A 72,089-nucleotide genomic window follows, 5' to 3' on the forward strand; every position below is an offset into this window, starting at 1 on the left:
AAAGTAGTTATTCAACCTGAGGCACAATCCAAAAGACATTTTCAATCAATTTTTCTACAGTCCAAAAAATCAATTTTCTGATGAAAAACGATAACCCGTGACCTGTCGAACTTTCTCCAGATGGTCAGAAATGGTAATTTTTTTAATGTTTAATTTTTTGACTGTAAATGACTATTGCATGTGAATTATCACTTTTGGAACTAAAATAAGTGTGTTTAGAGTCATTTTAATGCCTGAAATTGGTCGAAATAGAAGCTTCTGAGTAAGAGTAAAAGTCTATAAAAATGGCACTTTTGGTCACATTGAGGCTTTAAAAAGTAGTTATTCAACATGAGGCGCAATCCAAGTGACATTTTGAATCAATGTTTCTACTGTACAAAAAAACTCAATTTTCTGATGAAATATTATGACCCGTGACCTGTCAAACTTTCTCCAGATGGTCAGAAATGGTAATTTTTTTATGTTTAAGTTTTTTGACTGTAAATGAACATTGCATGTGAATTAGAACTCTTGGAGCTAAAATAATTGTGTTTAGACTCATTTTAATGCCTGAAATTGGTCGAAATAGAAGCTTTTGAGTACGAGAAAAAGTCTGTAAAAATGGCAATTTTGGTCACATTGAAGCTTTAAAAAGTAGTTATTCAACATGAGGCACAATCCAAAAGACATTTTCAATCAATTTTTCTACAGTCCAAAAAATCTATTTTCTGATGAAAAACAATGACCCGTGACCTGTCGAACTTTCTCCAGATGGTCAGAAATGGTAATTTTTTAATGTTTCATTTTTTGACTGTAAATGACTATTGCATGCGAATTATCACTTGACGAAACTAAAACAAGATTGTTTAGAGTCATTTAATGCCTGAAATTGTTTGAAATAGAAGCTTCTGAGTAGCAGAAAAAGTCTGTAAAAATGGCAATTTTGGTCACATTGAGGCTTTAAAAAGTAGGTATTCAACATGAGGCACAATCCAAAAGACATTTTCAATCAATTTTTCTACAATCCAAAAAATACATTTTCTGATGAAAAACAATGAGCCGTGCCCTGTCGAACTTTCTCCAGATGGTCAGAAATGGTAAGTTTTTTAATGTTAAGTTTTTTGACTGTAAATGACAATTGCATGTGAATTATCACGTTTGGAACTAAAATAAGTGTGTTTAGAGTCATTTTAATGCCTGAAATTGGTTGAAATAGAAGCTTCTGAGTAGGAGAACAAGTCTGTAAAAATGGGAATTTTGGTCACATTGAGGCTTCAAAAAGAAGTTATTCACCATGAGGCACCAACCAAATGATATTTTGAATCAATTTTTCTACAGTCCAAAAATTCAATTTTCTGATGAAAAACGATGACCCGTGACCTGTCGAACTTTCTCCAGATGGTCAGAAATGGTAATTTTTTAATGCTTCTTTTTGTGACTGTCAATGACTATTGCATGTGAATTATCACGTTTGGAACTAAAATAAGTGTGTTTAGAGTCATTTTAATGCCTGAAATTGTTCGAAATAGAAGCTTCTGAGTAGCAGAAAAAGTCAGTAAAAATGGCAATTTTGGTCACATTGAGGCTTTAAAAAGTAGCTATTCAACATGAGGCACAATCCAAAAGACATTTTCAATCAATTTTTCTACAGTCCAAAAAATATATTTTCTGATGAAAAACGATGACCCGGGACCTGTCGAACTTTCTCCAGATAGTCAGAAATGGTAATTTTTTAATGTTTCATTTTTTGACTGTAAATGACTATTGCATGTGATTTATCATGTTTGGAACTAAAATAAGTGTGTTTAGAGTCATTTTAATGCCTGAAATTGTTCGAAATAGAAGCTTCTGAGTAGCAGAAAAAGTCTGTAAAAATGGCAATTTTGGTCACATTGAGGCATTAAAAAGTAGTTATTCAACATGAGGCACAATCCAAAAGACATTTTCAATCAATTTTTCTACAATCCAAAAAATCAATTTTCTGATGAAAAACGATGACCCGTGACCTGTCGAACTTTCTCCAGATGGTCAGAAATGGTAATTTTTTAATGTTTAATTTTTTTACTGTAAATGACTATTGCATGTGAATTATCACGTTTGGAACTAAAATAAGTGTGTTTAGAGTCATTTTAATGCCTGAAATTGGTCGAAATAGAAGCTTCTGAGTAGGAGAAAAAGTCTGTAAAAATGGCAATTTGGTCACATTGAGGCTTTAAAAATTAGTTATTCAACATGAGGCACAATCCAAAAGACATTTTCAAACAATTTTTCTACAGTCCAAAAAATCAATTTTCTGATGAAAAATGATGACCCGTGACTTTCCAACTTTCTCCAGATGGTCAGTAATGGAAATTTTTTAATGTTTAATTTTTTGACTATAAATGACAATTGCATGTGAATTATCACTTTTGGAACTAAAATAAGTGTGTTTAGAGTCATTTTAATGCCTGAAATTGGTCGAAATAGAAGCTTCTGAGTAAGAGTAAAAGTCTATAAAAATGGCACTTTTGGTCACATTGAGGCTTTAAAAAGTAGTTATTCAACATGAGGCGCAATCCAAGTGACATTTTGAATCAATTTTTCTACTGTACAAAAAATCTCAATTTTCTGATGAAATATTATGACCCGTGACCTGTCGAACTTTCTCCAGATGGTCAGAAATGGTAATTTTTTATGTTTAATTTTTTGACTGTAAATGAACACTGCATGTGAATTAGGACTCTTGGAGCTAAAATAATTGTGTTTAGACTCATTTTAATGCCTGAAATTGGTTGAAATAGAAGCTTTTGAGTATGAGAAAAAGTCTGTAAAAATGGCAATTTTGGTCACATTGAAGCTTTAAAAAGTGGTTATTCAACATGAGGCACAATCCAAATGACATTTTGAATCAATTTTTCTACAGTCCAAAAAAATACATTTTCTGATGAAAAACAATGAGCCGTGACCTGTCGAACTTTCTCCAGGTGGTCAGAAATGGTAATTTTTTAATGTTAAGTTTTTTGACTGTAAATGACAATTGTATGTGAATTATCACGTTTGGAACTAAAATAAGTGTGTTTAGAGTCATTTTAATGCCTGAAATTGGTTGAAATAGAAGCTTCTGAGTAGGAGTAAAAGTCTGTAAAAATGGGAATTTTGGTCATATTGAGGCTTCAAAAAGAAGTTATTCAACATGAGGCACAATCCAAAAGACATTTTCAATCACTTTTTCTACAGTCCAAAAAATCAATTTTCTGATGAAAAACGATGACCCGTGACCTGTCGAACTTTCTCCAGATGGTCAGAAATGGTAATTTTTTTAATGTTTAATTTTTTGACTGTAAATGACTATTGCATGTGAATTATCACTTTTGGAACTAAAATAAGTGTGTTTAGAGTCATTTTAATGCCTGAAATTGGTCGAAATAGAAGCTTCTGAGTAAGAGTAAAAGTCTATAAAAATGGCACTTTTGGTCACATTGAGGCTTTAAAAAGTAGTTATTCAACATGAGGCGCAATCCAAGTGACATTTTGAATCAATGTTTCTACTGTACAAAAAAACTCAATTTTCTGATGAAATATTATGACCCGTGACCTGTCAAACTTTCTCCAGATGGTCAGAAATGGTAATTTTTTTATGTTTAAGTTTTTTGACTGTAAATGAACATTGCATGTGAATTAGAACTCTTGGAGCTAAAATAATTGTGTTTAGACTCATTTTAATGCCTGAAATTGGTCGAAATAGAAGCTTTTGAGTACGAGAAAAAGTCTGTAAAAATGGCAATTTTGGTCACATTGAAGCTTTAAAAAGTAGTTATTCAACATGAGGCACAATCCAAAAGACATTTTCAATCAATTTTTCTACAGTCCAAAAAATCTATTTTCTGATGAAAAACAATGACCCGTGACCTGTCGAACTTTCTCCAGATGGTCAGAAATGGTAATTTTTTAATGTTTCATTTTTTGACTGTAAATGACTATTGCATGTGAATTATAACGTTTGGAACTAAAATAAGTGTGTTTAGAGTCATTTTAATGCCTGAAATTGTTTGAAATAGAAGCTTCTGAGTAGCAGAAAAAGTCTGTAAAAATGGCAATTTTGGTCACATTGAGGCTTTAAAAAGTAGTTATTCAACATGAGGCACAATCCAAAAGACATTTTCAATCAATTTTTCTACAATCCAAAAAATACATTTTCTGATGAAAAACAATGAGCCGTGCCCTGTCGAACTTTCTCCAGATGGTCAGAAATGGTAAGTTTTTTAATGTTAAGTTTTTTGACTGTAAATGACAATTGCATGTGAATTATCACGTTTGGAACTAAAATAAGTGTGTTTAGAGTCATTTTAATGCCTGAAATTGGTTGAAATAGAAGCTTCTGAGTAGGAGAACAAGTCTGTAAAAATGGGAATTTTGGTCACATTGAGGCTTCAAAAAGAAGTTATTCACCATGAGGCACCAACCAAATGATATTTTGAATCAATTTTTCTACAGTCCAAAAATTCAATTTTCTGATGAAAAACGATGACCCGGGACCTGTCGAACTTTCTCCAGATAGTCAGAAATGGTAATTTTTTAATGTTTCATTTTTTGACTGTAAATGACTATTGCATGTGATTTATCATGTTTGGAACTAAAATAAGTGTGTTTAGAGTCATTTTAATGCCTGAAATTGTTCGAAATAGAAGCTTCTGAGTAGCAGAAAAAGTCTGTAAAAATGGCAATTTTGGTCACATTGAGGCATTAAAAAGTAGTTATTCAACATGAGGCACAATCCAAAAGACATTTTCAATCAATTTTTCTACAATCCAAAAAATCAATTTTCTGATGAAAAACGATGACCCGTGACCTGTCGAACTTTCTCCAGATGGTCAGAAATGGTAATTTTTTAATGTTTAATTTTTTTACTGTAAATGACTATTGCATGTGAATTATCACGTTTGGAACTAAAATAAGTGTGTTTAGAGTCATTTTAATGCCTGAAATTGGTCGAAATAGAAGCTTCTGAGTAGGAGAAAAAGTCTGTAAAAATGGCAATTTGGTCACATTGAGGCTTTAAAAATTAGTTATTCAACATGAGGCACAATCCAAAAGACATTTTCAAACAATTTTTCTACAGTCCAAAAAATCAATTTTCTGATGAAAAATGATGACCCGTGACTTTTCGAACTTTCTCCAGATGGTCAGTAATGGAAATTTTTTAATGTTTAATTTTTTGACTGTAAATGACAATTGCATGTGAATTATCACTTTTGGAACTAAAATAAGTGTGTTTAGAGTCATTTTAATGCCTGAAATTGGTCGAAATAGAAGCTTCTGAGTAAGAGTAAAAGTCTATAAAAATGGCACTTTTGGTCACATTGAGGCTTTAAAAAGTAGTTATTCAACATGAGGCGCAATCCAAGTGACATTTTGAATCAATTTTTCTACTGTACAAAAAATCTCAATTTTCTGATGAAATATTATGACCCGTGACCTGTCGAACTTTCTCCAGATGGTCAGAAATGGTAATTTTTTATGTTTAATTTTTTGACTGTAAATGAACACTGCATGTGAATTAGGACTCTTGGAGCTAAAATAATTGTGTTTAGACTCATTTTAATGCCTGAAATTGGTTGAAATAGAAGCTTTTGAGTATGAGAAAAAGTCTGTAAAAATGGCAATTTTGGTCACATTGAAGCTTTAAAAAGTGGTTATTCAACATGAGGCACAATCCAAATGACATTTTGAATCAATTTTTCTACAGTCCAAAAAAATACATTTTCTGATGAAAAACAATGAGCCGTGACCTGTCGAACTTTCTCCAGGTGGTCAGAAATGGTAATTTTTTAATGTTAAGTTTTTTGACTGTAAATGACAATTGCATGTGAATTATCACGTTTGGAACTAAAATAAGTGTGTTTAGAGTCATTTTAATGCCTGAAATTGGTTGAAATAGAAGCTTCTGAGTAGGAGTAAAAGTCTGTAAAAATGGGAATTTTGGTCATATTGAGGCTTCAAAAAGAAGTTATTCAACATGAGGCACAATCCAAAAGACATTTTCAATCACTTTTTCTACAGTCCAAAAAATCAATTTTCTGATGAAAAACGATGACCCGTGACCTGTCGAACTTTCTCCAGATGGTCAGAAATGGTAATTTTTTTAATGTTTAATTTTTTGACTGTAAATGACTATTGCATGTGAATTATCACTTTTGGAACTAAAATAAGTGTGTATAGAGTCATTTTAATGCCTGAAATTGGTTGAAATAGAAGCTTCTGAGTAAGAGTAAAAGTCTATAAAAATGGCACTTTTGGTCACATTGAGGCTTTAAAAAGTAGTTATTCTACATGAGGCGCAATCCAAGTGACATTTTGAATCAATTTTTCTACTGTACAAAAAAACTCAATTTTCTGATGAAATATTATGACCCGTGACCTGTCGAACTTTCTCCAGATGGTCAGAAATGGTAATTTTTTTATGTTTAATTTTTTGACTGTAAATGAACATTGCATGTGAATTAGAACTCTTGGAGCTAAAATAATTGTGTTTAGACTCATTTTAATGCCTGAAATTGGTCGAAATAGAAGCTTTTGAGTACGAGAAAAAGTCTGTAAAAATGGCAATTTTGGTCACATTGAAGCTTTAAAAAGTAGTTATTCAACATGAGGCACAATCCAAAAGACATTTTCAATCAATTTTTCTCCAGCCCAAAAAATCTATTTTCTGATGAAAAACGATGACCCGTGACCTGTCGAACTTTCTCCAGATGGTTACAAATGGTAATTTTTTAATGTTTCATTTTTTGACTGTAAATGACTATTGCATGTGAATTATAACGTTTGGAACTAAAATAAGTGTGTTTAGAGTCATTTTAATGCCTGAAATTGTTCGAAATAGAAGCTTCTGAGTAACAGAAAAAGTCTGTAAAAATGGCAATTTTGGTCACATTGAGGCTTTAAAAAGTAGTTATTCAACATGAGGCACAATCCAAAAGAAATTTTCAATCAATTTTTCTACAATCCAAAAAATCAATTTTCTGATGAAAAACGATGACCCGTGACCTGTCGAACTTTCTCCAGATGGTCAGAAATGGTAATTTTTTTATGTTTAATTTTTTGACTGTAAATGACTATTGCATGTGAATTATCACGTTTGGAACTAAAATAAGTGTGTTTAGAGTCATTTTAATGCCTGAAATTGGTCGAAATAGAAGCTTCTGAGTAGGAGAAAAAGTCTGTAAAAATGGGAATTTTGGTCACATTGAGGCTTCAAAAAGAAGTTATTCAACATGAGGCACCAACCAAATGATATTTTGAATCAATTTTTCTACAGTCCAAAAATTCAATTTTCTGATGAAAAACGATGACCCGAGACCTGTCGAACTTTCTCCAGATGGTCAGAAATGGTAATTTTTTAATGCTTCTTTTTGTGACTGTCAATGACTATTGCATGTGAATTATCACGTTTGGAACTAAAATAAGTGTGTTTAGAGTCATTTTAATGCCTGAAATTGTTCGAAATAGAAGCTTCTGAGTAGCAGAAAAAGTCTGTAAAAATGGCAATTTTGGTCACATTGAGGCTTTAAAAAGTAGTTATTCAACATGAGGCACAATCCAAAAGACATTTTCAATCAATTTTTCTACAGTCCAAAAAATCTATTTTCTGATGAAAAACGATGACCCGTGACCTGTCGAACTTTCTCCAGATGGTCAGAAATGGTAATTTTTTAATGTTTCATTTTTTGACTGTAAATGACTATTGCATGTGAATTATAACGTTTGGAACTAAAATAAGTGTGTTTAGAGTCATTTTAATGCCTGAAATTGTTCGAAATAGAAGCTTCTGAGTAGCAGAAAAAGTCTGTAAAAATGGCAATTTTGGTCACATTGAGGCTTTAAAAATTAGTTATTCAACATGAGGCACAATCCAAAAGACATTTTCATTCAATTTTTCTACAGTCCAAAAAATCAATTTTCTGATGAAAAACGATGACCCGTGACTTTTCGAACTTTCTCCAGATGGTCAGTAATGGAAATTTTTTAATATTTAATTTTTTGACTGTCAATGACAATTGCATGTGAATTATCACGTTTGGAAATAAAATTAGTGTGTTTAGAGTCATTTTAATGCCTGAAATTGGTCGAAATAGAAGCTTTTGAGTACGAGAAAAAGTCTGTAAAAACTTGCAATTTTGGTCACATTGAAGCTTTAAAAAGTAGTTATTCAACATGAGGCACAATCCAAATGACATTTTGAATCAATTTTTCTACAGTCCCAAAAAATACATTTTCTGATGAAAAACAATGAGCCGTGACCTGTCTAACTTTCTCCAGATGGTCAGAAATGGTAATTTTTTAATGTTAAGTTTTTTGACTGTATATGACAATTGCATGTGAGTTATCACGTTTGGAACTAAAATAAGTGTGTTTAGAGTCATTTTAATGCCTGAAATTGGTTGAAATAGAAGCTTCTGAGTAGGAGAACAAGTCTGTAAAAATGGGAATTTTGGTCACATTGAGGCTTCAAAAAGAAGTTATTCACCATGAGGCACCAACCAAATGATATTTTGAATCAATTTTTCTACAGTCCAAAAATTCAATTTTCTGATGAAAAACGATGACCCGTGACCTGTCGAACTTTCTCCAGATGGTCAGAAATGGTAATTTTTTAATGCTTCTTTTTGTGACTGTCAATGACTATTGCATGTGAATTATCACGTTTGGAACTAAAATAAGTGTGTTTAGAGTCATTTTAATGCCTGAAATTGTTCGAAATAGAAGCTTCTGAGTAGCAGAAAAAGTCTGTAAAAATGGCAATTTTGGTCACATTGAGGCTTTAAAAAGTAGCTATTCAACATGAGGCACAATCCAAAAGACATTTTCAATCAATTTTTCTACAGTCCAAAAAATATATTTTCTGATGAAAAACGATGACCCGGGACCTGTCGAACTTTCTCCAGATAGTCAGAAATGGTAATTTTTTAATGTTTCATTTTTTGACTGTAAATGACTATTGCATGTGATTTATCACGTTTGGAACTAAAATAAGTGTGTTTAGAGTCATTTTAATGCCTGAAATTGTTCGAAATAGAAGCTTCTGAGTAGCAGAAAAAGTCTGTAAAAATGGCAATTTTGGTCACATTGAGGCATTAAAAAGTAGTTATTCAACATGAGGCACAATCCAAAAGACATTTTCAATCAATTTTTCTACAATCCAAAAAATCAATTTTCTGATGAAAAACGATGACCCGTGACCTGTCGAACTTTCTCCAGATGGTCAGAAATGGTAATTTTTTAATGTTTCATTTTTTGACTGTAAATGACTATTGCATGTGATTTATCACGTTTGGAACTAAAATAAGTGTGTTTAGAGTCATTTTAATGCCTGAAATTGGTCGAAATAGAAGCTTCTGAGTAGGAGAAAAAGTCTGTAAAAATGGCAATTTGGTCACATTGAGGCTTTAAAAATTAGTTATTCAACATGAGGCACAATCCAAAAGACATTTTCAAACAATTTTTCTACAGTCCAAAAAATCAATTTTCTGATGAAAAATGATGACCCGTGACTTTTCGAACTTTCTCCAGATGGTCAGTAATGGAAATTTTTTAATGTTTAATTTTTTGACTGTAAATGACAATTGCATGTGAATTATCACTTTTGGAACTAAAATAAGTGTGTTTAGAGTCATTTTAATGCCTGAAATTGGTCGAAATAGAAGCTTCTGAGTAGGAGAAAAAGTCTGTAAAAATGGCAATTTGGTCACATTGAGGCTTTAAAAATTAGTTATTCAACATGAGGCACAATCCAAAAGACATTTTCAAACAATTTTTCTACAGTCCAAAAAATCAATTTTCTGATGAAAAATGATGACCCGTGACTTTTCGAACTTTCTCCAGATGGTCAGTAATGGAAATTTTTTAATGTTTAATTTTTTGACTGTAAATGACAATTGCATGTGAATTATCACTTTTGGAACTAAAATAAGTGTGTTTAGAGTCATTTTAATGCCTGAAATTGGTTGAAATAGAAGCTTTTGAGTATGAGAAAAAGTCTGTAAAAATGGCAATTTTGGTCACATTGAAGCTTTAAAAAGTGGTTATTCAACATGAGGCACAATCCAAATGACATTTTGAATCAATTTTTCTACAGTCCAAAAAAATACATTTTCTGATGAAAAACAATGAGCCGTGACCTGTCGAACTTTCTCCAGGTGGTCAGAAATGGTAATTTTTTAATGTTAAGTTTTTTGACTGTAAATGACAATTGCATGTGAATTATCACGTTTGGAACTAAAATAAGTGTGTTTAGAGTCATTTTAATGCCTGAAATTGGTTGAAATAGAAGCTTCTGAGTAGGAGAAAAAGTCTGTAAAAATGGGAATTTTGGTCACATTGAGGCTTCAAAAAGAAGTTATTCAACATGAGGCACAATCCAAAAGACATTTTCAATCAATTTTTCTACAGTCCAAAAAATCTATTTTCTGATGAAAAACGATGACCCGTGACCTGTCGAACTTTCTCCAGATGGTCAGAAATGGTAATTTTTTAATGTTTCATTTTTTGACTGTAAATGACTATTGCATGTGAATTATAACGTTTGGAACTAAAATAAGTGTGTTTAGAGTCATTTTAATGCCTGAAATTGTTCGAAATAGAAGCTTCTGAGTAGCAGAAAAAGTCTGTAAAAATGGCAATTTTGGTCACATTGAGGCTTTAAAAAGTAGTTATTCAACATGAGCCACAATCCAAAAGACATTTTCAATCAATTTTTCTACAATCCAAAAAATCAATTTTCTGATGAAAAACGATGACCCGTGACCTGTCGAACTTTCTCCAGATGGTCAGAAATGGTAAGTTTTTTATGTTTAATTTTTTGACTGTTAATGACTATTGCATGTGAATTATCACGTTTGGAACTAAAATAAGTGTGTTTAGAGTCATTTTAATGCCTGAAATTGGTTGAAATAGAAGCTTCTGAGTAGGAGAAAAAGTCTGTAAAAATGGCAATTTTGGTCACATTGAGGCTTTAAAAATTAGTTATTCAACATGAGGCACAATCCAAAAGACATTTTCATTCAATTTTTCTACAGTCCAAAAAATCAATTTTCTGATGAAAAACGACGACCCGTGACTTTTCGAACTTTCTCCAGATGGTCAGTAATGGAAATTTTTTAATGTTTAATTTTTTGACTGTCAATGACAATTGCATGTGAATTATCACGTTTGGAAATAAAATTAGTGTGTTTAGAGTCATTTTAATGCCTGAAATTGGTCGAAATAGAAGCTTTTGAGTACGAGAAAAAGTCTGTAAAAACTTGCAATTTTGGTCACATTGAAGCTTTAAAAAGTAGTTATTCAACATGAGGCACAATCCAAATGACATTTTGAATCAATTTTTCTACAGTCCCAAAAAATACATTTTCTGATGAAAAACAATGAGCCGTGACCTGTCGAACTTTCTCCAGATGGTCAGAAATGGTAATTTTTTAATGTTTAATTTTTTGACTGTAAATGACTATTGCATGTGAATTATCACGTTTGGAACTAAAATAAGTGTGTTTAGAGTCATTTTAATGCCTGAAATTGGTCGAAATAGAAGCTTCTGAGTAGGAGAAAAAGTCTGTAAAAATGGCAATTTTGGTCACATTGAGGCTTTAAAAAGTAGTTATTCAACCTGAGGCACAATCCAAAAGACATTTTCAATCAATTTTTCTACAGTCCAAAAAATCAATTTTCTGCTGAAAAACGATAACCCGTGACCTGTCGAACTTTCTCCAGATGGTCAGAAATGGTAATTTTTTTAATGTTTAATTTTTTGACTGTAAATGACTATTGCATGTGAATTATCACTTTTGGAACTAAAATAAGTGTGTTTAGAGTCATTTTAATGCCTGAAATTGGTCGAAATAGAAGCTTCTGAGTAAGAGTAAAAGTCTATAAAAATGGCACTTTTGGTCACATTGAGGCTTTAAAAAGTAGTTATTCAACATGAGGCGCAATCCAAGTGACATTTTGAATCAATGTTTCTACTGTACAAAAAAACTCAATTTTCTGATGAAATATTATGACCCGTGACCTGTCAAACTTTCTCCAGATGGTCAGAAATGGTAATTTTTTTATGTTTAAGTTTTTTGACTGTAAATGAACATTGCATGTGAATTAGAACTCTTGGAGCTAAAATAATTGTGTTTAGACTCATTTTAATGCCTGAAATTGGTCGAAATAGAAGCTTTTGAGTACGAGAAAAAGTCTGTAAAAATGGCAATTTTGGTCACATTGAAGCTTTAAAAAGTAGTTATTCAACATGAGGCACAATCCAAAAGACATTTTCAATCAATTTTTCTACAGTCCAAAAAATCTATTTTCTGATGAAAAACGATGACCCGTGACCTGTCGAACTTTCTCCAGATGGTCAGAAATGGTAATTTTTTAATGTTTCATTTTTTGACTGTAAATGACTATTGCATGTGAATTATAACGTTTGGAACTAAAATAAGTGTGTTTAGAGTCATTTTAATGCCTGAAATTGTTTGAAATAGAAGCTTCTGAGTAGCAGAAAAAGTCTGTACAAATGGCAATTTTGGTCACATTGAGGCTTTAAAAAGTAGTTATTCAACATGAGGCACAATCCAAAAGACATTTTCAATCAATTTTTCTACAATCCAAAAAATACATTTTCTGATGAAAAACAATGAGCCGTGACCTGTCGAACTTTCTCCAGATGGTCAGAAATGGTAATTTTTTAATGTTAAGTTTTTTGACTGTAAATGACAATTGCATGTGAATTATCACGTTTGGAACTAAAATAAGTGTGTTTAGAGTCATTTTAATGCCTGAAATTGGTTGAAATAGAAGCTTCTGAGTAGGAGAACAAGTCTGTAAAAATGGGAATTTTGGTCACATTGAGGCTTCAAAAAGAAGTTATTCACCATGAGGCACCAACCAAATGATATTTTGAATCAATTTTTCTACAGTCCAAAAATTCAATTTTCTGATGAAAAACGATGACCCGTGACCTGTCGAACTTTCTCCAGATGGTCAGAAATGGTAATTTTTTAATGCTTCTTTTTGTGACTGTCAATGACTATTGCATGTGAATTATCACGTTTGGATCTAAAATAAGTGTGTTTAGAGTCATTTTAATGCCTGAAATTGTTCGAAATAGAAGCTTCTGAGTAGCAGAAAAAGTCAGTAAAAATGGCAATTTTGGTCACATTGAGGCTTTAAAAAGTAGCTATTCAACATGAGGCACAATCCAAAAGACATTTTCAATCAATTTTTCTACAGTCCAAAAAATATATTTTCTGATGAAAAACGATGACCCGTGACCTGTCGAACTTTCTCCAGATGGTCAGAAATGGTAATTTTTTAATGTTTAATTTTTTGACTGTAAATGACTATTGCATGTGAATTATCACGTTTGGAACTAAAATAAGTGTGTTTAGAGTCATTTTAATGTCTATAATTGGTCGAAATAGAAGCTTCTGAGTAGGAGAAAAAGTCTGTAAAAATGGCAATTTGGTCACATTGAGGCTTTAAAAATTAGTTATTCAACATGAGGCACAATCCAAAAGACATTTTCAAACAATTTTTCTACAGTCCAAAAAATCAATTTTCTGATGAAAAATGATGACCCGTGACTTTTCGAACTTTCTCCAGATGGTCAGTAATGGAAATTTTTTAATGTTTAATTTTTTGACTGTAAATGACAATTGCATGTGAATTATCATGTTTGGAAATAAAATTAGTGTGTTTAGAGTCATTTTAATGCCTGAAATTGGTTGAAATAGAAGCTTTTGAGTACGAGAAAAAGTCTGTAAAAACTGGCAATTTTGGTCACATTGAAGCTTTAAAAAGTAGTTATTCAACATGAGGCACAATCCAAATGACATTTTGAATCAATTTTTCTACAGTCCAAAAAAATACATATTCTGATGAAAAACAATGAGCCGTGACCTGTCGAACTTTCTCCAGATGGTCAGAAATGGTAATTTTTTAATGTTAAGTTTTTTGACTGTAAATGACAATTGCATGTGAATTATCACGTTTGGAACTAAAATAAGTGTGTTTAGAGTCATTTTAATGCCTGAAATTGGTTGAAATAGAAGCTTCTGAGTAGGAGAAAAAGTCTGTAAAAATGGGAATTTTGGTCACATTGAGGCTTCAAAAAGAAGTTATTCAACATGAGGCACCAACCAAATGATATTTTGAATCAAATTTTCTACAGTCCAAAAAATCAATTTTCTGATGGAAAACGATGACCCGTGACCTGTCGATCTTTCTCCAGATGGTCAGAAATGGTAATTTTTTTAATGTTTAATTTTTTGACTGTAAATGACTATGGCATGTGAATTATCACGTTTGGAACTAAAATAAGTGTGTTTAGAGTCATTTTAATGCCTGAAATTGTTCGAAATAGAAGCTTCTGAGTAGCAGAAAAAGTCTGTAAAAATGGCAATTTTGGTCACATTGAGGCTTTAAAAAGTAGCTATTCAACATGAGGCACAATCCAAAAGACATTTTCAATCAATTTTTCTACAGTCCAAAAAATCTATTTTCTGATGAAAAACGATGACCCGGGACCTGTCGAACTTTCTCCAGATAGTCAGAAATGGTAATTTTTTAATGTTTCATTTTTTGACTGTAAATGACTATTGCATGTGATTTATCACGTTTGGAACTAAAATAAGTGTGTTTAGAGTCATTTTAATGCCTGAAATTGTTCGAAATAGAAGCTTCTGAGTAGCAGAAAAAGTCTGTAAAAATGGCAATTTTGGTTACATTGAGGCTTTAAAAAGTAGTTATTCAACATGAGGCACAATCCAAAAGACATTTTCAATCAATTTTTCTACAGTCCAAAAAATCAATTTTCTGATGAAAAACGATGACCCGTGACTTTTCGAACTTTCTCCAGATGGTCAGTATTGGAAATTTTTTAATGTTTCATTTTTTGACTGTAAATGACAATTGCATGTGAATTATCACGTTTGGAACTAAAATACGTGTGTTTAGAGTCATTTTAATGCCTGAAATTGTTCGAAATAGAAGCTTCTGAGTAGGAGAAAAAGTCTGTAAAAATGGCAATTTTGGTCACATTGAGACTTTAAAAAGTAGTTATTCAACATGAGGCACAATCCAAAAGACATTTTCATTCAATTTTTCTACAGTCCAAAAAATCAATTTTCTGATGAAAAACGATGACCCGTGACTTTTCGAACTTTCTCCAGATGGTCAGTAATGGAAATTTTTTAATGTTTAATTTTTTGACTGTCAATGACAATTGCATGTGAGTTATCACGTTTGGAACTAAAATAAGCGTGTTTAGAGTCATTTTAATGCCTGAAATTGGTCGAAATAGAAGCTTCTGAGTAGGAGAAAAAGTCTGTAAAAATGGCAATTTTGGTCACATTGAGGCTTTAAAAAGTAGTTATTCAACATGAGGCACAATCCAAAAGACATTTTCAATCAATTTTTCTACAGTCCAAAAAATCAATTTTCTGATGAAAAACGATAACCCGTGACCTGTCGAACTTTCTCCAGATGGTCAGAAATGGTAATTTTTTTAATGTTAAATTTTTTGACTGTAAATGACTATTGCATGTGAATTATCACTTTTGGAACTAAAATAAGTGTGTTTAGAGTCATTTTAATGCCTGAAATTGGTCGAAATAGAAGCTTCTGAGTAAGAGTAAAAGTCTATAAAAATGGCACTTTTGGTCACATAGAGGCTTTAAAAAGTAGTTATTCAACATGAGGCGCAATCCAAGTGACATTTTGAATCAATGTTTCTACTGTACAAAAAAACTCAATTTTCAGATGAAATATTATGACCCGTGACCTGTCGAACTTTCTCCAGATGGTCAGAAATGGTAATTTTTTAATGTTTAATTTTTTGACTGTAAATGACTATTGCATGTGAATTATCACGTTTGGAACTAAAATAAGTGTGTTTAGAGTCATTTTAATGCCTGAAATTGGTCGAAATATAAACTTCTGAGTAGGAGAAAAAGTCTGTAAAAATGGCAATTTTGGTCACATTGAGGCTTTAAAAAGTAGTTATTCAACCTGAGGCACAATCCAAAAGACATTTTCAATCAATTTTTCTACAGTCCAAAAAATCAATTTTCTGATGAAAAACGATAACCCGTGACCTGTCGAACTTTCTCCAGATGGTCAGAAATGGTAATTTTTTTAATGTTTAATTTTTTGACTGTAAATGACTATTGCATGTGAATTATCACTTTTGGAACTAAAATAAGTGTGTTTAGAGTCATTTTAATGCCTGAAATTGGTCGAAATAGAAGCTTCTGAGTAAGAGTAAAAGTCTATAAAAATGGCACTTTTGGTCACATTGAGGCTTTAAAAAGTAGTTATTCAACATGAGGCGCAATCCAAGTGACATTTTGAATCAATGTTTCTACTGTACAAAAAAACTCAATTTTCTGATGAAATATTATGACCCGTGACCTGTCAAACTTTCTCCAGATGGTCAGAAATGGTAATTTTTTTATGTTTAAGTTTTTTGACTGTAAATGAACATTGCATGTGAATTAGAACTCTTGGAGCTAAAATAATTGTGTTTAGACTCATTTTAATGCCTGAAATTGGTCGAAATAGAAGCTTTTGAGTACGAGAAAAAGTCTGTAAAAATGGCAATTTTGGTCACATTGAAGCTTTAAAAAGTAGTTATTCAACATGAGGCACAATCCAAAAGACATTTTCAATCAATTTTTCTACAGTCCAAAAAATCTATTTTCTGATGAAAAACAATGACCCGTGACCTGTCGAACTTTCTCCAGATGGTCAGAAATGGTAATTTTTTAATGTTTCATTTTTTGACTGTAAATGACTATTGCATGTGAATTATAACGTTTGGAACTAAAATAAGTGTGTTTAGAGTCATTTTAATGCCTGAAATTGTTTGAAATAGAAGCTTCTGAGTAGCAGAAAAAGTCTGTAAAAATGGCAATTTTGGTCACATTGAGGCTTTAAAAAGTAGTTATTCAACATGAGGCACAATCCAAAAGACATTTTCAATCAATTTTTCTACAATCCAAAAAATACATTTTCTGATGAAAAACAATGAGCCGTGCCCTGTCGAACTTTCTCCAGATGGTCAGAAATGGTAAGTTTTTTAATGTTAAGTTTTTTGACTGTAAATGACAATTGCATGTGAATTATCACGTTTGGAACTAAAATAAGTGTGTTTAGAGTCATTTTAATGCCTGAAATTGGTTGAAATAGAAGCTTCTGAGTAGGAGAACAAGTCTGTAAAAATGGGAATTTTGGTCACATTGAGGCTTCAAAAAGAAGTTATTCACCATGAGGCACCAACCAAATGATATTTTGAATCAATTTTTCTACAGTCCAAAAATTCAATTTTCTGATGAAAAACGATGACCCGTGACCTGTCGAACTTTCTCCAGATGGTCAGAAATGGTAATTTTTTAATGCTTCTTTTTGTGACTGTCAATGACTATTGCATGTGAATTATCACGTTTGGAACTAAAATAAGTGTGTTTAGAGTCATTTTAATGCCTGAAATTGTTCGAAATAGAAGCTTCTGAGTAGCAGAAAAAGTCAGTAAAAATGGCAATTTTGGTCACATTGAGGCTTTAAAAAGTAGCTATTCAAAATGAGGCACAATCCAAAAGACATTTTCAATCAATTTTTCTACAGTCCAAAAAATATATTTTCTGATGAAAAACGATGACCCGGGACCTGTCGAACTTTCTCCAGATAGTCAGAAATGGTAATTTTTTAATGTTTCATTTTTTGACTGTAAATGACTATTGCATGTGATTTATCATGTTTGGAACTAAAATAAGTGTGTTTAGAGTCATTTTAATGCCTGAAATTGTTCGAAATAGAAGCTTCTGAGTAGCAGAAAAAGTCTGTAAAAATGGCAATTTTGGTCACATTGAGGCATTAAAAAGTAGTTATTCAACATGAGGCACAATCCAAAAGACATTTTCAATCAATTTTTCTACAATCCAAAAAATCAATTTTCTGATGAAAAACGATGACCCGTGACCTGTCGAACTTTCTCCAGATGGTCAGAAATGGTAATTTTTTAATGTTTAATTTTTTTACTGTAAATGACTATTGCATGTGAATTATCACGTTTGGAACTAAAATAAGTGTGTTTAGAGTCATTTTAATGCCTGAAATTGGTCGAAATAGAAGCTTCTGAGTAGGAGAAAAAGTCTGTAAAAATGGCAATTTGGTCACATTGAGGCTTTAAAAATTAGTTATTCAACATGAGGCACAATCCAAAAGACATTTTCAAACAATTTTTCTACAGTCCAAAAAATCAATTTTCTGATGAAAAATGATGACCCGTGACTTTTCGAACTTTCTCCAGATGGTCAGTAATGGAAATTTTTTAATGTTTAATTTTTTGACTGTAAATGACAATTGCATGTGAATTATCACTTTTGGAACTAAAATAAGTGTGTTTAGAGTCATTTTAATGCCTGAAATTGGTCGAAATAGAAGCTTCTGAGTAAGAGTAAAAGTCTATAAAAATGGCACTTTTGGTCACATTGAGGCTTTAAAAAGTAGTTATTCAACATGAGGCGCAATCCAAGTGACATTTTGAATCAATTTTTCTACTGTACAAAAAATCTCAATTTTCTGATGAAATATTATGACCCGTGACCTGTCGAACTTTCTCCAGATGGTCAGAAATGGTAATTTTTTATGTTTAATTTTTTGACTGTAAATGAACACTGCATGTGAATTAGGACTCTTGGAGCTAAAATAATTGTGTTTAGACTCATTTTAATGCCTGAAATTGGTTGAAATAGAAGCTTTTGAGTATGAGAAAAAGTCTGTAAAAATGGCAATTTTGGTCACATTGAAGCTTTAAAAAGTGGTTATTCAACATGAGGCACAATCCAAATGACATTTTGAATCAATTTTTCTACAGTCCAAAAAAATACATTTTCTGATGAAAAACAATGAGCCGTGACCTGTCGAACTTTCTCCAGGTGGTCAGAAATGGTAATTTTTTAATGTTAAGTTTTTTGACTGTAAATGACAATTGCATGTGAATTATCACGTTTGGAACTAAAATAAGTGTGTTTAGAGTCATTTTAATGCCTGAAATTGGTTGAAATAGAAGCTTCTGAGTAGGAGTAAAAGTCTGTAAAAATGGGAATTTTGGTCATATTGAGGCTTCAAAAAGAAGTTATTCAACATGAGGCACAATCCAAAAGACATTTTCAATCACTTTTTCTACAGTCCAAAAAATCAATTTTCTGATGAAAAACGATGACCCGTGACCTGTCGAACTTTCTCCAGATGGTCAGAAATGGTAATTTTTTTAATGTTTAATTTTTTGACTGTAAATGACTATTGCATGTGAATTATCACTTTTGGAACTAAAATAAGTGTGTTTAGAGTCATTTTAATGCCTGAAATTGGTCGAAATAGAAGCTTCTGAGTAAGAGTAAAAGTCTATAAAAATGGCACTTTTGGTCACATTGAGGCTTTAAAAAGTAGTTATTCAACATGAGGCGCAATCCAAGTGACATTTTGAATCAATGTTTCTACTGTACAAAAAAACTCAATTTTCTGATGAAATATTATGACCCGTGACCTGTCAAACTTTCTCCAGATGGTCAGAAATGGTAATTTTTTTATGTTTAAGTTTTTTGACTGTAAATGAACATTGCATGTGAATTAGAACTCTTGGAGCTAAAATAATTGTGTTTAGACTCATTTTAATGCCTGAAATTGGTCGAAATAGAAGCTTTTGAGTACGAGAAAAAGTCTGTAAAAATGGCAATTTTGGTCACATTGAAGCTTTAAAAAGTAGTTATTCAACATGAGGCACAATCCAAAAGACATTTTCAATCAATTTTTCTACAGTCCAAAAAATCTATTTTCTGATGAAAAACAATGACCCGTGACCTGTCGAACTTTCTCCAGATGGTCAGAAATGGTAATTTTTTAATGTTTCATTTTTTGACTGTAAATGACTATTGCATGTGAATTATAACGTTTGGAACTAAAATAAGTGTGTTTAGAGTCATTTTAATGCCTGAAATTGTTTGAAATAGAAGCTTCTGAGTAGCAGAAAAAGTCTGTAAAAATGGCAATTTTGGTCACATTGAGGCTTTAAAAAGTAGTTATTCAACATGAGGCACAATCCAAAAGACATTTTCAATCAATTTTTCTACAATCCAAAAAATACATTTTCTGATGAAAAACAATGAGCCGTGCCCTGTCGAACTTTCTCCAGATGGTCAGAAATGGTAAGTTTTTTAATGTTAAGTTTTTTGACTGTAAATGACAATTGCATGTGAATTATCACGTTTGGAACTAAAATAAGTGTGTTTAGAGTCATTTTAATGCCTGAAATTGGTTGAAATAGAAGCTTCTGAGTAGGAGAACAAGTCTGTAAAAATGGGAATTTTGGTCACATTGAGGCTTCAAAAAGAAGTTATTCACCATGAGGCACCAACCAAATGATATTTTGAATCAATTTTTCTACAGTCCAAAAATTCAATTTTCTGATGAAAAACGATGACCCGGGACCTGTCGAACTTTCTCCAGATAGTCAGAAATGGTAATTTTTTAATGTTTCATTTTTTGACTGTAAATGACTATTGCATGTGATTTATCATGTTTGGAACTAAAATAAGTGTGTTTAGAGTCATTTTAATGCCTGAAATTGTTCGAAATAGAAGCTTCTGAGTAGCAGAAAAAGTCTGTAAAAATGGCAATTTTGGTCACATTGAGGCATTAAAAAGTAGTTATTCAACATGAGGCACAATCCAAAAGACATTTTCAATCAATTTTTCTACAATCCAAAAAATCAATTTTCTGATGAAAAACGATGACCCGTGACCTGTCGAACTTTCTCCAGATGGTCAGAAATGGTAATTTTTTAATGTTTAATTTTTTTACTGTAAATGACTATTGCATGTGAATTATCACGTTTGGAACTAAAATAAGTGTGTTTAGAGTCATTTTAATGCCTGAAATTGGTCGAAATAGAAGCTTCTGAGAAGGAGAAAAAGTCTGTAAAAATGGCAATTTGGTCACATTGAGGCTTTAAAAATTAGTTATTCAACATGAGGCACAATCCAAAAGACATTTTCAAACAATTTTTCTACAGTCCAAAAAATCAATTTTCTGATGAAAAATGATGACCCGTGACTTTTCGAACTTTCTCCAGATGGTCAGTAATGGAAATTTTTTAATGTTTAATTTTTTGACTGTAAATGACAATTGCATGTGAATTATCACTTTTGGAACTAAAATAAGTGTGTTTAGAGTCATTTTAATGCCTGAAATTGGTCGAAATAGAAGCTTCTGAGTAAGAGTAAAAGTCTATAAAAATGGCACTTTTGGTCACATTGAGGCTTTAAAAAGTAGTTATTCAACATGAGGCGCAATCCAAGTGACATTTTGAATCAATTTTTCTACTGTACAAAAAATCTCAATTTTCTGATGAAATATTATGACCCGTGACCTGTCGAACTTTCTCCAGATGGTCAGAAATGGTAATTTTTTATGTTTAATTTTTTGACTGTAAATGAACACTGCATGTGAATTAGGACTCTTGGAGCTAAAATAATTGTGTTTAGACTCATTTTAATGCCTGAAATTGGTTGAAATAGAAGCTTTTGAGTATGAGAAAAAGTCTGTAAAAATGGCAATTTTGGTCACATTGAAGCTTTAAAAAGTGGTTATTCAACATGAGGCACAATCCAAATGACATTTTGAATCAATTTTTCTACAGTCCAAAAAAATACATTTTCTGATGAAAAACAATGAGCCGTGACCTGTCGAACTTTCTCCAGGTGGTCAGAAATGGTAATTTTTTAATGTTTAATTTTTTGACTGTAAATGACAATTGCATGTGAATTATCACGTTTGGAACTAAAATAAGTGTGTTTAGAGTCATTTTAATGCCTGAAATTGTTCGAAATAGAAGCTTCTGAGTAGCAGAAAAAGTCTGTAAAAATGGCAATTTTGGTCACATTGAGGCTTTAAAAAGTGGTTATTCAACATGAGGCACAATCCAAAAGACATTTTCAATCAATTTTTCTACAGTCCAAAAAATCTATTTTCTGATGAAAAATGATGACCCGTGACCTGTCGAACTTTCTCCAGATGGTCAGAAATGGTAATTTTTTAATGTTTCATTTTTTGACTGTAAATGACTATTGCATGTGAATTATAACGTTTGGAACTAAAATAAGTGTGTTTAGAGTCATTTTAATGCCTGAAATTGTTCGAAATAGAAGCTTCTGAGTAGCAGAAAAAGTCTGTAAAAATGGCAATTTTGGTCACATTGAGGCTTTAAAAATTAGTTATTCAACATGAGGCACAATCCAAAAGACATTTTCATTCAATTTTTCTACAGTCCAAAAAATCTATTTTCTGATGAAAAACGATGACCCGTGACTTTTCGAACTTTCTCCAGATGGTCAGTAATGGAAATTTTTTAATATTTAATTTTTTGACTGTCAATGACAATTGCATGTGAATTATCACGTTTGGAAATAAAATTAGTGTGTTTAGAGTCATTTTAATGCCTGAAATTGGTCGAAATAGAAGCTTTTGAGTACGAGAAAAAGTCTGTAAAAACTTGCAATTTTGGTCACATTGAAGCTTTAAAAAGTAGTTATTCAACATGAGGCACAATCCAAATGACATTTTGAATCAATTTTTCTACAGTCCCAAAAAATACATTTTCTGATGAAAAACAATGAGCCGTGACCTGTCTAACTTTCTCCAGATGGTCAGAAATGGTAATTTTTTAATGTTAAGTTTTTTGACTGTATATGACAATTGCATGTGAGTTATCACGTTTGGAACTAAAATAAGCGTGTTTAGAGTCATTTTAATGCCTGAAATTGGTCGAAATAGAAGCTTCTGAGTAGGAGAAAAAGTCTGTAAAAATGGCAATTTTGGTCACATTGAGGCTTTAAAAAGTAGTTATTCAACATGAGGCACAATCCAAAAGACATTTTCAATCAATTTTTCTACAGTCCAAAAAATCAATTTTCTGATGAAAAACGATAACCCGTGACCTGTCGAACTTTCTCCAGATGGTCAGAAATGGTAATTTTTTTAATGTTAAATTTTTTGACTGTAAATGACTATTGCATGTGAATTATCACTTTTGAAACTAAAATAAGTGTGTTTAGAGTCATTTTAATGCCTGAAATTGGTCGAAATAGAAGCTTCTGAGTAAGAGTAAAAGTCTATAAAAATGGCACTTTTGGTCACATAGAGGCTTTAAAAAGTAGTTATTCAACATGAGGCGCAATCCAAGTGACATTTTGAATCAATGTTTCTACTGTACAAAAAAACTCAATTTTCTGATGAAATATTATGACCCGTGACCTGTCGAACTTTCTCCAGATGGTCAGAAATGGTAATTTTTTAATGTTTAATTTTTTGACTGTAAATGACTATTGCATGTGAATTATCACGTTTGGAACTAAAATAAGTGTGTTTAGAGTCATTTTAATGCCTGAAATTGGTCGAAATAGAAGCTTCTGAGTAGGAGAAAAAGTCTGTAAAAATGGCAATTTTGTTCACATTGAGGCTTTAAAAAGTAGTTATTCAACCTGAGGCACAATCCAAAAGACATTTTCAAACAATTTTTCTACAGTCCAAAAAATCAATTTTCTGATGAAAAACGATAACCCGTGACCTGTCGAACTTTCTCCAGATGGTCAGAAATGGTAATTTTTTTAATTTTTAATTTTTTGACTGTAAATGACTATTGCATGTGAATTATCACTTTTGGAACTAAAATAATTGTGTTTAGAGTCATTTTAATGCCTGAAATTGGTCGAAATAGAAGCTTCTGAGTAAGAGTAAAAGTCTATAAAAATGGCAATTTTGGTCACATTGAGGCTTTAAAAAGTAGTTATTCAACATGAGGCACAATCCAAAAGACATTTTCAATCAATTTTTCTACAGTCCAAAAAATCTATTTTCTGATGAAAAACGATGACCCGTGACCTGTCGAACTTTCTCCAGATGGTCAGAAATGGTAATTTTTTAATGTTTCATTTTTTGACTGTAAATGACTATTGCATGTGAATTATAACGTTTGGAACTAAAATAAGTGTGTTTAGAGTCATTTTAATGCCTGAAATTGTTTGAAATAGAAGCTTCTGAGTAGCAGAAAAAGTCTGTAAAAATGGCAATTTTGGTCACATTGAGGCTTTAAAAAGTAGTTATTTAACATGAGGCACAATCCAAAAGACATTTTCAATCAATTTTTCTACAATCCAAAAAATACATTTTCTGATGAAAAACAATGAGCCGTGACCTGTCGAACTTTCTCCAGATGGTCAGAAATGGTAAGTTTTTTAATGTTAAGTTTTTTGACTGTAAATGACAATTGCATGTGAATTATCACGTTTGGAACTAAAATAAGTGTGTTTAGAGTCATTTTAATGCCTGAAATTGGTTGAAATAGAAGCTTCTGAGTAGGAGAACAAGTCTGTAAAAATGGGAATTTTGGTCACATTGAGGCTTCAAAAAGAAGTTATTCACCATGAGGCACCAACCAAATGATATTTTGAATCAATTTTTCTACAGTCCAAAAATTCAATTTTCTGATGAAAAACGATGACCCGTGACCTGTCGAACTTTCTCCAGATGGTCAGAAATGGTAATTTTTTAATGCTTCTTTTTGTGACTGTCAATGACTATTGCATGTGAATTATCACGTTTGGAACTAAAATAAGTGTGTTTAGAGTCATTTTAATGCCTGAAATTGTTCGAAATAGAAGCTTCTGAGTAGCAGAAAAAGTCAGTAAAAATGGCAATTTTGGTCACATTGAGGCTTTAAAAAGTAGCTATTCAACATGAGGCACAATCCAAAAGACATTTTCAATCAATTTTTCTACAGTCCAAAAAATATATTTTTTGATGAAAAACGATGACCCGGGACCTGTCGAACTTTCTCCAGATAGTCAGAAATGGTAATTTTTTAATGTTTCATTTTTTGACTGTAAATGACTATTGCATGTGATTTATCACGTTTGGAACTAAAATAAGTGTGTTTAGAGTCATTTTAATGCCTGAAATTGTTCGAAATAGAAGCTTCTGAGTAGCAGAAAAAGTCTGTAAAAATGGCAATTTTGGTCACATTGAGGCATTAAAAAGTAGTTATTCAACATGAGGCACAATCCAAAAGACATTTTCAATCAATTTTTCTACAATCCAAAAAATCAATTTTCTGATGAAAAACGATGACCCGTGACCTGTCGAACTTTCTCCAGATGGTCAGAAATGGTAATTTTTTAATGTTTCATTTTTTGACTGTAAATGACTATTGCATGTGATTTATCACGTTTGGAACTAAAATAAGTGTGTTTAGAGTCATTTTAATGCCTGAAATTGGTCGAAATAGAAGCTTCTGAGTAGGAGAAAAAGTCTGTAAAAATGGCAATTTGGTCACATTGAGGCTTTAAAAATTAGTTATTCAACATGAGGCACAATCCAAAAGACATTTTCAAACAATTTTTCTACAGTCCAAAAAATCAATTTTCTGATGAAAAATGATGACCCGTGACTTTTCGAACTTTCTCCGGATGGTCAGTAATGGAAATTTTTTAATGTTTAATTTTTTGACTGTAAATGACAATTGCATGTGAATTATCACTTTTGGAACTAAAATAAGTGTGTTTAGAGTCATTTTAATGCCTGAAATTGGTCGAAATAGAAGCTTCTGAGTAGGAGAAAAAGTCTGTAAAAATGGCAATTTGGTCACATTGAGGCTTTAAAAATTAGTTATTCAACATGAGGCACAATCCAAAAGACATTTTCAAACAATTTTTCTACAGTCCAAAAAATCAATTTTCTGATGAAAAATGATGACCCGTGACTTTTCGAACTTTCTCCAGATGGTCAGTAATGGAAATTTTTTAATGTTTAATTTTTTGACTGTAAATGACAATTGCATGTGAATTATCACTTTTGGAACTAAAATAAGTGTGTTTAGAGTCATTTTAATGCCTGAAATTGGTTGAAATAGAAGCTTTTGAGTATGAGAAAAAGTCTGTAAAAATGGCAATTTTGGTCACATTGAAGCTTTAAAAAGTGGTTATTCAACATGAGGCACAATCCAAATGACATTTTGAATCAATTTTTCTACAGTCCAAAAAAATACATTTTCTGATGAAAAACAATGAGCCGTGACCTGTCGAACTTTCTCCAGGTGGTCAGAAATGGTAATTTTTTAATGTTAAGTTTTTTGACTGTAAATGACAATTGCATGTGAATTATCACGTTTGGAACTAAAATAAGTGTGTTTAGAGTCATTTTAATGCCTGAAATTGGTCGAAATAGAAGCTTTTGAGTACGAGAAAAAGTCTGTAAAAACTGGCAATTTTGGTCACATTGAAGCTTTAAAAAGTAGTTATTCAACATGAGGCCCAATCCAAAAGACATTTTCAATCAATTTTTCTACAGTCCAAAAAATCAATTTTCTGATGAAAAACGATGACCTGTGACTTTTCGAACTTTCTCCAGATGGTCAGTAATGGAAATTTTTTAATGTTTCATTTTTTGACTGTAAATGACAATTGCATGTGAATTATCACGTTTGGAACAAAAATAATTGTGTTTAGAGTCATTTTAATGCCTGAAATTGGTCGAAATAGAAGCTTCTGAGTAGGAGAAAAAGTCTGTAAAAATGGCAATTTTGGTCACATTGAGGCTTTAAAAAGTAGTTATTCAACATGAGGCACTAACCGAAAGACATTTTCAATCAATTTTTCTACAGTCCAAAAAATCAATTTTCTGATGGAAAACGATGCCCCGTGACCTGTCGAACTTTCTCCAGATGGTCAGAAATGGTAATTTTTTTAATGTTTAATATTTTGACTGTAAATGACTATTGCATGTGAATTATCACGTTTGGAACTAAAATAAGTGTGTTTAGAGTCATTTTAATGCCTGAAATTGTTCGAAATAGAAGCTTCTGAGTAGCAGAAAAAGTCTGTAAAAATGGCAATTTTGGTCACATTGAGGCTTTAAAAAGTAGTTATTCAACATGAGGCACAATCCAAAAGACATTTTCAATCAATTTTTCTACAGTCCAAAAAATCAATTTTCTGATGAAAAACGATGACCCGTGACCTGTCGAACTTTCTCCAGATGGTCAGAAATGGTAATTTTTTTAATGTTTAATTTTTTGACTGTAAATGACTATTGCATGTGAATTATCACTTTTGGAACTAAAATAAGTGTGTTTAGAGTCATTTTAATGCCTGAAATTGGTCGAAATAGAAGCTTCTGAGTAAGAGTAAAAGTCTATAAAAATGGCACTTTTGGTCACATTGAGGCTTTAAAAAGTAGTTATTCAACATGAGGCGCAATCCAAGTGACATTTTGAATCAATTTTTCTACTGTACAAAAAAACTCAATTTTCTGATGAAATATTATGACCCGTGACCTGTCGAACTTTCTCCAGATGGTCAGAAATGGTAATTTTTTTATGTTTCATTTTTTGACTGTAAATGAACATTGCATGTGAATTAGAACTCTTGGAGCTAAAATAATTGTGTTTAGACTCATTTTAATGCCTGAAATTGGTTGAAATAGAAGCTTTTGAGTATGAGAAAAAGTCTGTAAAAATGGCAATTTTGGTCACATTGAAGCTTTAAAAAGTAGTTATTCAACATGAGGCACGATCCAAATGACATTTTGAATCAATTTTTCTACAGTCCAAACAAATACATTTTCTGATGAAAAACAATGAGCCGTGACCTGTCGAACTTTCTCCAGATGGTCAGAAATGGTAAATTTTTAATGTTAAGTTTTTTGACTGTAAATGACAATTGCATGTGAATTATCACGTTTGGAACTAAAATAAGTGTGTTTAGAGTCATTTTAATGCCTGAAATTGGTTGAAATAGAAGCTTCTGAGTAGGAGAAAAAGTCTGTAAAAATGGGAATTTTGGTCACATTGAGGCTTCAAAAAGAAGTTATTCAACATGAGGCACCAACCAAATGATATTTTGAATCAATTTTTCTACAGTCCAAAAATTCAATTTTCTGATGAAAAACGATGACCCGAGACCTGTCGAACTTTCTCCAGATGGTCAGAAATGGTAATTTTTTAATGCTTCTTTTTGTGACTGTCAATGACTATTGCATGTGAATTATCACGTTTGGAACTAAAATAAGTGTGTTTAGAGTCATTTTAATGCCTGAAATTGTTCGAAATAGAAGCTTCTGAGTAGCAGAAAAAGTCTGTAAAAATGGCAATTTTGGTCACATTGAAGCTTTAAAAAGTGGTTATTCAACATGAGGCACAATCCAAAAGACATTTTCATTCAATTTTTCTACAGTCCAAAAAATCTATTTTCTGATGAAAAAGGATGACCCGTGACTTTTCGAACTTTCTCCAGATGGTCAGAAATGGAAATTTTTTAATATTTAATTTTTTGACTGTCAATGACAATTGCATGTGAATTATCACGTTTGGAAATAAAATTAGTGTGTTTAGAGTCATTTTAATGCCTGAAATTGGTCGAAATAGAAGCTTTTGAGTACGAGAAAAAGTCTGTAAAAACTTGCAATTTTGGTCACATTGAAGCTTTAAAAAGTAGTTATTCAACATGAGGCACAATCCAAATGACATTTTGAATCAATTTTTCTACAGTCCCAAAAAATACATTTTCTGATGAAAAACAATGAGCCGTGACCTGTCTAACTTTCTCCAGATGGTCAGAAATGGTAATTTTTTAATGTTAAGTTTTTTGACTGTATATGACAATTGCATGTGAGTTATCACGTTTGGAACTAAAATAAGCGTGTTTAGAGTCATTTTAATGCCTGAAATTGGTCGAAATAGAAGCTTCTGAGTAGGAGAAAAAGTCTGTAAAAATGGCAATTTTGGTCACATTGAGGCTTTAAAAAGTAGTTATTCAACATGAGGCACAATCCAAAAGACATTTTCAATCAATTTTTCTACAGTCCAAAAAATCAATTTTCTGATGAAAAACGATAACCCGTGACCTGTCGAACTTTCTCCAGATGGTCAGAAATGGTAATTTTTTTAATGTTAAATTTTTTGACTGTAAATGACTATTGCATGTGAATTATCACTTTTGAAACTAAAATAAGTGTGTTTAGAGTCATTTTAATGCCTGAAATTGGTCGAAATAGAAGCTTCTGAGTAAGAGTAAAAGTCTATAAAAATGGCACTTTTGGTCACATAGAGGCTTTAAAAAGTAGTTATTCAACATGAGGCGCAATCCAAGTGACATTTTGAATCAATGTTTCTACTGTACAAAAAAACTCAATTTTCTGATGAAATATTATGACCCGTGACCTGTCGAACTTTCTCCAGATGGTCAGAAATGGTAATTTTTTAATGTTTAATTTTTTGACTGTAAATGACTATTGCATGTGAATTATCACGTTTGGAACTAAAATAAGTGTGTTTAGAGTCATTTTAATGCCTGAAATTGGTCGAAATAGAAGCTTCTGAGTAGGAGAAAAAGTCTGTAAAAATGGCAATTTTGTTCACATTGAGGCTTTAAAAAGTAGTTATTCAACCTGAGGCACAATCCAAAAGACATTTTCAAACAATTTTTCTACAGTCCAAAAAATCAATTTTCTGATGAAAAACGATAACCCGTGACCTGTCGAACTTTCTCCAGATGGTCAGAAATGGTAATTTTTTTAATTTTTAATTTTTTGACTGTAAATGACTATTGCATGTGAATTATCACTTTTGGAACTAAAATAATTGTGTTTAGAGTCATTTTAATGCCTGAAATTGGTCGAAATAGAAGCTTCTGAGTAAGAGTAAAAGTCTATAAAAATGGCAATTTTGGTCACATTGAGGCTTTAAAAAGTAGTTATTCAACATGAGGCACAATCCAAAAGACATTTTCAATCAATTTTTCTACAGTCCAAAAAATCTATTTTCTGATGAAAAACGATGACCCGTGACCTGTCGAACTTTCTCCAGATGGTCAGAAATGGTAATTTTTTAATGTTTCATTTTTTGACTGTAAATGACTATTGCATGTGAATTATAACGTTTGGAACTAAAATAAGTGTGTTTAGAGTCATTTTAATGCCTGAAATTGTTTGAAATAGAAGCTTCTGAGTAGCAGAAAAAGTCTGTAAAAATGGCAATTTTGGTCACATTGAGGCTTTAAAAAGTAGTTATTTAACATGAGGCACAATCCAAAAGACATTTTCAATCAATTTTTCTACAATCCAAAAAATACATTTTCTGATGAAAAACAATGAGCCGTGACCTGTCGAACTTTCTCCAGATGGTCAGAAATGGTAAGTTTTTTAATGTTAAGTTTTTTGACTGTAAATGACAATTGCATGTGAATTATCACGTTTGGAACTAAAATAAGTGTGTTTAGAGTCATTTTAATGCCTGAAATTGGTTGAAATAGAAGCTTCTGAGTAGGAGAACAAGTCTGTAAAAATGGGAATTTTGGTCACATTGAGGCTTCAAAAAGAAGTTATTCACCATGAGGCACCAACCAAATGATATTTTGAATCAATTTTTCTACAGTCCAAAAATTCAATTTTCTGATGAAAAACGATGACCGGTGACCTGTCGAACTTTCTCCAGATGGTCAGAAATGGTAACTTTTTAATGCTTCTTTTTGTGACTGTCAATGACTATTGCATGTGAATTATCACGTTTGGAACTAAAATAAGTGTGTTTAGAGTCATTTTAATGCCTGAAATTGTTCGAAATAGAAGCTTCTGAGTAGCAGAAAAAGTCAGTAAAAATGGCAATTTTGGTCACATTGAGGCTTTAAAAAGTAGCTATTCAACATGAGGCACAATCCAAAAGACATTTTCAATCAATTTTTCTACAGTCCAAAAAATATATTTTCTGATGAAAAACGATGACCCGGGACCTGTCGAACTTTCTCCAGATAGTCAGAAATGGTAATTTTTTAATGTTTCATTTTTTGACTGTAAATGACTATTGCATGTGATTTATCACGTTTGGAACTAAAATAAGTGTGTTTAGAGTCATTTTAATGCCTGAAATTGTTCGAAATAGAAGCTTCTGAGTAGCAGAAAAAGTCTGTAAAAATGGCAATTTTGGTCACATTGAGGCATTAAAAAGTAGTTATTCAACATGAGGCACAATCCAAAAGACATTTTCAATCAATTTTTCTACAATCCAAAAAATCAATTTTCTGATGAAAAACGATGACCCGTGACCTGTCGAACTTTCTCCAGATGGTCAGAAATGGTAATTTTTTAATGTTTCATTTTTTGACTGTAAATGACTATTGCATGTGATTTATCACGTTTGGAACTAAAATAAGTGTGTTTAGAGTCATTTTAATGCCTGAAATTGGTCGAAATAGAAGCTTCTGAGTAGGAGAAAAAGTCTGTAAAAATGGCAATTTGGTCACATTGAGGCTTTAAAAATTAGTTATTCAACATGAGGCACAATCCAAAAGACATTTTCAAACAATTTTTCTACAGTCCAAAAAATCAATTTTCTGATGAAAAATGATGACCCGTGACTTTTCGAACTTTCTCCGGATGGTCAGTAATGGAAATTTTTTAATGTTTAATTTTTTGACTGTAAATGACAATTGCATGTGAATTATCACTTTTGGAACTAAAATAAGTGTGTTTAGAGTCATTTTAATGCCTGAAATTGGTCGAAATAGAAGCTTCTGAGTAGGAGAAAAAGTCTGTAAAAATGGCAATTTGGTCACATTGAGGCTTTAAAAATTAGTTATTCAACATGAGGCACAATCCAAAAGACATTTTCAAACAATTTTTCTACAGTCCAAAAAATCAATTTTCTGATGAAAAATGATGACCCGTGACTTTTCGAACTTTCTCCAGATGGTCAGTAATGGAAATTTTTTAATGTTTAATTTTTTGACTGTAAATGACAATTGCATGTGAATTATCACTTTTGGAACTAAAATAAGTGTGTTTAGAGTCATTTTAATGCCTGAAATTGGTTGAAATAGAAGCTTTTGAGTATGAGAAAAAGTCTGTAAAAATGGCAATTTTGGTCACATTGAAGCTTTAAAAAGTGGTTATTCAACATGAGGCACAATCCAAATGACATTTTGAATCAATTTTTCTACAGTCCAAAAAAATACATTTTCTGATGAAAAACAATGAGCCGTGACCTGTCGAACTTTCTCCAGGTGGTCAGAAATGGTAATTTTTTAATGTTAAGTTTTTTGACTGTAAATGACAATTGCATGTGAATTATCACGTTTGGAACTAAAATAAGTGTGTTTAGAGTCATTTTAATGCCTGAAATTGGTCGAAATAGAAGCTTTTGAGTACGAGAAAAAGTCTGTAAAAACTGGCAATTTTGGTCACATTGAAGCTTTAAAAAGTAGTTATTCAACATGAGGCCCAATCCAAAAGACATTTTCAATCAATTTTTCTACAGTCCAAAAAATCAATTTTCTGATGAAAAACGATGACCTGTGACTTTTCGAACTTTCTCCAGATGGTCAGTAATGGAAATTTTTTAATGTTTCATTTTTTGACTGTAAATGACAATTGCATGTGAATTATCACGTTTGGAACAAAAATAATTGTGTTTAGAGTCATTTTAATGCCTGAAATTGGTCGAAATAGAAGCTTCTGAGTAGGAGAAAAAGTCTGTAAAAATGGCAATTTTGGTCACATTGAGGCTTTAAAAAGTAGTTATTCAACATGAGGCACTAACCGAAAGACATTTTCAATCAATTTTTCTACAGTCCAAAAAATCAATTTTCTGATGGAAAACGATGCCCCGTGACCTGTCGAACTTTCTCCAGATGGTCAGAAATGGTAATTTTTTTAATGTTTAATATTTTGACTGTAAATGACTATTGCATGTGAATTATCACGTTTGGAACTAAAATAAGTGTGTTTAGAGTCATTTTAATGCCTGAAATTGTTCGAAATAGAAGCTTCTGAGTAGCAGAAAAAGTCTGTAAAAATGGCAATTTTGGTCACATTGAGGCTTTAAAAAGTAGTTATTCAACATGAGGCACAATCCAAAAGACATTTTCAATCAATTTTTCTACAGTCCAAAAAATCAATTTTCTGATGAAAAACGATGACCCGTGACCTGTCGAACTTTCTCCAGATGGTCAGAAATGGTAATTTTTTTAATGTTTAATTTTTTGACTGTAAATGACTATTGCATGTGAATTATCACTTTTGGAACTAAAATAAGTGTGTTTAGAGTCATTTTAATGCCTGAAATTGGTCGAAATAGAAGCTTCTGAGTAAGAGTAAAAGTCTATAAAAATGGCACTTTTGGTCACATTGAGGCTTTAAAAAGTAGTTATTCAACATGAGGCGCAATCCAAGTGACATTTTGAATCAATTTTTCTACTGTACAAAAAAACTCAATTTTCTGATGAAATATTATGACCCGTGACCTGTCGAACTTTCTCCAGATGGTCAGAAATGGTAATTTTTTTATGTTTCATTTTTTGACTGTAAATGAACATTGCATGTGAATTAGAACTCTTGGAGCTAAAATAATTGTGTTTAGACTCATTTTAATGCCTGAAATTGGTTGAAATAGAAGCTTTTGAGTATGAGAAAAAGTCTGTAAAAATGGCAATTTTGGTCACATTGAAGCTTTAAAAAGTAGTTATTCAACATGAGGCACGATCCAAATGACATTTTGAATCAATTTTTCTACAGTCCAAACAAATACATTTTCTGATGAAAAACAATGAGCCGTGACCTGTCGAACTTTCTCCAGATGGTCAGAAATGGTAAATTTTTAATGTTAAGTTTTTTGACTGTAAATGACAATTGCATGTGAATTATCACGTTTGGAACTAAAATAAGTGTGTTTAGAGTCATTTTAATGCCTGAAATTGGTTGAAATAGAAGCTTCTGAGTAGGAGTAAAAGTCTGTAAAAATGGGAATTTTGGTCATATTGAGGCTTCAAAAAGAAGTTATTCAACATGAGGCACAATCCAAAAGACATTTTCAATCACTTTTTCTACAGTCCAAAAAATCAATTTTCTGATGAAAAACGATGACCCGTGACCTGTCGAACTTTCTCCAGATGGTCAGAAATGGTAATTTTTTTAATGTTTAATTTTTTGACTGTAAATGACTATTGCATGTGAATTATCACTTTTGGAACTAAAATAAGTGTGTATAGAGTCATTTTAATGCCTGAAATTGGTTGAAATAGAAGCTTCTGAGTAAGAGTAAAAGTCTATAAAAATGGCACTTTTGGTCACATTGAGGCTTTAAAAAGTAGTTATTCTACATGAGGCGCAATCCAAGTGACATTTTGAATCAATTTTTCTACTGTACAAAAAAACTCAATTTTCTGATGAAATATTATGACCCGTGACCTGTCGAACTTTCTCCAGATGGTCAGAAATGGTAATTTTTTTATGTTTAATTTTTTGACTGTAAATGAACATTGCATGTGAATTAGAACTCTTGGAGCTAAAATAATTGTGTTTAGACTCATTTTAATGCCTGAAATTGGTCGAAATAGAAGCTTTTGAGTACGAGAAAAAGTCTGTAAAAATGGCAATTTTGGTCACATTGAAGCTTTAAAAAGTAGTTATTCAACATGAGGCACAATCCAAAAGACATTTTCAATCAATTTTTCTCCAGCCCAAAAAATCTATTTTCTGATGAAAAACGATGACCCGTGACCTGTCGAACTTTCTCCAGATGGTTACAAATGGTAATTTTTTAATGTTTCATTTTTTGACTGTAAATGACTATTGCATGTGAATTATAACGTTTGGAACTAAAATACGTGTGTTTAGAGTCATTTTAATGCCTGAAATTGTTCGAAATAGAAGCTTCTGAGTAACAGAAAAAGTCTGTAAAAATGGCAATTTTGGTCACATTGAGGCTTTAAAAGTAGTTATTCAACATGAGGCACAATCCAAAAGAAATTTTCAATCAATTTTTCTACAATCCAAAAAATCAATTTTCTGATGAAAAACGATGACCCGTGACCTGTCGAACTTTCTCCAGATGGTCAGAAATGGTAATTTTTTTATGTTTAATTTTTTGACTGTAAATGACTATTGCATGTGAATTATCACGTTTGGAACTAAAATAAGTGTGTTTAGAGTCATTTTAATGCCTGAAATTGGTCGAAATAGAAGCTTCTGAGTAGGAGAAAAAGTCTGTAAAAATGGCAATTTTGGTCACATTGAGGCTTTACAAATTAGTTATTCAACATGAGGCACAATCCAAAAGTCATTTTCAATCAATTTTTCTACAGTCCAAAAAATCAATTTTCTGATGAAAAACGATGACCCGTGACTTTTTGAACTTTCTCCAGATGGTCAGTAATGGAAATTTTTTAATGTTTAATTTTTTGACTGTAAATGACAATTGCATGTGAATTATCACGTTTGGAAATAAAATTAGTGTGTTTAGAGTCATTTTAATGCCTGAAATTGGTCGAAATAGAAGATTTTGAGAACGAGAAAAAGTCTGTAAAAACTGGCAATTTTGGTCACATTGAAGCTTTAAAAAGTAGTTATTCAACATGAGGCACAATCCAAATGACATTTTGAATCAATTTTTCTACAGTCCAAAAAAATACATTTTCTGATGAAAAACAATGAGCCGTGACCTGTCGAACTTTCTCCAGATGGTCAGAAATGGTAATTTTTTAATGTTCAGTTTTTTGACCTTAAATGACAATTGCATGTGAATTATCACGTTTGGAACTAAAATAAGTGTGTTTAGAGTCATTTTAATGCCTGAAATTGGATGAAATAGAAGCTTCTGAGTAGGAGAAAAAGTCTGTAAAAATGGGAATTTTGGTCACATTGAGGCTTCAAAAAGAAGTTATTCAACATGAGGCACCAACCAAATGATATTTTGAATCAATTTTTCTACAGTCCAAAAATTCAATTTTCTGATGAAAAACGATGACCCGAGACCTGTCGAACTTTCTCCAGATGGTCAGAAATGGTAATTTTTTAATGCTTCTTTTTGTGACTGTCAATGACAATTGCATGTGAATTATCACGTTTGGAACTAAAATAAGTGTGTTTAGAGTCATTTTAATGCCTGAAATTGTTCGAAATAGAAGCTTCTGAGTAGCAAAAAAAGTCTGTAAAAATGGCAATTTTGGTCACATTGAGGCTTTAAAAGTAGTTATTCAACATGAGGCACAATCCAAAAGACATTTTCAATCAATTTTTCTACAGTCCAAAAAATCAATTTTCTGATGGAAATTGATGACCCGTGACCTGTCGAACTTTCTCCAGATGGTCCGAAATGGAAATTTTTTTAATGTTTAATTTTTTGACTGTAAATGACGATTGCATGTGAATTATCACTTTTGGAACTAAAATAAGTGTGTTTAGAGTCATTTTAATGCCTGAAATTGGTCGAAATAGAAGCTTCTGAGTAAGAGTAAAAGTCTATAAAAACGGCACTTTTGGTCACATTGAGGCTTTAAAAAGTAGTTATTCAACATGAGGCGCAATCCAAGTGACATTTTGAATCAATTTTTCTACTGTACAAAAAAACTCAATTTTCTGATGAAATATTATGACCCGTGACCTGTCGAACTTTCTCCAGATGGTCAGAAATGGTAATTTTTTTATGTTTAATTTTTTGACTGTAAATCAACATTGCATGTGAATTAGAACTCTTGGAGCTAAAATAATTGTGTTTAGACTCATTTTAATGCCTGAAATTGGTTGAAATAGAAGCTTTTGAGTACGAGAAAAAGTCTGTAAAAATGGCAATTTTGGTCACATTGAAGCTTTAAAAAGTAGTTATTCAACATGAGGCACAATCCAAAAGACTTTTCAATCAATTTTTCTACAGTCTACAAAATCTATTTTCTGATGAAAAACGATGACCTGCGACCAGTCAAACTTTCTCCAGATGGTCAGAAATGGTAATTTTGTAATGTTTCATTTTTTGACTGTAAATGACTATTGCATGTGAATTATCACGTTTGGAACTAAAATAAGTGTGTTTAGAGTCATTTTAATGCCTGAAATTGTTCGAAATAGAAGCTTCTGAGTAGCAGAAAAAGTCTGTAAAAATGGCAATTTTGGTCACATTGAGGCTTTGAAAAGTAGTTATTCAACATGAGGCACAATCCGAAAGACATTTTCAATCAATTTTTCTACAATCCAAAAAATCAATTTTCTGATGAAAAACGATGACCCGTGACCTGTCGAACTTTCTCCAGATGGTCAGAAATGGTAATTTTTTAATGTTTCATTTTTTGACTGTAAATGACTATTGCATGTGAATTATCACGTTTGGAACTAAAATAAGTGTGTTTAGAGTCATTTTAATGCCTGAAATTGGTCGAAATAGAAGCTTCTTAGTAGGAGAAAAAGTCTGTAAAAATGGCAATTTTGGTCACATTGAGGCTTTAAAAAGTAGTTATTCAACATGAGGCACAATCCAAAAGACATGTTCAATCAATTTTTCTACAGTCCAAAAAATCAATTTTCTGATGAAAAATGATGACCCGTGACTTTTCGAACTTTCTCCAGATGGTCAGTAATGGAAATTTTTTAATGTTTCATTTTTTGACTGTAAATGACAATTGCATGTGACTTATCACGTTTGGAACAAAAATAAGTGTCTTTAGAGTCATTTTAATGCCTGAAATTGGTCGAAATAGAAGCTTTTGAGTACGAGAAAAAGTCTGTAAAAACTGGCAATTTTGGTCACATTGAAGCTTTAAAAAGTAGTTATTCAACATGAGGCACAATCCAAATGACATTTTGAATCAATTTTTCTACAGTCCAAAAAAATACATTTTCTGATGAAAAACAATAAGCCGTGACCTGTCGAACTTTCTCCAGATGGTCAGAAATGGTAATTTTTTAATGTTAAGTTTTTTGACTTTAAATGACAATTGCATGTGAATTATCACGTTTGGAACTAAAATAAGTGTGTTTAGAGTCATTTTAATGCCTGAAATTGGATGAAATAGAAGCTTCTGAGTAGGAGAAAAAGTCTGTAAAAATGGGAATTTTGGTCACATTGAGGCTTCATAAAGAAGTTATTCAACATGAGGCACCAACCAAATGATATTTTGAATCAATTTTTCTACAGTCCAAAAATTCAATTTTCTGATGAAAAACGATGACCCGAGACCTGTCGAACTTTCTCCAGATGGTCAGAAATGGTAATTTTTTAATGTTTCATTTTTTGACTGTAAATGACTATTGCATGTGAATTATCACGTTTGGAACTAAAATAGGTGTGTTTAGAGTCATTTTAATGCCTGAAATTGGTCGAAATAGAAGCTTCTGAGTAGGAGAAAAGGTCTGTAAAAATGGCAATTTTGGTCACATTGAGGCTTTAAAATGTGACAACATGAGGCACAATCCAAAAGACATTTTCAATAAATTTTTCTACAGTCCAAAAAATCAATTTTGTGATGAAAAACGATGACCCGTGACTTTTCGAACTTTCTCCAGATGGTCAGTAATGGAAATTTTTTAATGTTTCATTTTTTGACTGTAAATGACAATTGCATGTGAATTATCACAATTGGAAATAAAATAAGTGTGTTTAGAGTCATTTTAATGCCTGAAATTGGTTGAAATAGAAGCTTCTGAGTAGGAGTAAAAGTCTGTAAAAATGGGAATTTTGGTCATATTGAGGCTTCAAAAAGAAGTTATTCAACATGAGGCACAATCCAAAAGACATTTTCAATCACTTTTTCTACAGTCCAAAAAATCAATTTTCTGATGAAAAACGATGACCCGTGACCTGTCGAACTTTCTCCAGATGGTCAGAAATGGTAATTTTTTTAATGTTTAATTTTTTGACTGTAAATGACTATTGCATGTGAATTATCACTTTTGGAACTAAAATAAGTGTGTATAGAGTCATTTTAATGCCTGAAATTGGTTGAAATAGAAGCTTCTGAGTAAGAGTAAAAGTCTATAAAAATGGCACTTTTGGTCACATTGAGGCTTTAAAAAGTAGTTATTCTACATGAGGCGCAATCCAAGTGACATTTTGAATCAATTTTTCTACTGTACAAAAAAACTCAATTTTCTGATGAAATATTATGACCCGTGACCTGTCGAACTTTCTCCAGATGGTCAGAAATGGTAATTTTTTTATGTTTAATTTTTTGACTGTAAATGAACATTGCATGTGAATTAGAACTCTTGGAGCTAAAAAAATTGTGTTTAGACTCATTTTAATGCCTGAAATTGGTCGAAATAGAAGCTTTTGAGTACGAGAAAAAGTCTGTAAAAATGGCAATTTTGGTCACATTGAAGCTTTAAAAAGTAGTTATTCAACATGAGGCACAATCCAAAAGACATTTTCAATCAATTTTTCTCCAGCCCAAAAAATCTATTTTCTGATGAAAAACGATGACCCGTGACCTGTCGAACTTTCTCCAGATGGTTACAAATGGTAATTTTTTAATGTTTCATTTTTTGACTGTAAATGACTATTGCATGTGAATTATAACATTTGGAACTAAAATAAGTGTGTTTAGAGTCATTTTAATGCCTGAAATTGTTCGAAATAGAAGCTTCTGAGTAGCAGAAAAAGTCTGTAAAAATGGCAATTTTGGTCACATTGAGGCTTTAAAAAGTAGTTATTCAACATGAGGCACAATCCAAAAGAAATTTTCAATCAATTTTTCTACAATCCAAAAAATCAATTTTCTGATGAAAAACGATGACCCGTGACCTGTCGAACTTTCTCCAGATGGTCAGAAATGGTAATTTTTTTATGTTTAATTTTTTGACTGTAAATGACTATTGCATGTGAATTATCACGTTTGGAACTAAAATAAGTGTGTTTAGAGTCATTTTAATGCCTGAAATTGGTCGAAATAGAAGCTTCTGAGTAGGAGAAAAAGTCTGTAAAAATGGCAATTTTGGTCACATTGAAGCTTTAAAAAGTAGTTATTCAACATGAGGCACAATCCAAAAGACTTTTCAATCAATTTTTCTACAGTCTACAAAATCTATTTTCTGATGAAAAACGATGACCTGCGACCAGTCAAACTTTCTCCAGATGGTCAGAAATGGTAATTTTGTAATGTTTCATTTTTTGACTGTAAATGACTATTGCATGTGAATTATCACGTTTGGAACTAAAATAAGTGTGTTTAGAGTCATTTTAATGCCTGAAATTGTTCGAAATAGAAGCTTCTGAGTAGCAGAAAAAGTCTGTAAAAATGGCAATTTTGGTCACATTGAGGCTTTGAAAAGTAGTTATTCAACATGAGGCACAATCCGAAAGACATTTTCAATCAATTTTTCTACAATCCAAAAAATCAATTTTCTGATGAAAAACGATGACCCGTGACCTGTCGAACTTTCTCCAGATGGTCAGAAATGGTAATTTTTTAATGTTAAGTTTTTTGACTGTAAATGACAATTGCATGTGAGTTATCACGTTTGGAACTAAAATAAGTGTGTTTAGAGTCATTTTAATGCCTGAAATTGGTCGAAATAGAAGCTTTTGAGTACAAGAAAAAGTCTGTAAAAACTGGCAATTTTGGTCACATTGAAGCTTTAAAAAGTAGTTATTCAACATGAGGCACAATCCGAAAGACATTTTCAATCAATTTTTCTACAGTCCAAAAAATCTATTTTCTGATGAAAAACGATGACCCGTGACTTTTCGAACTTTCTCCAGATGGTCAGTAATGGAAATTTTTTAATGTTTCATTTTTTGACTGTAAATGACAATTGCATGTGAATTATCACGTTTGGAACAAAAATAATTGTGTTTAGAGTCATTTTAATGCCTGCAATTGGTCGAAATAGAAGCTTTTGAGTACGAGAAAAAGTTTGTAAAAACTGGCAATTTTGGTCACATTGAAGCTTTAAAAAGTAGTTATTCAACATGAGGCACAATCCAAATGACATTTTGAATCAATTTTTCTACAGTCCCAAAAAATATATTTTCTGATGAAAAACAATGTGCCGTGACCTGTCGAACTTTATCCAGATGGTCAGAAATGGTAATTTTTTAATGCTTCTTTTTGTGACTGTCAATGACTATTGCATGTGAATTATCACGTTTGGAACTAAAATAAGTGTGTTTAGAGTCATTTTAATGCCTGAAATTGTTCGAAATAGAAGCTTCTGAGTAGCAGAAAAAGTCTGTAAAAATGGCAATTTTGGTCACATTGAGGTTTTAAAAAGTAGCTATTCAACATGAGGCACAATCCAAAAGACATTTTCAATCAATTTTTCTACAGTCCAAAAAATCTATTTTCTGATGAAAAACGATGACCCGTGACCTGTCGAACTTTCTCCAGATAGTCAGAAATGGTAATTTTTTAATGTTTCATTTTTTGACTGTAAATGACTATTGCATGTGATTTATCACGTTTGGAACTAAAATAAGTGTGTTTAGAGTCATTTTAATGCCTGAAATTGTTCGAAATAAAAGCTTCTGAGTAGCAGAAAAAGTCTGTAAAAATGGCAATTTTGGTCACATTGAGGCTTTAAAAAGTAGTTATTCAACATGAGGCACAATCCAAAAGACATTTTCAACATATTTTTCTACAATCCAAAAAATCTATTTTCTGATGAAAAACGATGACCCGTGACCTGTCGAACTTTCTCCAGATGGTCAGAAATGGTAATTTTTTAATGTTTAATTTTTTGACTGTAAATGACAATTGCATGTGAATTATAATGTTTGGAACTAAAATAAGTGTGTTAGAGTCATTTTAATGCCTGAAATTGCTTGAAATAGAAGCTTCTGTGTAGCAGAAAAAGTCTGTAAAAATGGCAATTTTGGTCACATTGAGGCTTTAAAAAGTAGTTATTCAACATGAGGCACAATCCAAAAGACATTTTCAAACAATTTTTCTACAATCCAAAAAATCAATTTTCTGATGAAAAACGATGACCCTACCTGTCGAACTTTCTCCAGATGGTCAGAAATGGTAATTTTTTAATGTTTAATTTTTTGACTGTAAATGACTATTGCATGTGAATTATCACGTTTGGAACTAAAATAAGTGTGTTTATAGTCATTTTAATGCCTGAAATTGGTCGAAATAGAAGCTTCTGAGTAGGAGAAAAAGTCTGTAAAAATGGCAATTTTGGTCACATTGAGGCTTTAAAAATTAGTTATTCAACATGAGGCACAATCCAAAAGACATTTTCAAACAATTTTTCTACAGTCCAAAAAATCAATTTTCTGATGAAAAACGATGACCCGTGACTTTTCGAACTTTCTCCAGATGGTCAGTAATGGAAATTTTTTAATGTTTCATTCTTTGACTGTAAATGACAATTGCATGTGAATTATCACGTTTGGAACAAAAATAATTGTGTTTAGAGTCATTTTAATGCTGGAAATTGATCGAAATAGAAGCTTTTGTGTACGAGAAAAAGTTTGTAAAAACTGGCAATTTTGGTCACATTGAAGCTTTAAAAAGTAGTTATTCAACATGAGGCACAATCCAAATGACATTTTGAATCAATTTTTCTACAGTCCCAAAAAATACATTTTCTGATGAAAAACAATGAGCCGTGACCTGTCGAACTTTATCCAGATGGTCAGAAATGGTAATTTTTTAATGCTTCTTTTTGTGACTGTCAATGACTATTGCATGTGAATTATCACGTTTGGAACTAAAATAAGTGTGTTTAGAGTCATTTTAATGCCTGAAATTGTTCGAAATAGAAGCTTCTGAGTAGCAGAAAAAGTCAGTAAAAATGGCAATTTTGGTCACATTGAGGCTTTAAAAAGTAGCTATTCAACATGAGGCACAATCCAAAAGACATTTTCAATCAATTTTTCTACAGTCCAAAAAATCTATTTTCTGATGAAAAACGATGACCCGTGACTTTTCGAACTTTCTCCAGATGGTCAGTAATGGAAATTCTTTAATGTTTAATTTTTTGACTGTAAATGACAATTGCATGTGAATTATCACGTTTGGAAATAAAATTAGTGTGTTTAGAGTCATTTTAATGCCTGAAATTGGTCGAAATAGAAGCTTTTGAGTACGAGAAAAAGTCTGTAAAAACTGGCAATTTTGGTCACATTGAAGCTTTAAAAAGTAGTTATGCAACATGAGGCACAACCCAAATAACATTTTGAATCAATTTTTCTACAGTCCCAAAAAATACATTTTCTGATGAAAAACAACGAGCCGTGACCTGTCGAACTTTCTCCAGATGGTCAGAAATGGTAATTTTTTAATGTTAAGTTTTTTGACTGTAAATGACAATTGCATGTGAGTTATCACGTTTGGAACTAAAATAAGTGTGTTTAGAGTCATTTTAATGCCTGAAATTGGTCGAAATAGAAGCTTTTGAGTACGAGAAAAAGTCTGTAAAAACTGGCAATTTTGGTCACATTGAAGCTTTAAAAAGTAGTTATTCAACATGAGGCACAATCCAAAAGACATTTTCAATCAATTTTTCTACAGTCCAAAAAATCAATTTTCTGATGAAAAACGATGACCCGTGACTTTTCGAACTTTCTCCAGATGGTCAGTAATGGAAATTTTTTAATGTTTCATTTTTTGACTGTAAATGACAATTGCATGTGAATTATCACGTTTGGAACAAAAATAATTGTGTTTAGAGTCATTTTAATGCTGGAAATTGATCGAAATAGAAGCTTTTGAGTACGAGAAAAAGTTTGTAAAAACTGGCAATTTTGGTCACATTGAAGCTTTAAAAAGTAGTTATTCAACATGAGGCACAATCCAAATGACATTTTGAATCAATTTTTCTACAGTCCCAAAAAATACATTTTCTGATGAAAAACAATGAGCCGTGACCTGTCGAACTTTATCCAGATGGTCAGAAATGGTAATTTTTTAATGCTTCTTTTTGTGACTGTCAATGACTATTGCATGTGAATTATCACGTTTGGAACTAAAATAAGTGTGTTTAGAGTCATTTTAATGCCTGAAATTGTTCGAAATAGAAGCTTCTGAGTAGCAGAAAAAGTCAGTAAAAATGGCAATTTTGGTCACATTGAGGCTTTAAAAAGTAGCTATTCAACATGAGGCACAATCCAAAAGACATTTTCAATCAATTTTTCTACAGTCCAAAAAATCTATTTTCTGATGAAAAACGATGACCCGTGACCTGTCGAACTTTCTCCAGATAGTCAGAAATGGTAATTTTTTAATGTTAAATTTTTTGACTGTAAATGACTATTGCATGTGATTTATCACGTTTGGAACTAAAATAAGTGTGTTTAGAGTCATTTTAATGCCTGAAATTGTTCGAAATAAAAGCTTCTGAGTAGCAGAAAAAGTCTGTAAAAATGGCAATTTTGGTCACATTGAGGCTTTAAAAAGTAGTTATTCAACATGAGGCACAATCCAAAAGACATTTTCAACCAATTTTTCTACAATCCAAAAAATCAATTTTCTGATGAAAAACGATGACCCGTGACCTGTCGAACTTTCTCCAGATGGTCAGAAATGGTAATTTTTTAATGTTTAATTTTTTGACTGTAAATGACTATTGCATGTGAATTATCACGTTTGGAACTAAAATAAGTGTGTATAGAGTCATTTTAATGCCTGAAATTGGTCGAAGTAGAAGCTTCTGAGTAGGAGAAAAAGTCTGTAAAAATGGCAATTTTGGTCACATTGAGGCTTTAAAAAGTAGTTATTCAACATGAGGCACAATCCAAAAGACATTTTGAATCAATTTTTCTACAGTCCCAAAAAATACATTTTCTGATGAAAAACAATGAGCCGTGACCTGTCGAACTTTCTCCAGATGGTCAGAAATGGTAATTTTTTAATGTTAAGTTTTTTGACTGTAAATGACAATTGCATGTGACTTATCACGTTTGGAACTAAAATAAGTGTGTTTAGAGTCATTTTAATGCCTGAAATTGGTTGAAATAGAAGCTTCTGAGTAGGAGAAAAAGTCTGTAAAAATGGGAATTTTGGTCACATTGAGGCTTCAAAAAGAAGTTATTCAACATGAGGCACCAACCAAATGATATTTTGAATCAATTTTTCTACAGTCCAAAAATTCAATTTTCTGATGAAAAACGATGACCCGTGATCTGTCGAACTTTCTCCAGATGGTCAAAAATGGTAATTTTTTAATGCTTCTTTTTGTGACTGTCAATGACTATTGCATGTGAATTATCACGTTTGGAACTAAAATAAGTGTGTTTAGAGTCATTTTAATGCCTGAAATTGTTCGAAATAGAAGCTTCTGAGTAGCAGAAAAAGTCAGTAAAAATGGCAATTTTGGTCACATTGAGGCTTTAAAAAGTAGCTATTCAACATGAGGCACAATCCAAAAGACATTTTCAATCAATTTTTCTACAGTCCAAAAAATCTATTTTCTGATGAAAAACGATGACCCGTGACTTTTCGAACTTTCTCCAGATGGTCAGTAATGGAAATTCTTTAATGTTTAATTTTTTGACTGTAAATGACAATTGCATGTGAATTATCACGTTTGGAAATAAAATTAGTGTGTTTAGAGTCATTTTAATGCCTGAAATTGGTCGAAATAGAAGCTTTTGAGTACGAGAAAAAGTCTGTAAAAACTGGCAATTTTGGTCACATTGAAGCTTTAAAAAGTAGTTATGCAACATGAGGCACAACCCAAATAACATTTTGAATCAATTTTTCTACAGTCCCAAAAAATACATTTTCTGATGAAAAACAACGAGCCGTGACCTGTCGAACTTTCTCCAGATGGTCAGAAATGGTAATTTTTTAATGTTAAGTTTTTTGACTGTAAATGACAATTGCATGTGAGTTATCACGTTTGGAACTAAAATAAGTGTGTTTAGAGTCATTTTAATGCCTGAAATTGGTCGAAATAGAAGCTTTTGAGTACGAGAAAAAGTCTGTAAAAACTGGCAATTTTGGTCACATTGAAGCTTTAAAAAGTAGTTATTCAACATGAGGCACAATCCAAAAGACATTTTCAATCAATTTTTCTACAGTCCAAAAAATCAATTTTCTGATGAAAAACGATGACCCGTGACTTTTCGAACTTTCTCCAGATGGTCAGTAATGGAAATTTTTTAATGTTTCATTTTTTGACTGTAAATGACAATTGCATGTGAATTATCACGTTTGGAACAAAAATAATTGTGTTTAGAGTCATTTTAATGCTGGAAATTGATCGAAATAGAAGCTTTTGAGTACGAGAAAAAGTTTGTAAAAACTGGCAATTTTGGTCACATTGAAGCTTTAAAAAGTAGTTATTCAACATGAGGCACAATCCAAATGACATTTTGAATCAATTTTTCTACAGTCCCAAAAAATACATTTTCTGATGAAAAACAATGAGCCGTGACCTGTCGAACTTTATCCAGATGGTCAGAAATGGTAATTTTTTAATGCTTCTTTTTGTGACTGTCAATGACTATTGCATGTGAATTATCACGTTTGGAACTAAAATAAGTGTGTTTAGAGTCATTTTAATGCCTGAAATTGTTCGAAATAGAAGCTTCTGAGTAGCAGAAAAAGTCAGTAAAAATGGCAATTTTGGTCACATTGAGGCTTTAAAAAGTAGCTATTCAACATGAGGCACAATCCAAAAGACATTTTCAATCAATTTTTCTACAGTCCAAAAAATCTATTTTCTGATGAAAAACGATGACCCGTGACCTGTCGAACTTTCTCCAGATAGTCAGAAATGGTAATTTTTTAATGTTAAATTTTTTGACTGTAAATGACTATTGCATGTGATTTATCACGTTTGGAACTAAAATAAGTGTGTTTAGAGTCATTTTAATGCCTGAAATTGTTCGAAATAAAAGCTTCTGAGTAGCAGAAAAAGTCTGTAAAAATGGCAATTTTGGTCACATTGAGGCTTTAAAAAGTAGTTATTCAACATGAGGCACAATCCAAAAGACATTTTCAACCAATTTTTCTACAATCCAAAAAATCAATTTTCTGATGAAAAACGATGACCCGTGACCTGTCGAACTTTCTCCAGATGGTCAGAAATGGTAATTTTTTAATGTTTAATTTTTTGACTGTAAATGACTATTGCATGTGAATTATCACGTTTGGAACTAAAATAAGTGTGTATAGAGTCATTTTAATGCCTGAAATTGGTCGAAGTAGAAGCTTCTGAGTAGGAGAAAAAGTCTGTAAAAATGGCAATTTTGGTCACATTGAGGCTTTAAAAAGTAGTTATTCAACATGAGGCACAATCCAAAAGACAGTTTGAATCAATTTTTCTACAGTCCCAAAAAATACATTTTCTGATGAAAAACAATGAGCCGTGACCTGTCGAACTTTCTCCAGATGGTCAGAAATGGTAATTTTTTAATGTTAAGTTTTTTGACTGTAAATGACAATTGCATGTGACTTATCACGTTTGGAACTAAAATAAGTGTGTTTAGAGTCATTTTAATGCCTGAAATTGGTTGAAATAGAAGCTTCTGAGTAGGAGAAAAAGTCTGTAAAAATGGGAATTTTGGTCACATTGAGGCTTCAAAAAGAAGTTATTCAACATGAGGCACCAACCAAATGATATTTTGAATCAATTTTTCTACAGTCCAAAAATTCAATTTTCTGATGAAAAACGATGACCCGTGATCTGTCGAACTTTCTCCAGATGGTCAAAAATGGTAATTTTTTAATGCTTCTTTTTGTGACTGTCAATGACTATTGCATGTGAATTATCACGTTTGGAACTAAAATAAGTGTGTTTAGAGTCATTTTAATGCCTGAAATTGTTCGAAATAGAAGCTTCTGAGTAGCAGAAAAAGTCTGTAAAAATTGCAATTTTGGTCACATTGAGGCTTTAAAAAGTAGCTATTCAACATGAGGCACAATCCAAAAGACATTTTCAATCAATTTTTCTACAGTCCAAAAAAATCTATTTTCTGATGAAAAACGATGACCCGGGACCTGTCGAACTTTCTCCAGATAGTCAGAAATGGTAATTTTTTTAATGTTTAATTTTTTGACTGTAAATGACTATTGCATGTGAATTATCACTTTTGGAACTAAAAGAAGTGTGTTTAGAGTCATTTTAATGCCTGAAATTGGTCGAAATAGAAGCTTCTGAGTAAGAGTAAAAGTCTATAAAAATGGCACTTTTGGTCACATTGAGGCTTTAAAAAGTAGTTATTCAACATGAGGCGCAATCCAAGTGACATTTTTAATCAATTTTTCTACTGTACAAAAAAACTCAATTTTCTGATGAAATATTATGACCCGTGACCTGTCGAACTTTCTCCAGATGGTCAGAAATGGTAATTTTTTTATGTTTAATTTTTTGACTGTAAATGAACACTGCATGTGAATTAGGACTCTTGGAGCTAAAATAATTGTGTTTAGACTCATTTTAATGCCTGAAATTGGTCGAAATAGAAGCTTTTGAGTACGAGAAAAAGTCTGTAAAAATGGCAATTTTGGTCACATTGAAGCTTTAAAAAGTAGTTATTCAACATGAGGCACAATCCAAAAGACATTTTCAATCAATTTTTCTACAGTCCAAAAAATCTATTTTCTGATGAAAAACGATGACCCGTGACCTGTCGAACTTTCTCCAGATGGTCAGAAATGGTAATTTTTTAATGTTTCATTTTTTGACTGTAAATGACTATTGCATGTGAATTATAATGTTTGGAACTAAAATAAGTGTGTTAGAGTCATTTTAATGCCTGAAATTGCTCGAAATAGAAGCTTCTGAGTAGCAGAAAAAGTCTGTAAAAATGGCAATTTTGGTCACATTGAGGCTTTAAAAAGTAGTTATTCAACATGAGGCACAATCGAAAAGACATTTTCAATCAATTTTTCTACAATCCAAAAAATCAATTTTCTGATGAAAAACGATGACCCGTGACCTGTCGAACTTTCTCCAGATGGTCAGAAATGGTAATTTTTTAATGTTTAGTTTTTTGACTGTAAATGACTATTGCATGTGAATTATCACGTTTGGAACTAAAATAAGTGTGTTTAGAGTCATTTTAATGCCTGAAATTGGTCGAAATAGAAGCTTCTGAGTAGGAGAAAAAGTCTGTAAAAATGGCAATTTTGGTCACATTGAGGCTTTAAAAATTAGTTATTCAACATGAGGCACAATCCAAAAGACATTTTCAAACAATTTTTCTACAGTCCAAAAAATCAATTTTCTGATGAAAAACGATGACCCGTGACTTTTCGAACTTTCTCCAGATGGTCAGTAATGGAAATTTTTTTAATGTTTCATTTTTTGACTGTAAATGACAATTGCATGTGAATTATCATGTTTGGAACAAAAATAATTGTGTTTAGAGTCATTTTAATGCCTGAAATTGGTCGAAATAGAAGCTTTTGAGTACGAGAAAAAGTTTGTAAAAACTGGCAATTTTGGTCACATTGAAGCTTTAAAAAGTAGTTATTCAACATGAGGCACAATCCAAATGACATTTTGAATCAATTTTTCTACAGTCCCAAAAAATACATTTTCTGATGAAAAACAATGAGCCGTGACCTGTCGAACTTTATCCAGATGGTCAGAAATGGTAATTTTTTAATGCTTCTTTTTGTGACTGTCAATGACTATTGCATGTGAATTATCACGTTTGGAACTAAAATAAGTGTGTTTAGAGTCATTTTAATGCCTGAAATTGTTCGAAATAGAAGCTTCTGAGTAGCAGAAAAAGTCTGTAAAAATGGCAATTTTGGTCACATTGAGGCTTTAAAAAGTAGCTATTCAACATGAGGCACAATCCAAAAGACATTTTCAATCAATTTTTCTACAGTCCAAAAAAATCGATTTTCTGATGAAAAACGATGACCCGGGACCTGTCGAACTTTCTCCAGATAGTCAGAAATGGTAATTTTTTAATGTTTCATTTTTTGACTGTAAATGACAATTGCATGTGATTTATCACGTTTGGAACTAAAATAAGTGTGTTTAGAGTAATTTTATGCCTGAAATTGTTCGAAATAGAAGCTTCTGAGTAGCAGAAAAAGTCTGTAAAAATGGCAATTTTGGTCACATTGAGGCTTTAAAAAGTAGTTATTCAACATGAGGCACAATCCAAAAGACATTTTCAACCAATTTTTCTACAATCCAAAAAATCAATTTTCTGATGAAAAACGATGACCCGTGACCTGTCGAACTTTCTCCAGATGGTCAGAAATTGTAATTTTTTTAATGTTTAATTTTTTGACTGTAAATGACTATTGCATGTGAATTATCACGTTTGGAACTAAAATAACTGTGTTTAGAGTCATTTTAATGCCTGAAATTGGTCGAAATAGAAGCTTCTGAGTAGGAGAAAAAGTCTGTAAAACGGCAATTTTGGTCACATTGAGGCTTTCAAAAGTAGTTATTAAACATGAGGCACAATCCAAAAGACATTTTCAATCAATTTTTCTACAGTCCAAAAAATCAATTTTCTGATGAAAAACGATGACCCGTGACCTGTCGAACTTTCTCCAGATGGTCAGCAATGGTAATTTTTTTAATGTTTAATTTTTTGACTGTAAATGACTATTGCATGTGAATTATCACTTTTGGAACTAAATGAAGTGTGTTTAGAGTCATTTTAATGCCTGAAATTGGTCGAAATAGAAGCTTCTGAGTAAGAGTAAAAGTCTATAAAAATGGCACTTTTGGTCACATTGAGGCTTTAAAAAGTAGTTATTCAACATGAGGCGCAATCCAAGTGACATTTTGAATCAATTTTTCTACTGTACAAAAAAACTCAATTTTCTGATGAAATATTATGACCCGTGACCTGTCGAACTTTCTCCAGATGGTCAGAAATGGTAATTTTTTTATGTTTAATTTTTTGACTGTAAATGAACACTGCATGTGAATTAGGACTCTTGGAGCTAAAATAATTGTGTTTAGACTCATTTTAATGCCTGAAATTGGTCGAAATAGAAGCTTTTGAGTACGAGAAAAAGTCTGTAAAAATGGCAATTTTGGTCACATTGAAGCTTTAAAAAGTAGTTATTCAACATGAGGCACAATCCAAAAGACATTTTCAATCAATTTTTCTACAGTCCAAAAAATTTATTTTCTGATGAAAAACGATGACCCGTGACCTGTCGAACTTTCTCCAGATGGTCAGAAATGGTAATTTTTTAATGTTTCATTTTTTGACTGTAAATGACTATTGCATGTGAATTATCACTTTTGGAACTAAAAGAAGTGTGTTTAGAGTCATTTTAATGCCTGAAATTGGTCGAAATAGAAGCTTCTGAGTAAGAGTAAAAGTCTATAAAAATGGCACTTTTGGTCACATTGAGGCTTTAAAAAGTAGTTATTCAACATGAGGCGCAATCCAAGTGACATTTTGAATCAATTTTTCTACTGTACAAAAAAACTCAATTTTCTGATGAAATATTATGACCCGTGACCTGTCGAACTTTCTCCAGATGGTCAGAAATGGTAATTTTTTAATGTTTAATTTTTTGACTGTAAATGACTATTGCATGTGAATTATCACGTTTGGAACTAAAATAAGTGTGTTTAGAGTCATTTTAATGCCTGAAATTGGTCGAAATAGAAGCTTCTGAGTAGGAGAAAAAGTCTGTAAAAATGGTAATTTTGGTCACATTGAGGCTTTAAAAATTAGTTATTCAACATGAGGCACAATCCAAAAGACATTTTCAAACGATTTTTCTACAGTCCAAAAAATCAATTTTCTGATGAAAAACGATGACCCGTGACTTTTCGAACTTTCTCCAGATGGTCAGTAATGGACATTTTTTAATGTTTCATTTTTTGACTGTAAATGACAATTGCATGTGAATTATCACGTTTGGAACAAAAATAATTGTGTTTAGAGTCATTTTAATGCCTGAAATTGGTCGAAATAGAAGCTTTTGAGTACGAGAAAAAGTTTGTAAAAACTGGCACTTTTGGTCACATTGAGGCTTTAAAAAGTAGTTATTCAACATGAGGCGCAATCCAAGTGACATTTTGAATCAATTTTTCTACTGTACAAAAAAACTCAATTTTCTGATGAAATATTATGACCCGTGACCTGTCGAACTTTCTCCAGATGGTCAGAAATGGTAATTTTTTATGTTGAATTTTTTGACTGTAAATGAACACTGCATGTGAATTAGGACTCTTGGAGCTAAAATAATTGTGTTTAGACTCATTTTAATGCCTGAAATTGGTCGAAATAGAAGCTTTTGAGTACGAGAAAAAGTCTGTAAAAATGGCAATTTTGGTCACATTGAAGCTTTAAAAAGTAGTTATTCAACATGAGGCACAATCCAAAAGACATTTTCAATCAATTTTTCTACAGTCCAAAAAATCTATTTTCTGATGAAAAACGATGACCCGTGACCTGTCGAACTTTCTCCAGATGGTCAGAAATGGTAATTTTTTAACGTTTCATTTTTTGACTGTAAATGACTATTGCATGTGAATTATAATGTTTGGAACTAAAATAAGTGTGTTAGAGTCATTTTAATGCCTGAAATTGCTCGAAATAGAAGCTTCTGAGTAGCAGAAAAAGTCTGTAAAAATGGCAATTTTGGTCACATTGAGGCTTTAAAAAGTAGTTATTCAACATGAGGCACAATCCAAAAGACATTTTCAATCAATTTTTCTACAATCCAAAAAATCAATTTTCTGATGAAAAACGATGACCCGTGCCCTGTCGAACTTTCTCCAGATGGTCAGAAATGGTAATTTTTTAATGTTTAATTTTTTGACTGTAAATGACTATTGCATGTGAATTATCACGTTTGGAACTAAAATAAGTGTGTTTAGAGTCATTTTAATGCCTGAAATTGGTCGAAATAGAAGCTTTTGAGTACGAGAAAAAGTTTGTAAAAACTGGCAATTTTGGTCACATTGAAGCTTTAAAAAGTAGTTATTCAACATGAGGCACAATCCAAATGACATTTTGAATCAATTTTTCTACAGTCCCAAAATATACATTTTCTGATGAAAAACAATGAGCCGTGACCTGTCGAACTTTATCCAGATGGTCAGAAATGGTAATTTTTTAATGCTTCTTTTTGTGACTGTCAATGACTATTGCATGTGAATTATCACGTTTGGAACTAAAATAAGTGTGTTTAGAGTCATTTTAATGCCTGAAATTGTTCGAAATAGAAGCTTCTGAGTAGCAGAAAAAGTCTGTAAAAATGGCAATTTTGGTCACATTGAGGCTTTAAAAAGTAGCTATTCAACATGAGGCACAATCCAAAAGACATTTTCAATCAATTTTTCTACAGTCCAAAAAATCTATTTTCTGATGAAAAACGATGACCCGTGACCTGTCGAACTTTCTCCAGATGGTCAGAAATGGTAATTTTTTAATGTTTCATTTTTTGACTGTAAATGACTATTGCATGTGAATTATCACGTTTGGAACTAAAATAAGTGTGTATAGAGTCATTTTAATGCCTGAAATTGGTCGAAATAGAAGCTTCTGAGTAGGAGAAAAAGTCTGTAAAAATGGCAATTTTGGTCACATTGAGGCTTTAAAAACTAGTTATTCAACATGAGGCACAATCCAAAAGACATTTTGAATCAATTTTTCTACAGTCCCAAAAAATAAATTTTCTGATGAAAAACAATGAGCCGTGACCTGTCGAACTTTCTCCAGATGGTCAGAAATGGTAATTTTTTAATGTTAAGTTTTTTTACTGTAAATGACAATTGCATGTGAATTATCACGCTTGGAACTAAAATAAGTGTGTTTAGAGTCATTTTAATGCCTGAAATTGGTTGAAATAGAAGCTTCTGAGTAGGAGAAAAAGTCTGTAAAAATGGGAATTTTGGTCACATTGAGGCTTCAAAAAGAAGTTATTCAACATGAGGCACCAACCAAATGATATTTTGAATCAATTTTTCTACAGTCCAAAAATACAATTTTCTGATGACAAACGATGACCCGTGACCTGTCGAACTTTCTCCAGATGGTCAGAAATGGTAATTTTTTTATGTTTAATTTTTTGACTGTAAATGAACACTGCATGTGAATTAGGACTCTTGGAGCTAAAATAATTGTGTTTAGACTCATTTTAATGCCTGAAATTGGTCGAAATAGAAGCTTTTGAGTACGAGAAAAAGTCTGTAAAAATGGCAATTTTGGTCACATTGAAGCTTTAAAAAGTAGTTATTCAACATGAGGCACAATCCAAAAGACATTTTCAATCAATTTTTCTACAGTCCAAAAAATCTATTTTCTGATGAAAAACGATGACCCGTGACCTGTCGAACTTTCTCCAGATGGTCAGAAATGGTAATTTTTTAATGTTTCATTTTTTGACTGTAAATGACTATTGCATGTGAATTATAATGTTTGGAACTAAAATAAGTGTGTTTAGAGTCATTTTAATGCCTGAAATTGCTCGAAATAGAAGCTTCTGAGTAGCAGAAAAAGTCTGTAAAAATGGCAATTTTGGTCACATTGAGGCTTTAAAAAGTAGTTATTCAACATGAGGCACAATCCAAATGACATTTTGAATCAATTTTTCTACAGTCCCAAAAAATACATTTTCTGATGAAAAACAATGAGCCGTGACCTGTCGAACTTTCTCCAGATGGTCAGAAATGGTAATTTTTTAATGTTAAGTTTTTTTACTGTAAATGACAATTGCATGTGAATTATCACGTTTGGAACTAAAATAAGTGTGTTTAGAGTCATTTTAATGCCTGAAATTGGTTGAAATAGAAGCTTCTGAGTAGGAGAAAATGTCTGTAAAAATGGGAATTTTGGTCACATTTAGGCTTCAAAAAGAAGGTCTTCAACATGAGGCACCAACCAAATGATATTTTGAATCAATTTTTCTACAGTCCAAAAATTCAATTTTCTGATGAAAAACGATGACCCGTGACCTGTCGAACTTTCTCCAGATGGTCAGAAATGGTAATTTTTTAATGCTTCTTTTTGTGACTGTCAATGACTATTGCATGTGAATTATCACGTTTGGAACTAAAATAAGTGTGTTTAGAGTCCTTTTAATGCCTGAAATTGTTCGAAATAGAAGCTTCTGAGTAGCAGAAAAAGTCTGTAAAAATGGCAATTTTGGTCACATTGAGGCTTTAAAAAGTAGCTATTCAACATGAGGCACAATCCAAAAGACATTTTCAATCAATTTTTCTACAGTCCAAAAAATCTATTTTCTGATGAAAAACGATGACCCGGGACCTGTCGAACTTTCTCCAGATAGTCAGAAATGGTAATTTTTTAATGTTTCATTTTTTGACTGTAAATGACTATTGCATGTGAATTATCACGTTTGGAACTAAAATAAGTGTGTTTAGAGTCATTTTAATGCCTGAAATTGGTCGAAATAGAAGCTTTTGAGTAGGAGAAAAAGTCTGTAAAAATGGCAATTTTGGTCACATTGAGGCTTTAAAAATTAGTTATTCAACATGAGGCACAATCCAAAAGACATTTTCAAACAATTTTTCTACAGTCCAAAAAATCAATTTTCTGATGAAAAACGATGACCCGTGACTTTTCGAACTTTCTCCAGATGGTCAGTAATGGAAATTTTTTAATGTTTAATTTTTTGACTGTAAATGACAATTGCATGTGAATTATCATGTTTGGAAATAAAATTAGTGTGTTTAGAGTCATTTTAATGCCTGAAATTGGTCGAAATAGAAGCTTTTGAGTACGAGAAAAAGTCTGTAAAAACTGGCAATTTTGGTCACATTAAAGCTTTAAAAAGTAGTTATTCAACATGAGGCACAATCCAAATGACATTTTGAATCAATTTTTCTACAGTCCAAAAAAATACATATTCTGATGAAAAACAATGAGCCGTGACCTGTCGAACTTTCTCCAGATGGTCAGAAATGGTAATTTTTTAATGTTAAGTTTTTTTACTGTAAATGACAATTGCATGTGAATTATCACGTTTGGAACTAAAATAAGTGTGTTTAGAGTCATTTTAATGCCTGAAATTGTTCGAAATAGAAGCTTCTGAGTAGCAGAAAAAGTCTGTAAAAATGGCAATTTTGGTCACATTGAGGCTTTAAAAAGTAGCTATTCAACATGAGGCACAATCCAAAAGACATTTTCAATCAAATTTTCTACAGTCCAAAAATTCAATTTTCTGATGAAAAACGATGACCCGTGACCTGTCGAACTTTCTCCAGATAGTCAGAAATGGTAATTTTTTAATGTTTCATTTTTTGACTGTAAATGACTATTGCAAGTGATTTATCACGTTTGGAACTAAAATAAGTGTGTTTAGAGTCATTTTAATGCCTGAAATTGTTCGAAATAGAAGCTTCTGAGTAGCAGAAAAAGTCTGTAAAAATGGCAATTTTGGTCACATTGAGGCATTAAAAAGTAGTTATTCAACATGAGGCACAATCCAAAAGACATTTTCAATCAATTTTTCTACAATCCAAAAAATCAATTTTCTGATGAAAAACGATGACCCGTGACCTGTCGAACTTTCTCCAGATGGTCAGAAATGGTAATTTTTTAATGTTTAATTTTTTGACTGTAAATGACTATTGCATGTGAATTATCACGTTTGGAACTAAAATAAGTGTGTTTAGAGTCATTTTAATGCCTGAAATTGGTCGAAATAGAAGCTTCTGAGTAGGAGAAAAAGTCTGTAAAAATGGCAATTTTGGTCACATTGAGGCTTTAAAAATTAGTTATTCAACATGAGGCACAATCCAAAAGACATTTTCAAACAATTTTTGTACAGTCCAAAAAATCAATTTTCTGATGAAAAACGATGACCCGTGACTTTTCGAACTTTCTCCAGATGGTCAGTAATGGAAATTTTTTAATGTTTAATTTTTTGACTGTAAATGACAATTGCATGTGAATTATCATGTTTGGAAATAAAATTAGTGTGTTTAGAGTCATTTTAATGCCTGAAATTGGTCGAAATAGAAGCTTTTGAGTACGAGAAAAAGTCTGTAAAAACTGGCAATTTTGGTCACATTAAAGCTTTAAAAAGTAGTTATTCAACATGAGGCACAATCCAAATGACATTTTGAATCAATTTTTCTACAGTCCAAAAAAATACATATTCTGATGAAAAACAATGAGCCGTGACCTGTCGAACTTTCTCCAGATGGTCAGAAATGGTAATTTTTTAATGTTAAGTTTTTTGACTGTAAATGACAATTGCATGTGAATTATCACGTTTGGAACTAAAATAAGTGTGTTTAGAGTCATTTTAATGCCTGAAATTGGTTGAAATAGAAGCTTCTGAGTAGGAGAAAAAGTCTGTAAAAATGGGAATTTTGGTCACATTGAGGCTTCAAAAAGAAGTTATTCAACATGAGGCACCAACCAAATGATATTTTGAATCAAATTTTCTACAGTCCAAAAAATCAATTTTCTGATGGAAAACGATGACCCGTGACCTGTCGATCTTTCTCCAGATGGTCAGAAATGGTAATTTTTTTAATGTTTAATTTTTTGACTGTAAATGACTATGGCATGTGAATTATCACGTTTGGAACTAAAATAAGTGTGTTTAGAGTCATTTTAATGCCTGAAATTGTTCGAAATAGAAGCTTCTGAGTAGCAGAAAAAGTCTGTAAAAATGGCAATTTTGGTCACATTGAGGCTTTAAAAAGTAGCTATTCAACATGAGGCACAATCCAAAAGACATTTTCAATCAATTTTTCTACAGTCCAAAAAATCTATTTTCTGATGAAAAACGATGACCCGGGACCTGTCGAACTTTCTCCAGATAGTCAGAAATGGTAATTTTTTAATGTTTCATTTTTTGACTGTAAATGACTATTGCATGTGATTTATCACGTTTGGAACTAAAATAAGTGTGTTTAGAGTCATTTTAATGCCTGAAATTGTTCGAAATAGAAGCTTCTGAGTAGCAGAAAAAGTCTGTAAAAATGGCAATTTTGGTTACATTGAGGCTTTAAAAAGTTATTATTCAACATGAGGCACAATCCAAAAGACATTTTCAATCAATTTTTCTACAATCCAAAAAATCAATTTTATGATGAAAAACGATGACCCGTGACCTGTCGAACTTTCTCCAGATGGTCAGAAATGGTAATTTTTTAATGTTTAATTTTTTGACTATAAATGACTATTGCATGTGAATTATCACGTTTGGAACTAAAATAAGTGTGTATAGAGTCATTTTAATGCCTGAAATTGGTCGAAATAGAAGCTTCTGAGTAGGAGAAAAAGTCTGTAAAAATGGCAATTTTGGTCACATTGAGGCTTTAAAAAGTAGTTATTCAACATGAGGCACAATCCAAAAGACATTTTGAATCAATTTTTCTACAGTCCCAAAAAATACATTTTCTGATGAAAAACAATGAGCCGTGACCTGTCGAACTTTCTCCAGACGGTCAGAAATGGTAATTTTTTAATGTTTCATTTTTTGACTGTAAATGACTATTGCATGTGATTTATCACGTTTGGAACTAAAATAAGTGTGTTTAGAGTCATTTTAATGCCTGAAATTGGTTGAAATAGAAGCTTCTGAGTAGGAGAAAAAGTCTGTAAAAATGGGAATTTTGGTCACATTGAGGCTTCAAAAAGAAGTTATTCAACATGAGGCACCAACCAAATGATATTTTGAATCAATTTTTCTACAGTCCAAAAATTCAATTTTCTGATGAAAAACGATGACCCGTGACCTGTCGAACTTTCTCCAGATGGTCAAAAATGGTAATTTTTTAATGCTTCTTTTTGTGACTGTCAATGACTATTGCATGTGAATTATCACGTTTGGAACTAAAATAAGTGTGTTTAGAGTCATTTTAATGCCTGAAATTGTTCGAAATAGAAGCTTCTGAGTAGCAGAAAAAGTCTGTAAAAATGGCAATTTTGGTCACATTGAGGCTTTAAAAAGTAGCTATTCAACATGAGGCACAATCCAAAAGACATTTTGAATCAATTTTTCTACAGTCCCAAAAAATACATTTTCTGATGAAAAACAATGAGCCGTGACCTGTCGAACTTTCTCCAGACGGTCCGAAATGGTAATTTTTTAATGTTTCATTTTTTGACTGTAAATGACTATTGCATGTGATTTATCACGTTTGGAACTAAAATAAGTGTGTTTAGAGTCATTTTAATGCCTGAAATTGGTTGAAATAGAAGCTTCTGAGTAGGAGAAAAAGTCTGTAAAAATGGGAATTTTGGTCACATTGAGGCTTCAAAAAGAAGTTATTCAACATGAGGCACCAACCAAATGATATTTTGAATCAATTTTTCTACAGTCCAAAAATTCAATTTTCTGATGAAAAACAATGACCCGTGACCTGTCGAACTTTCTCCAGATGGTCAAAAATGGTAATTTTTTAATGCTTCTTTTTGTGACTGTCAATGACTATTGCATGTGAATTATCACGTTTGGAACTAAAATAAGTGTGTTTAGAGTCATTTTAATGCCTGAAATTGTTCGAAATAGAAGCTTCTGAGTAGCAGAAAAAGTCTGTAAAAATGGCAATTTTGGTCACATTGAGGCTTTAAAAAGTAGCTATTCAACATGAGGCACAATCCAAAAGACATTTTGAATCAATTTTTCTACAGTCCCAAAAAATACATTTTCTGATGAAAAACAATGAGCCGTGACCTGTCGAACTTTCTCCAGATGGTCAGAAATGGTAATTTTTTAATGTTTAATTTTTTGACTGTAAATGACTATTGCATATGAATTATCACGTTTGGAACTAAAATAAGTGTGTTTAGAGTCATTTTAATGCCTGAAATTGGTCGAAATAGAAGCTTTTGAGTACGAGAAAAAGTCTGTAAAAACTGGCAATTTTGGTCACATTGAAGCTTTAAAAAGTAGTTATTCAACATGAGGCACAATCCAAATGACATTTTGAATCAATTTTTCTACAGTCCCAAAAAATACATTTTCTGATGAAAAACAATGAGCCGTGACCTGTCGAACTTTCTCCAGATGGTCAGAAATGGTAATTTTTTAATGTTAAGTTTTTTTACTGTAAATGACAATTGCATGTGAATTATCACGTTTGGAACTAAAATAAGTGTGTTTAGAGTCATTTTAATGCCTGAAATTGGTTGAAATAGAAGCTTCTGAGTAGGAGAAAATGTCTGTAAAAATGGGAGTTTTGGTCACATTTAGGCTTCAAAAAGAAGTTATTCAACATGAGGCACCAACCAAATGATATTTTGAATCAATTTTTCTACAGTCCAAAAATTCAATTTTCTGATGAAAAACGATGACCCGTGACCTGTCGAACTTTCTCCAGATGGTCAGAAATGGTAATTTTTTAATGCTTCTTTTTGTGACTGTCAATGACTATTGCATGTGAATTATCACGTTTGGAACTAAAATAAGTGTGTTTAGAGTCATTTTAATGCCTGAAATTGTTCGAAATAGAAGCTTCTGAGTAGCAGAAAAAGTCTGTAAAAATGGCAATTTTGGTCACATTGAGGCTTTAAAAAGTAGCTATTCAACATGAGGCACAATCCAAAAGACATTTTCAATCAATTTTTCTACAGTCCAAAAAATCTATTTTCTGATGAAAAACGATGACCCGGGACCTGTCGAACTTTCTCCAGATAGTCAGAAATGGTAATTTTTTAATGTTTCATTTTTTGACTGTAAATGACTATTGCAAGTGATTTATCACGTTTGGAACTAAAATAAGTGTGTTTAGAGTCATTTTAATGCCTGAAATTGTTCGAAATAGAAGCTTCTGAGTAGCAGAAAAAGTCTGTAAAAATGGCAATTTTGGTCACATTGAGGCATTAAAAAGTAGTTATTCAACATGAGGCACAATCCAAAAGACATTTTCAATCAATTTTTCTACAATCCAAAAAATCAATTTTCTGATGAAAAACGATGACCCGTGACCTGTCGAACTTTCTCCAGATGGTCAGAAATGGTAATTTTTTAATGTTTAATTTTTTGACTGTAAATGACTATTGCATGTGAATTATCACGTTTGGAACTAAAATAAGTGTGTTTAGAGTCATTTTAATGCCTGAAATTGGTCGAAATAGAAGCTTCTGAGTAGGAGAAAAAGTCTGTAAAAATGGCAATTTTGGTCACATTGAGGCTTTAAAAATTAGTTATTCAACATGAGGCACAATCCAAAAGACATTTTCAAACAATTTTTCTACAGTCCAAAAAATCAATTTTCTGATGAAAAACGATGACCCGTGACTTTTCGAACTTTCTCCAGATGGTCAGTAATGGAAATTTTTTAATGTTTAATTTTTTGACTGTAAATGACAATTGCATGTGAATTATCATGTTTGGAAATAAAATTAGTGTGTTTAGAGTCATTTTAATGCCTGAAATTGGTCGAAATAGAAGCTTTTGAGTACGAGAAAAAGTCTGTAAAAACTGGCAATTTTGGTCACATTAAAGCTTTAAAAAGTAGTTATTCAACATGAGGCACAATCCAAATGACATTTTGAATCAATTTTTCTACAGTCCAAAAAAATACATATTCTGATGAAAAACAATGAGCCGTGACCTGTCGAACTTTCTCCAGATGGTCAGAAATGGTAATTTTTTAATGTTAAGTTTTTTGACTGTAAATGACAATTGCATGTGAATTATCACGTTTGGAACTAAAATAAGTGTGTTTAGAGTCATTTTAATGCCTGAAATTGGTTGAAATAGAAGCTTCTGAGTAGGAGAAAAAGTCTGTAAAAATGGGAATTTTGGTCACATTGAGGCTTCAAAAAGAAGTTATTCAACATGAGGCACCAACCAAATGATATTTTGAATCAAATTTTCTACAGTCCAAAAAATCAATTTTCTGATGGAAAACGATGACCCGTGACCTGTCGATCTTTCTCCAGATGGTCAGAAATGGTAATTTTTTTAATGTTTAATTTTTTGACTGTAAATGACTATGGCATGTGAATTATCACGTTTGGAACTAAAATAAGTGTGTTTAGAGTCATTTTAATGCCTGAAATTGTTCGAAATAGAAGCTTCTGAGTAGCAGAAAAAGTCTGTAAAAATGGCAATTTTGGTCACATTGAGGCTTTAAAAAGTAGCTATTCAACATGAGGCACAATCCAAAAGACATTTTCAATCAATTTTTCTACAGTCCAAAAAATCTATTTTCTGATGAAAAACGATGACCCGGGACCTGTCGAACTTTCTTCAGATAGTCAGAAATGGTAATTTTTTAATGTTTCATTTTTTTGACTGTAAATGACTATTGCATGTGATTTATCACGTTTGGAACTAAAATAAGTGTGTTTAGAGTCATTTTAATGCCTGAAATTGTTCGAAATAGAAGCTTCTGAGTAGCAGAAAAAGTCTGTAAAAATGGCAATTTTGGTTACATTGAGGCTTTAAAAAGTAATTATTCAACATGAGGCACAATCCAAAAGACATTTTCAATCAATTTTTCTACAATCCAAAAAATCAATTTTCTGATGAAAAACGATGACCCGTGACCTGTCGAACTTTCTCCAGATGGTCAGCAATGGTAATTTTTTTAATGTTTAATTTTTTGACTGTAAATGACTATTGCATGTGAATTATCACTTTTGGAACTAAATGAAGTGTGTTTAGAGTCATTTTAATGCCTGAAATTGGTCGAAATAGAAGCTTCTGAGTAAGAGTAAAAGTCTATAAAAATGGCACTTTTGGTCACATTGAGGCTTTAAAAAGTAGTTATTCAACATGAGGCGCAATCCAAGTGACATTTTGAATCAATTTTTCTACTGTACAAAAAAACTCAATTTTCTGATGAAATATTATGACCCGTGACCTGTCGAACTTTCTCCAGATGGTCAGAAATGGTAATTTTTTTATGTTTAATTTTTTGACTGTAAATGAACACTGCATGTGAATTAGGACTCTTGGAGCTAAAATAATTGTGTTTAGACTCATTTTAATGCCTGAAATTGGTCGAAATAGAAGCTTTTGAGTACGAGAAAAAGTCTGTAAAAATGGCAATTTTGGTCACATTGAAGCTTTAAAAAGTAGTTATTCAACATGAGGCACAATCCAAAAGACATTTTCAATCAATTTTTCTACAGTCCAAAAAATTTATTTTCTGATGAAAAACGATGACCCGTGACCTGTCGAACTTTCTCCAGATGGTCAGAAATGGTAATTTTTTAATGTTTCATTTTTTGACTGTAAATGACTATTGCATGTGAATTATCACTTTTGGAACTAAAAGAAGTGTGTTTAGAGTCATTTTAATGCCTGAAATTGGTCGAAATAGAAGCTTCTGAGTAAGAGTAAAAGTCTATAAAAATGGCACTTTTGGTCACATTGAGGCTTTAAAAAGTAGTTATTCAACATGAGGCGCAATCCAAGTGACATTTTGAATCAATTTTTCTACTGTACAAAAAAACTCAATTTTCTGATGAAATATTATGACCCGTGACCTGTCGAACTTTCTCCAGATGGTCAGAAATGGTAATTTTTTAATGTTTAATTTTTTGACTGTAAATGACTATTGCATGTGAATTATCACGTTTGGAACTAAAATAAGTGTGTTTAGAGTCATTTTAATGCCTGAAATTGGTCGAAATAGAAGCTTCTGAGTAGGAGAAAAAGTCTGTAAAAATGGTAATTTTGGTCACATTGAGGCTTTAAAAATTAGTTATTCAACATGAGGCACAATCCAAAAGACATTTTCAAACGATTTTTCTACAGTCCAAAAAATCAATTTTCTGATGAAAAACGATGACCCGTGACTTTTCGAACTTTCTCCAGATGGTCAGTAATGGACATTTTTTAATGTTTCATTTTTTGACTGTAAATGACAATTGCATGTGAATTATCACGTTTGGAACAAAAATAATTGTGTTTAGAGTCATTTTAATGCCTGAAATTGGTCGAAATAGAAGCTTTTGAGTACGAGAAAAAGTTTGTAAAAACTGGCACTTTTGGTCACATTGAGGCTTTAAAAAGTAGTTATTCAACATGAGGCGCAATCCAAGTGACATTTTGAATCAATTTTTCTACTGTACAAAAAAACTCAATTTTCTGATGAAATATTATGACCCGTGACCTGTCGAACTTTCTCCAGATGGTCAGAAATGGTAATTTTTTATGTTGAATTTTTTGACTGTAAATGAACACTGCATGTGAATTAGGACTCTTGGAGCTAAAATAATTGTGTTTAGACTCATTTTAATGCCTGAAATTGGTCGAAATAGAAGCTTTTGAGTACGAGAAAAAGTCTGTAAAAATGGCAATTTTGGTCACATTGAAGCTTTAAAAAGTAGTTATTCAACATGAGGCACAATCCAAAAGACATTTTCAATCAATTTTTCTACAGTCCAAAAAATCTATTTTCTGATGAAAAACGATGACCCGTGACCTGTCGAACTTTCTCCAGATGGTCAGAAATGGTAATTTTTTAACGTTTCATTTTTTGACTGTAAATGACTATTGCATGTGAATTATAATGTTTGGAACTAAAATAAGTGTGTTAGAGTCATTTTAATGCCTGAAATTGCTCGAAATAGAAGCTTCTGAGTAGCAGAAAAAGTCTGTAAAAATGGCAATTTTGGTCACATTGAGGCTTTAAAAAGTAGTTATTCAACATGAGGCACAATCCAAAAGACATTTTCAATCAATTTTTCTACAATCCAAAAAATCAATTTTCTGATGAAAAACGATGACCCGTGCCCTGTCGAACTTTCTCCAGATGGTCAGAAATGGTAATTTTTTAATGTTTAATTTTTTGACTGTAAATGACTATTGCATGTGAATTATCACGTTTGGAACTAAAATAAGTGTGTTTAGAGTCATTTTAATGCCTGAAATTGGTCGAAATAGAAGCTTTTGAGTACGAGAAAAAGTTTGTAAAAACTGGCAATTTTGGTCACATTGAAGCTTTAAAAAGTAGTTATTCAACATGAGGCACAATCCAAATGACATTTTGAATCAATTTTTCTACAGTCCCAAAATATACATTTTCTGATGAAAAACAATGAGCCGTGACCTGTCGAACTTTATCCAGATGGTCAGAAATGGTAATTTTTTAATGCTTCTTTTTGTGACTGTCAATGACTATTGCATGTGAATTATCACGTTTGGAACTAAAATAAGTGTGTTTAGAGTCATTTTAATGCCTGAAATTGTTCGAAATAGAAGCTTCTGAGTAGCAGAAAAAGTCTGTAAAAATGGCAATTTTGGTCACATTGAGGCTTTAAAAAGTAGCTATTCAACATGAGGCACAATCCAAAAGACATTTTCAATCAATTTTTCTACAGTCCAAAAAATCTATTTTCTGATGAAAAACGATGACCCGTGACCTGTCGAACTTTCTCCAGATGGTCAGAAATGGTAATTTTTTAATGTTTCATTGTTTGACTGTAAATGACTATTGCATGTGAATTATCACGTTTGGAGCTAAAATAAGTGTGTATAGAGTCATTTTAATGCCTGAAATTGGTCGAAATAGAAGCTTCTGAGTAGGAGAAAAAGTCTGTAAAAATGGCAATTTTGGTCACATTGAGGCTTTAAAAACTAGTTATTCAACATGAGGCACAATCCAAAAGACATTTTGAATCAATTTTTCTACAGTCCCAAAAAATAAATTTTCTGATGAAAAACAATGAGCCGTGACCTGTCGAACTTTCTCCAGATGGTCAGAAATGGTAATTTTTTAATGTTAAGTTTTTTTACTGTAAATGACAATTGCATGTGAATTATCACGCTTGGAACTAAAATAAGTGTGTTTAGAGTCATTTTAATGCCTGAAATTGGTTGAAATAGAAGCTTCTGAGTAGGAGAAAAAGTCTGTAAAAATGGGAATTTTGGTCACATTGAGGCTTCAAAAAGAAGTTATTCAACATGAGGCACCAACCAAATGATATTTTGAATCAATTTTTCTACAGTCCAAAAATACAATTTTCTGATGACAAACGATGACCCGTGACCTGTCGAACTTTCTCCAGATGGTCAGAAATGGTAATTTTTTTATGTTTAATTTTTTGACTGTAAATGAACACTGCATGTGAATTAGGACTCTTGGAGCTAAAATAATTGTGTTTAGACTCATTTTAATGCCTGAAATTGGTCGAAATAGAAGCTTTTGAGTACGAGAAAAAGTCTGTAAAAATGGCAATTTTGGTCACATTGAAGCTTTAAAAAGTAGTTATTCAACATGAGGCACAATCCAAAAGACATTTTCAATCAATTTTTCTACAGTCCAAAAAATCTATTTTCTGATGAAAAACGATGACCCGTGACCTGTCGAACTTTCTCCAGATGGTCAGAAATGGTAATTTTTTAATGTTTCATTTTTTGACTGTAAATGACTATTGCATGTGAATTATAATGTTTGGAACTAAAATAAGTGTGTTTAGAGTCATTTTAATGCCTGAAATTGCTCGAAATAGAAGCTTCTGAGTAGCAGAAAAAGTCTGTAAAAATGGCAATTTTGGTCACATTGAGGCTTTAAAAAGTAGTTATTCAACATGAGGCACAATCCAAATGACATTTTGAATCAATTTTTCTACAGTCCCAAAAAATACATTTTCTGATGAAAAACAATGAGCCGTGACCTGTCGAACTTTCTCCAGATGGTCAGAAATGGTAATTTTTTAATGTTAAGTTTTTTTACTGTAAATGACAATTGCATGTGAATTATCACGTTTGGAACTAAAATAAGTGTGTTTAGAGTCATTTTAATGCCTGAAATTGGTTGAAATAGAAGCTTCTGAGTAGGAGAAAATGTCTGTAAAAATGGGAATTTTGGTCACATTTAGGCTTCAAAAAGAAGGTCTTCAACATGAGGCACCAACCAAATGATATTTTGAATCAATTTTTCTACAGTCCAAAAATTCAATTTTCTGATGAAAAACGATGACCCGTGACCTGTCGAACTTTCTCCAGATGGTCAGAAATGGTAATTTTTTAATGCTTCTTTTTGTGACTGTCAATGACTATTGCATGTGAATTATCACGTTTGGAACTAAAATAAGTGTGTTTAGAGTCCTTTTAATGCCTGAAATTGTTCGAAATAGAAGCTTCTGAGTAGCAGAAAAAGTCTGTAAAAATGGCAATTTTGGTCACATTGAGGCTTTAAAAAGTAGCTATTCAACATGAGGCACAATCCAAAAGACATTTTCAATCAATTTTTCTACAGTCCAAAAAATCTATTTTCTGATGAAAAACGATGACCCGGGACCTGTCGAACTTTCTCCAGATAGTCAGAAATGGTAATTTTTTAATGTTTCATTTTTTGACTGTAAATGACTATTGCATGTGAATTATCACGTTTGGAACTAAAATAAGTGTGTTTAGAGTCATTTTAATGCCTGAAATTGGTCGAAATAGAAGCTTTTGAGTAGGAGAAAAAGTCTGTAAAAATGGCAATTTTGGTCACATTGAGGCTTTAAAAATTAGTTATTCAACATGAGGCACAATCCAAAAGACATTTTCAAACAATTTTTCTACAGTCCAAAAAATCAATTTTCTGATGAAAAACGATGACCCGTGACTTTTCGAACTTTCTCCAGATGGTCAGTAATGGAAATTTTTTAATGTTTAATTTTTTGACTGTAAATGACAATTGCATGTGAATTATCATGTTTGGAAATAAAATTAGTGTGTTTAGAGTCATTTTAATGCCTGAAATTGGTCGAAATAGAAGCTTTTGAGTACGAGAAAAAGTCTGTAAAAACTGGCAATTTTGGTCACATTAAAGCTTTAAAAAGTAGTTATTCAACATGAGGCACAATCCAAATGACATTTTGAATCAATTTTTCTACAGTCCAAAAAAATACATATTCTGATGAAAAACAATGAGCCGTGACCTGTCGAACTTTCTCCAGATGGTCAGAAATGGTAATTTTTTAATGTTAAGTTTTTTTACTGTAAATGACAATTGCATGTGAATTATCACATTTGGAACTAAAATAAGTGTGTTTAGAGTCATTTTAATGCCTGAAATTGTTCGAAATAGAAGCTTCTGAGTAGCAGAAAAAGTCTGTAAAAATGGCAATTTTGGTCACATTGAGGCTTTAAAAAGTAGCTATTCAACATGAGGCACAATCCAAAAGACATTTTCAATCAAATTTTCTACAGTCCAAAAATTCAATTTTCTGATGAAAAACGATGACCCGTGACCTGTCGAACTTTCTCCAGATAGTCAGAAATGGTAATTTTTTAATGTTTCATTTTTTGACTGTAAATGACTATTGCAAGTGATTTATCACGTTTGGAACTAAAATAAGTGTGTTTAGAGTCATTTTAATGCCTGAAATTGTTCGAAATAGAAGCTTCTGAGTAGCAGAAAAAGTCTGTAAAAATGGCAATTTTGGTCACATTGAGGCATTAAAAAGTAGTTATTCAACATGAGGCACAATCCAAAAGACATTTTCAATCAATTTTTCTACAATCCAAAAAATCAATTTTCTGATGAAAAACGATGACCCGTGACCTGTCGAACTTTCTCCAGATGGTCAGAAATGGTAATTTTTTAATGTTTAATTTTTTGACTGTAAATGACTATTGCATGTGATTTATCACGTTTGGAACTAAAATAAGTGTGTTTAGAGTCATTTTAATGCCTGAAATTGTTCGAAATAGAAGCTTCTGAGTAGCAGAAAAAGTCTGTAAAAATGGCAATTTTGGTTACATTGAGGCTTTAAAAAGTAATTATTCAACATGAGGCACAATCCAAAAGACATTTTCAATCAATTTTTCTACAATCCAAAAAATCAATTTTCTGATGAAAAACGATGACCCGTGACCTGTCGAACTTTCTCCAGATGGTCAGAAATGGTAATTTTTTAATGTTTAATTTTTTGACTATAAATGACTATTGCATGTGAATTATCATGTTTGGAACTAAAATAAGTGTGTATAGAGTCATTTTAATGCCTGAAATTGGTCGAAATAGAAGCTTCTGAGTAGGAGAAAAAGTCTGTAAAAATGGCAATTTTGGTCACATTGAGGCTTTAAAAAGTAGTTATTCAACATGAGGCACAATCCAAAAGACATTTTGAATCAATTTTTCTACAGTCCCAAAAAATACATTTTCTGATGAAAAACAATGAGCCGTGACCTGTCGAACTTTCTCCAGACGGTCAGAAATGGTAATTTTTTAATGTTTCATTTTTTGACTGTAAATGACTATTGCATGTGATTTATCACGTTTGGAACTAAAATAAGTGTGTTTAGAGTCATTTTAATGCCTGAAATTGGTTGAAATAGAAGCTTCTGAGTAGGAGAAAAAGTCTGTAAAAATGGGAATTTTGGTCACATTGAGGCTTCAAAAAGAAGTTATTCAACATGAGGCACCAACCAAATGATATTTTGAATCAATTTTTCTACAGTCCAAAAATTCAATTTTCTGATGAAAAACGATGACCCGTGACCTGTCGAACTTTCTCCAGATGGTCAAAAATGGTAATTTTTTAATGCTTCTTTTTGTGACTGTCAATGACTATTGCATGTGAATTATCACGTTTGGAACTAAAATAAGTGTGTTTAGAGTCATTTTAATGCCTGAAATTGTTTGAAATAGAAGCTTCTGAGTAGCAGAAAAAGTCTGTAAAAATGGCAATTTTGGTCACATTGAGGCTTTAAAAAGTAGCTATTCAACATGAGGCACAATCCAAAAGACATTTTCAATCAATTTTTCTACAGTCCAAAAAAATCGATTTTCTGATGAAAAACGATGACCCGGGACCTGTCGAACGTTCTCCAGATAGTCAGAAATGGTAATTTTTTAATGTTTCATTTTTTGACTGTAAATGACAATTGCATGTGATTTATCACGTTTGGAACTAAAATAAGTGTGTTTAGAGTCATTTTAATGCCTGAAATTGTTCGAAATAGAAGCTTCTGAGTAGCAGAAAAAGTCTGTAAAAATGGCAATTTTGGTCACATTGAGGCTTTAAAAAGTAGTTATTCAACATGAGGCACAATCCAAAAGACATTTTCAACCAATTTTTCTACAATCCAAAAAATCAATTTTCTGATGAAAAACGATGACCCGTGACCTGTCGAACTTTCTCCAGATGGTCCGAAATTGTAATTTTTTTAATGTTTAATTTTTTGACTGTAAATGACTATTGCATGTGAATTATCACGTTTGGAACTAAAATAAGTGTGTTTAGAGTCATTTTAATGCCTGAAATTGGTCGAAATAGAAGCTTCTGAGTAGGAGAAAAAGTCTGTAAAAATGGCAATTTTGGTCACATTGAGGCTTTAAAAAGTAGTTATTCAACATGAGGCACAATCCAAAAGACATTTTCAATCAATTTTTCTACAGTCCAAAAAATCAATTTTCTGATGAAAAACGATGACCCGTGACCTGTCGAACTTTCTCCAGATGGTCAGCAATGGTAATTTTTTTAATGTTTAATTTTTTGACTGTAAATGACTATTGCATGTGAATTATCACTTTTGGAACTAAAAGAAGTGTGTTTAGAGTCATTTTAATGCCTGAAATTGGTCAAAATAGAAGCTTCTGAGTAAGAGTAAAAGTCTATAAAAATGGCACTTTTGGTCACATTGAGGCTTTAAAAAGTAGTTATTCAACATGAGGCGCAATCCAAGTGACATTTTGAATCAATTTTTCTACTGTACAAAAAAACTCAATTTTCTGATGAAATATTATGACCCGTGACCTGTCGAACTTTCTCCAGATGGTCAGAAATGGTAATTTTTTTATGTTTAATTTTTTGACTGTAAATGAACACTGCATGTGAATTAGGACTCTTGGAGCTAAAATAATTGTGTTTAGACTCATTTTAATGCCTGAAATTGGTCGAAATAGAAGCTTTTGAGTACGAGAAAAAGTCTGTAAAAATGGCAATTTTGGTCACATTGAAGCTTTAAAAAGTAGTTATTCAACATGAGGCACAATCCAAAAGACATTTTCAATCAATTTTTCTACAGTCCAAAAAATTTATTTTCTGATGAAAAACGATGACCCGTGACCTGTCGAACTTTCTCCAGATAGTCAGAAATGGTAATTTTTTAATGTTTCATTTTTTGACTGTCAATGACTATTGCATGTGAATTATCACGTTTGGAACTAAAATAAGTGTGTTTAGAGTCATTTTAATGCCTGAAATTGGTCGAAATAGAAGCTTTTGAGTAGGAGAAAAAGTCTGTAAAAATGGCAATTTTGGTCACATTGAGGCTTTAAAAATTAGTTATTCAACATGAGGCACAATCCAAAAGACATTTTCAAACAATTTTTCTACAGTCCAAAAAATCAATTTTCTGATGAAAAACGATGACCCGTGACTTTTCGAACTTTCTCCAGATGGTCAGTAATGGAAATTTTTTAATGTTTAATTTTTTGACTGTAAATGACAATTGCATGTGAATTATCATGTTTGGAAATAAAATTAGTGTGTTTAGAGTCATTTTAATGCCTGAAATTGGTCGAAATAGAAGCTTTTGAGTACGAGAAAAAGTCTGTAAAAACTGGCAATTTTGGTCACATTAAAGCTTTAAAAAGTAGTTATTCAACATGAGGCACAATCCAAATGACATTTTGAATCAATTTTTCTACAGTCCAAAAAAATACATATTCTGATGAAAAACAATGAGCCGTGACCTGTCGAACTTTCTCCAGATGGTCAGAAATGGTAATTTTTTAATGTTAAGTTTTTTTACTGTAAATGACAATTGCATGTGAATTATCACGTTTGGAACTAAAATAAGTGTGTTTAGAGTCATTTTAATGCCTGAAATTGTTCGAAATAGAAGCTTCTGAGTAGCAGAAAAAGTCTGTAAAAATGGCAATTTTGGTCACATTGAGGCTTTAAAAAGTAGCTATTCAACATGAGGCACAATCCAAAAGACATTTTCAATCAAATTTTCTACAGTCCAAAAATTCAATTTTCTGATGAAAAACGATGACCCGTGACCTGTCGAACTTTCTCCAGATAGTCAGAAATGGTAATTTTTTAATGTTTCATTTTTTGACTGTAAATGACTATTGCAAGTGATTTATCACGTTTGGAACTAAAATAAGTGTGTTTAGAGTCATTTTAATGCCTGAAATTGTTCGAAATAGAAGCTTCTGAGTAGCAGAAAAAGTCTGTAAAAATGGCAATTTTGGTCACATTGAGGCATTAAAAAGTAGTTATTCAACATGAGGCACAATCCAAAAGACATTTTCAATCAATTTTTCTACAATCCAAAAAATCAATTTTCTGATGAAAAACGATGACCCGTGACCTGTCGAACTTTCTCCAGATGGTCAGAAATGGTAATTTTTTAATGTTTAATTTTTTGACTGTAAATGACTATTGCATGTGATTTATCACGTTTGGAACTAAAATAAGTGTGTTTAGAGTCATTTTAATGCCTGAAATTGGTCGAAATAGAAGCTTCTGAGTAGGAGAAAAAGTCTGTAAA

Source organism: Triturus cristatus, chromosome 10 (assembly GCF_964204655.1).
Source record: "Triturus cristatus chromosome 10, aTriCri1.1, whole genome shotgun sequence".
NCBI lineage: Eukaryota > Metazoa > Chordata > Amphibia > Caudata > Salamandridae > Triturus > Triturus cristatus.